Source organism: Bidens hawaiensis, unplaced genomic scaffold (assembly GCF_021521415.1).
Source record: "Bidens hawaiensis isolate Kalapana, Puna unplaced genomic scaffold, B.hawaiensis_p1.1 tig00026038_1, whole genome shotgun sequence".
NCBI classification, from domain to species: Eukaryota; Viridiplantae; Streptophyta; class Magnoliopsida; order Asterales; family Asteraceae; genus Bidens; species Bidens hawaiensis.
Window position 1 is genome coordinate 1 of NW_027494196.1, and position 51,367 is coordinate 51,367.

General features: G+C 37.2%; 3 protein-coding genes and 1 pseudogene across 3 annotated transcripts; 1 reads left to right on the forward strand and 3 right to left on the reverse strand.

Moving 5' to 3' along the window:
• The first annotated feature begins 9,341 nt into the window (after positions 1 to 9,341).
• LOC143572831 (uncharacterized) lies at positions 9,342 to 10,258 on the forward strand. Its single transcript, XM_077057880.1, has 2 exons — positions 9,342 to 9,382; positions 9,554 to 10,258. Exon 2 carries the CDS (start codon positions 9,571 to 9,573, stop codon positions 10,009 to 10,011), a length of 441 nt encoding a protein of 146 aa, XP_076913995.1. The 5' UTR covers positions 9,342 to 9,382; positions 9,554 to 9,570; the 3' UTR covers positions 10,012 to 10,258.
• Positions 10,259 to 11,284: 1,026 nt separating this feature from the next.
• Positions 11,285 to 14,968, reverse strand: LOC143572832 (DEAD-box ATP-dependent RNA helicase 5-like). Its single transcript, XM_077057881.1, has 13 exons — positions 14,497 to 14,968; positions 13,960 to 14,084; positions 13,099 to 13,206; positions 12,916 to 12,996; positions 12,755 to 12,833; positions 12,552 to 12,637; positions 12,414 to 12,470; positions 12,247 to 12,314; positions 12,084 to 12,152; positions 11,896 to 11,989; positions 11,657 to 11,821; positions 11,493 to 11,585; positions 11,285 to 11,391 (listed from the first exon to the last, which is right to left on the reverse strand). Exons 1-13 carry the CDS (start codon positions 14,966 to 14,968, stop codon positions 11,299 to 11,301), a joined length of 1,590 nt encoding a protein of 529 aa, XP_076913996.1. The 3' UTR covers positions 11,285 to 11,298.
• Positions 14,969 to 17,538: 2,570 nt separating this feature from the next.
• Positions 17,539 to 20,281, reverse strand: LOC143572833 (pentatricopeptide repeat-containing protein At4g21300 pseudogene; annotated as a pseudogene).
• Positions 20,282 to 20,892: 611 nt separating this feature from the next.
• On the reverse strand, positions 20,893 to 22,896 carry LOC143572834 (F-box protein At1g60400-like). Its single transcript, XM_077057883.1, has 3 exons — positions 21,961 to 22,896; positions 21,695 to 21,886; positions 20,893 to 21,276 (listed from the first exon to the last, which is right to left on the reverse strand). The coding sequence occupies exons 1-3, from the start codon at positions 22,894 to 22,896 to the stop codon at positions 20,893 to 20,895; spliced, it is 1,512 nt and encodes a 503-aa protein (XP_076913998.1).
• Positions 22,897 to 51,367: the final 28,471 nt, after the last annotated feature.

Consider the following 51,367-nt stretch of genomic DNA (forward strand, 5'->3'; position numbering starts at 1 on the left):
ATAAGGAGTCTTGTTGCCAAGTTACTTTGTAGGAGACCAATTTATGTTGTAAACAGCTGTGGCGGTGGCCTGAGCCCAGAAATTACTTGGCAGCCCGTTTCCTTTCAACATGCATTGGAGCATTTCTCTATGGTTCTGTTTTTTTTCTTTTCGAGGCTCCGTTTTGCTCAGGAGTATAAGGTGTTGTTAGCTCCCTTTTGATGCCATTCTGCTCACAGAAAGCATTAAACTCATGGGAAGTATATTCCCTACCACGATCAGACCCTAACATTTTAATAGGCTACCCAATTTCTTTTTCAACCATTATCTTGAATAATTTAAACTTAGCAAACACTTCAGACTTCTTTGCTATGAAATAGATCCATGTCATTCTAGTAAAATCATCAATAAATAGAAGAAAGTACCTACTACTTACACATAGGCTTGATATAAGCATAGGACCACAGAGTGAACAAGCTCCAACTGTTGAATGGTTTTGCGGCTGCTAGACTGAAATGACTTCCTGGTTTGCTTGCCAAGAGCACAGCATTCACACCGTACTTAGTTCTTTCATATTGGTAAGTCCAAGGACCATGGCCTTGTCATGCAGTTGATGGAGCCTTTGAGTATGCAAATGACCATAACTAAGGTGCCACAGTTTGGTGATTGCATGAGTGTTGGTTGAGCCTGTCAATAGTTTAGTAGCATCAAATGGAAACATGTTATTATTGTACATATTGACCTTCATTAACACAATACCGGAACTTTTGTGTGTAATTGTGCACATGTCATCATCAAACAATAATGAATAACCTTTCTTCATAAGTTGACCCACATTTAGCATATTGTATTCAAGTTTAGGGGCATAGTAGACATCTTCTAACCTGTGAGTCCCATCCTTCATGTGAATCTTGACAGATCCCTTTCCTTCAACCTTCAACTGTTTTTTATCACCAAGTTGGACAAGAAGTTTGAAGCGTTTATCCAAACTTCCTTATTATTTTCTTCTTCTTCATTTCCATCAATAGCCACATTTACATGTTGCTCATCATTAAACCAACAGTATTTTTTTACATGCCTATACCTGTAACAGTGATGGCATTGAGGTCCCCTATTTTATTCTGGGGTTCGTCCTCTTCCCCTTCCTCTGAATATACCACTGCCTCTACCTCTACCATAGGAATTGTTCTCAGGTCTTCTATTCTTATGCATCACATGGAGTGCTTGTTCATTTTTCCTTTCACTTGTTTTTTGCACACTAGATCTCCCCAGGATACGCTCTTCTTGAGATTGTAATGACCCATCAACTTAACAGGTGTTAAGGTTGTGAGATCATAAGCTTCCTAAGAATCTTCTCAACAACAGTTTGATCTAGCACTTCTTCACCATAGGCTCTTCTTGACTAACATTGCCCATCACACGAGAGAAATAGTCACCAACCAATTCACCTTCTTTCTTGATGAGATTTTCAAACTCTCTACGGAGTCCTTGCAATTTCACATATTGCACTTGTGAATCTCCTTGAAATTCGACACGTAAGGTGTCCCACATCTCTTGAGCATTAGCAGCGGATGCTATTCTAGAGAATAGCTGATCATGAATACCTTGCTGAATCACAGCCATAGCCTTAGCATCTTTCTTCACAGCCGTCTTGTAGGTTTCTAGGGTTTGATCATCTTCAGTAATTCACGTGCTCACTAAATTCCAGAGATCTCGTGAGCGCATGATTGTCTTCATTCTTATACTCCAATACTCATAGCCCTCACCTTTGAACACCGGTATATGAGATTGAGGATTAAGGTTTGACGAACTGGCCATGGCTTCTTGATAATATTCACACGACTAACCTTGCTCTGATACCAAATGTTGGTATGAGCATGCACTCAGTATCAAACAAACAAATAATCTAAGAACAGATAATAGACTCAAATGGTTGATAGATATTTAATACAGAAAAAGAGAGTACATAAAGAAAAAACAAGCATGAACTTAAATACTGAAAATAACATAACGTAAACCAAGAAACTAGGCTTAAGACTTGGACTTCAACAGCTTGGCCCAACAGCTTTATTGAATTCAAATAACAACCCTTCAAACTCGGAAGACTCAATCAACCCTTCTAATTTGAATTACCCATTAATAATGATTTGTTGCTCAGAATCTCCCTTGAACACACAACTGACATGCAAGAAATGTAGAGTATAGATTCAATCAACAAGAACTTTTATTGAATTGATAATCTGATGTGTTTTTTTTTCTTATTTACATCAACTGATCTATATATAGTTATATACACAACTAATTAACATGTATGTTCGTTAAGGTTGAAACATTTCAAGCAACCCTTATAGATCGACATCTAATCTTGGTGCTAACCAAGTTTTGTTTATGAGACTCTATACCCTAGACTTTACATACATACTTAATTACAACATAAACATAGTTTTGACTATTTACAATATGACCCCTAAACTTAAGCCCACATTTAATTAGTCAAACTAGATTCTAATATCTCTCCATTAATTTATTAATCTATGCCTTCAATGTCTCCCTATTTTAGCATCTTCACTTTCTAAGAGAATGGGGTCTTTATCTTCTTCCCAATCTTCATCACTTGCACTTTAATACTTCTTCATGTCTAATCACCATCATGTATTTCTTTACCTTTATCACGAACACCTTATAGAAGAAGTGGCGGATTCAAAAATTGTTTTCAAGTGGTGCACTGCTTTTATATGCTTCAATTTAATGGAGTCGGATATAGAATATTTCGGGTCGGTTCGATGGTTCAGGAAAAGTTAAACTAACAAACAAATTAAAAAGTAACAAATTACAAAAAAAATGTTCAAATAATTAGTTTGAGACGATTGAATGGTAGATTTCGAGTTAAACTGAATATGTTGAATTAGACTCAACTTTAACAGACAAAGACAAGGGATTCCCATTATTTACACACATAGAATTGCTATATAAGCAGAGTTTTAATGTTCCTCCACCTAATAATGCTTTACCAAAGGTATGATTTGTTATTATAAACTAAAATTTAACAAATAACTTAACAATTAACAATATCAAGAACAATTAACAAATTAATCTAAACTTAACTTCACGGTGGGAGGATTTGAGGAAGAGTAGCAAGGCCGGGGGAAGGAGAAACGGTGGTCGTTGGTGGTGTGCCGTTATAGAGTGTGGGGAGGGGGGAGGCAGAGAGTGACGTTTGTGTTTGTATAACTAGTTTATGAAACCCTCGCATTTCTAAAAGGCTGGATTATAAAAAAAAAAGTTTTTAATAGTAGTGGTACGCGGAATCGAACCTATGACCATTAGTTTACCAAAACAATGACTTATCCACTACACCGACTGCTTGTATTGTAAGCAGGATGGTTCCCTCATAATTTATAAGGTGGTTCACTCTAGTATTTTCTATATATCAATACACTATTATTTCGAAACTCGGGTGGTTCCGTTAAACCACCCATTTCGAAGGTAGATCTGCCCATATGTAGAAGGTTCTTGTCTTTTAACTTCGGTTTTGCCTTTTTAGTAAATGTTCTCTTCTTTGGTCCTAACATAGACAAATTCTTCGTTGTCCTTCAAATCGTCTTAAATGTCATCGCCTTTAATTTGTTTACTGTTTTCTTGGAAATTTGTGCATGTTAGAACATTTTCTACATGCATTACCAGTATAAAGACACACGTGAAGATCAACTAAAAGAAAAGCGACAAAGACTAAAGTTTAATGGACTCCAGAAATTATCAATGGTGAGTTTGTTAGTACATGTTTGGTGTGACAAGTGCTGAGAGTTGAACCGACGTGTCATTTAGTCTTTGTATAAGGTTCATAGTTAGAGAATGAAGATGCAATGTTAGAGAATGAGGAGGAAAATATAGAGAATGAGGAAAATGTAGAGAATGAGGGGGGGAAAATTAGAGAATGAGGGTAGAGAGTGGGCTAATTAGTATAAATACTTCCATTTGTAAGTTAGTTTATAGAGTTCTAGACTTGATTTGTATCCAATTTGTAACGAAACTCTGATTTATAACGAGTTTCAATGAGACATTCTTTACATCTTGTGTTCTTAATAGTTATTTTTCAATTCATCGATTAGTACCGAAACGCACCGAAACATTCTCCGTGTGTTTTTGCTTTCGTAGATCAATTTTACCGAAAAACACATGAAGATTGTTTCGGTGCGTTTCGGTACTAATCGATGAATTGAAAATGAATGATTAAGAATATAAATAATGTCTTGTTGAAGCTCGTTATATATTTTGGCAGAGTTTCGTTACAAATTGGATACAAATCAAGTCTAGAACTCTTCTAACTAACTTACAAATGAAACTATTTATACTAAGTAGCCCATTCTCTAAATTTACCCTCATTCTCTAACTTTTCCCCTCATTCTCTACATTTTCGTCATTCTCTCTTTTCCTCCTCATTCTCTAACATTGCATCTTCATTCTCTAACTATGAACCTTATACAAAGACTAAACGACACGTCGGTTCAACTCTCAGCACTTGTTACACCAAACATGTACTAAGAGTGCCATTCTATCTTCTTAAGTTTTGAATTATCTATATCGAGTGAGTTAACACAAACTGCTTCTATCTTTCATTACTTGCAACTTGTTAGTAATATAAACATGTACAGCATTTCCCCATACTCCTTGCATCCCTTTTCTTCTTGTATACTCACACATCATAAGATTAGACATATCTTGGTTTTTATCTAGTAGTTGTGATGAGAAGTTACTAGTTTTATGGTAATCATGCTGATGGTCGGCTATAAATCATGTGTATTTATGTGATATTTCATGTATTTTAATTGTTTATATATAGCGAACACAATTACTTTGAGTTCTTTTATGATCGCAGGTGTTAGGAGCTTAAACGAGCTAATTCAGAGCCATTCAGATAAAGATTAAGCAAGCCTCAAGAAGACGAAAGCATAGGGAAACATATATGGATGGTTAAGAAGGATTCGAGATGGTTTGGATGAGAAACCGAAGCCTAAGCGAAAACTGAACAAGACGGGTTACGAGGGAAAGTGTCTGTTAGTAAAACGGGCATATCTCGGCCTAGAAAATGAGTTACGGAACCCATAATATATAAATTTCGGGTTTCTCGACGAGATAAAGCTGAATATGGTGTCAGGTAGCCCTTCGCGTCGCGCGAAAGGGGTTTTACGGAGGATGTTAGCACCACGCAAAAGTCATTCGAGACGGGAAAATTAAACCTAAATTTAATATATTGAGTTTTTTAGCCCCCATTCGAGATATCCTTCATTCCATCAACCAAGTACAAGCCCTAGGACGATTTTGCATCATCCCTAAGCCTTTGGTTCGTTCGTTCATCGCATGCTTTCGTCCTCTAATCAGATAAGTGAATCCTTCGTGATGCCAATGTCAGGCTAAACCACTGTATTCACTTTAGGCTAGAGTTTTATGTAAACTAACTTTGATCATATTCTATGTTTGGAATGAATATGAACTTTATTGAATGTCTTTAATCTTGTTTACATTAGCATTGATTGTTTAAACAGTTTATGATTTTGATTATCAAACTTTGCATCACTTTTTTGGTTGTGTTCATCACATGTAGAGTTTGCACTTATGTCATTGAACCAATAATCGTTAGTCATTGCTTATAACTTATTTTCATATTTTAAACTGGTAATTGGGTAAACCGGGGTTCAGTTGTGTCAACAATTCGGTTAGGGTATCGTTTGTCCTCACAACCCAACTGTTAGGTTTAGTAATTACTACGCAATTAATCTTATGAATCTGTGATTAGTCGGTCATCACACTACCGAACCTGAAGTGAATCATTTTCTCATATTGTTTACAGTTCATTTAAAGTAATCGTGTTTTACTTGAATCATCTTTTATAAACTGCTTGGCATCGTTTGTCCACCTAGTTAATTAATTAATAATTAGGAATCTTACTTGCACTTTCCATTGATTCCCTGTGGAGACGACCTTACTTACTCATACTATTTATAGGTATTTAAGTCTTATAAATACTAGTTTTTTATTAGAGCACGACATTTACGTCACATGCCCCCTAAAACTCTCAATATTTATTATATCCCAAATAGTTTAGAAAATAAAAACTTAAAGACATTAGAGCATTCCCATCCATTTCTTAAAAATGTGAGGGGCTAGGTTTTGCAAATTATAAGATAGGGTTGTGAGTGTTATGAATAAAGGAAAGAAAAAATGTTACTTCTCAAGTATGAATTTGGGCAAACTTTTGTTTTCCTTAATTTAATTTTTTAATATTTTTGTAAAGTGGTTGTGAGAGGATGAGAGAAAATAGGCAATGTTAAAGTTATACAAAAATATGTTTTAAATAAAAAGAAAGAGAAAATGTAATGTTTTTTAATATATTATAGAAATATATATGAATTAGGGATGGGTTGGTAACGCTTTTAAAAACACATAATAAAGGGTGATGACGACGTCTCTTTAGGGAAGTAATTTTTGTTTAAAACGCGGATAACAATTTGGGCTCAGTGTCATGTCTCTTCATAGCCCAGGTTTACCTCATACATGATTTCAACCATCCATCGTTAGTTTGGCATGCTCGATGATGGTACCGAACCCATTCCAGGGAAGCTGAAATGATGCAGTTTCGGAAGCAATCAATGGCTCGAAAGACTCATGATTAATCAAAAGACGATAAATCGAACCGAAGTTCCAAGAACAATGTTCTTTATATTAAAACTCAATCAAAAACTACCTAACAAACATACCCTAACACCCTATTTATACTAAAACGAAAAAGAGATAATCATGGAAACTAAATAAACATAAAATAATAAAAGATATTAAAAACTGAATTCAAATTAGGAGATGCTCGTGCATCATGAAAACTCAAGAAACCCATGGACTTGCTTATGCCTAAGAGTCAATGGCATTCATGTTAATTGCAGCAAGATGTTTTGTGATAAAGTGAGGTTGGAACTTATAACCATAATTCTAAGAGTCTAATTATCTACTTCAATTGATGTCAGGGGACCAAATGGTCTTCGACTTAAACCGAGTGTAATGGGGCGTTTTAGCCCATCAAAGAGCCTCATGGCGCGGGCACACCCCCCCTCCCGGGCACCATGGGTGGTTTTGAGTTCACCGGCGCTATCTACACAGAGCCCCTTGTTCACCATCTTTCACCGATTTCAAAGATTTTCCAATGGGAATACCACCACTTCACCAATATCATAATCAAATTGTTTGACACGTGTTTAATTGAAGAGTGAGAAGAGAAGTTACCATGGGTTCTATCCATGGAGGAGGAGTTGCGAAGCAGGGGGGGAGAACATCGACTACAAGGGTTAAACACTAACCCACGTTTTTTGTGTTTTAACTTGTACCATGTTACATTTTTTACCATTAGATTTATACTTTTATTTAAAACTTAACCCAAAGCTTCATTTTTTATAATTTTAGTTTTATTTCTTATATACAAATCTTGGTTAATTGTATTTTGGAAGATCAACACATTTTAAATTGAAACTATGAGAAATATATAAAAATAATATATTTATACACTAAAATAAAATTAAAAATAATAATTAGGTAATGATTGAAAAGGACTTAATCTTTTACATTCATTTTTTTGCAATAAGTCTATACGATTACGTGGCACCACATGACGTAAAACACCCTCATAAAAGCTTTATTTACTACGCATGGCCTTAGGAAGTTGCTAAAATATAACTTAGATACAACAAAAAGTGAGAATGCGCATTGAAAAAGAAAATAAAATGTCTTGTTAAAAAATTGAAATATCTTTCTTTTAGAGGTACATTATCTGGAGTCTCATCGATGACGAAGAAGTGTTCACAACGATGAATCCAGCCCTTAACGTTTTCCCCGTTAAACTTGGGAAAATCGACCTTACCCACTCACATCTGCCGATAATTGACTCGTGCATCTGCATCGGTGTTGCTGACATCACCGATACCAGGAACCATTAATCGCCTTCAAGATCTGTTCTTGTTGGCTCATCATGGCGGCTAGGGTTGCTTGGAGTTCGGATATGGCTTTTTCGTGATCCTTGATTGTCTTCTCAACCTCTTGATTGCGAGTGTTAGTCATTGTCAACGGTTGCGAATCCGATGAAGATCACCTGGAAAAAGCTTTGATACCTATGATACGGTTAGAAAGATTGAAGAAGAAGAAACCAAAATAGAGGAGGAAATATTATCTCAAAACATTCTGATCTTTATTCCAAATCTAAAGTAACTAAATAGAATTTCAATTACAAAAGACACCCCCAATTAAACCAAAATAGCATAGCACTCCCTAACATGAAAATAATAATAAAACATAAATATAAATAATATAAATTACGTAACATAATACTTTCGAGCAAGTCAACCACTTTAATTAGGACTCTAAATAGTGAAATGTAATACATGGGAGATTTTCGAGCACTGAGAGTCCTTTCCCGAAGACCTCGATCACTTCATTCCGGTTGTTAATGTTGTTCTTGTTGACCCCACCACCTACATGATATCCTTGACAAATTTGTTCTTAACTAGTTTTTTTTTAATCCGGCGTATTGCGCCGGGATAGCTAGCAAAACCACAACGTTGAAACGAAAGCGTTATGACAGTGAATCAACTCGAATTTGGTCGGTATCGGTTACATCCGTTACGGTATACGCTATTGGTAAAATTTGAGCGTTAAAATCCAAAAAATTGATTCGTCAAATTAACATAGAAAAAGATTAACATATAAAAAACAAAATATTTGAAACGATATCTATTTGGTCTGCCAACCAAGCCATTGAGGCGGTAACTCAACACGAATTCGGTCGTTTTTATTACATTTGTTATGGTACTTGAGCTAAAAAACATTGTCGCTGAGTGTTGATTGGGTCATTTGGCGGCACCTTATTAGTCTTCACATTTTGTTTATTTATTTCCAGTACAATAACGAACATAATGAAAACCGACCAAACGTCAATTTTGTTTATTTATTGTTGTTTCGGTACCGTAACGAACGTGACGAAAATCCGAGCTTTAATTCACGTAGACTCATAGACACGACGTCTGTGACTGACAACACGCAGGTTTCACCAACGCCCGAGTTTACCGAACGACGCCACCCCCATTGGTTCACCTCAATGTTTCTGTTTTTTAGCTCCGATGTCGTAACGACATTAATGGAAGCCGACCAAATTCGTGTGGAGTTATCGTCTCGGTACCCGGGACTGAAAACACCTTGGTTTTTATTGATTGTTGACAATTAAGTTTCTGAAAGTAACAGGAGATAAAATATATAAATTTTACTCTTTAGGTTTTAAATGAATATTAACTTGTTTTGTCTGCCGTCATTATCTTCGCCTATTACCATCCGGACTTCGATTAGCCTCGCCGGAGTAAATATCAATAAGGTAACTAAATCTGTGTGTGTGTGTTTTTTACAATCATTATTTGGGGGTACCTGTTTTGTATACGTTCGTGTTTAACCTAGTTTTATTTTCTTGGATACCAAACATGTCGATTGATTTAGCAGCAACATACAATTCTAGCTTATTTATTGAATCTTTACGCTTCGAACACAGGTTTCGTGTTTCAAGCAATGAAGATACTTGTAGAAAACGCGGGCATGCTTACAAATTTCGAAGTGCTTGATTTTTTAAAATCCAGAGGGGCTGCAAAAGACCCGACTCGGGTTCTTGCCCCGTTAGCGCCTTCGGAATTCAAGGTTTACGACAGCTTGGCCAAGAGCGTGGCTGCTAGTCAGACCAGAGAGAGTATTAATGAGTTTGTGGATAAATGTAAACCGTACAAGCTTACGAAGAATGAGATTGTTAACATCATCAACATTAGACCGCCTTCGGAGGCCGAAATCTTCCCCTTGATTGAAAACATTGAGGAGCGGATAGGAAGTGGTGAGGAATTGGTTGAGTTGGTTACGCAAGTGTTTCCTGTTGAGGAACAAGAAACAAAGTCTGGTAAACGAGTAGAAGGTATTGAAGAATTGGTCGAGGAACGTAATGTGGAAGCAGCGGTTGAATGATTTCGTTTTATCATGTTTTAGTTTACGCTGATGTTGGTCTTGGGATTTTGGTTTCCGGATTCGTGTAAGTTAAACAATGTTTTGAATTGTCGCTTGGACTTATGTAAGTTAAGAAGTGTTTTAGAGACCCGTTGTTTAGTTTAAGTCGGCTCTGTTTGAGCAGTTATATAATTTGAGTAGAACCAAATCAATCCGTATGTGATTCTTATTCTGCCCAAATGAACTCGTTTATAGGTGAATGGGTCTTATTTTTCCGCTTAAAAGTAAGTTGCACAACATGGGTGAGTTGGGCCGGGTTCTATAACGGGTCAAAACAGGTTCGGGTCAAAACATACCATTTTAAAAAGGTATTGATTTTTGTTCGGGTCAAAAAAGGTTTTGACCAAAATTACCTCGGGGCGAAATAAGTTTTTTAAAAAACGAACTAAATAACAAAATGGTTACACCCGCTTTACATTTAAGATGGCTAAGCGGCAACAGGTGGTAGCAGCGACAATGATGACGACAACTCAACGAGGTGGTGTGGGTTGGAGTGCTTGCTGTGGATAAAATTGTGTGTGAATGACTTTTTTTTTGGAACAGCATGTGAATGACTTTATGTATGAAAGTTACATGAAATCGATTGTTGGGATTCCGAATAACCATCCTGTGTGACAAGGGGTGCATAACACATGTTCACACCAAGTTGTAGTACTAACATTGTATGAATATTAATTTTAAACAAGAAAAGATCGGTTTTTAGTTACTGTTTGTGTGCCTGACATATGCCTTGTGTTGTGATTGATGAGGGAAAAGATTGCCCCTCTAATATTTGTTGCTGTTGGTGGATTTGACATACGGTTTGACGCTTTATAACTTGGTAAAATGCGTGTATGATGTGGATTGTGGCAGCAGATTGCCATGAAGTTGGTTGTGGCGAGGATGGAAGAAGTGGCGACAGTGGCTGCAACAGCAAGACAGTAGTGACAATGCTGTGCAGCCACCGAGACAGTAGTCACAATGTATGCTATTTTCTGACAATCAGTTATCTTGTTTTGACCCGTTATCTAACTTGAAGCAGTCCAAATTAACAGATAATAGCTATCTTAAAGCTGCTAGTTTTTTTGTATCAACTTTTAGTTTAAAAAATAACAGATAAAATCAAACAGATCGTATAAAAGACGAGATAATTATAAAGAATTATGAATAATATTAAGTAAACCAAACAATTGCAACAGTAATATGCGTTTAATAAAAATATCCAAAGATTACAAACAAAGCATATGCCTTTCAGTCAAAATTTTCAAATTAATCTTCATTATCAGAGTCAAATGTAATCTTAGTGGCCTTAGGTGCATCTGCAGATATTTCTTTGAAATGGGCTCCATACAGCTTTGATTCCTGCACAAAGAAAAAACATAACCAAATGAAATCTAACTTCAGAAAATAAATCCATTGACCAAAAAAGTCAAACCGAGATTCAAAAAGAATAAAATACGAACCTTTTTCTTAACATGAGTACCGAAATTCAAAAGGTTTGTAGGTACATTCTGTCCTGCTTCTCTAAGAACATTTATCAGTTCACCAGAAAGCGCCTGAAATGCATTTTTGTAGTAATTAAGTTGTCACGATTGAAGAATGCAATGAAAATATTAACGGTGATTACCTTATTGTCCTTCATGAAGAAAGTGTGTGCAACACCCTTTTTACCAGCACGGCCCGTTCTTCCAATTCTGTGAACATAATCCTCTGTGGTCAATGGGAAGCTGTAATTTATTACAACTTCCACATCGGGAATATCCAGCCCTCGAGCAGCTACATCTGTTGCTATCTGCACAAACGGAAAAAAGTTATGAATGATCATGGTTTGAATATTTTAATCCAAATATTAAACAATTCACTTACCAGTAGAGGTGAAGTACCGTCCTTGAATAATTGAAGTGCCTCTGTCCGTGCCTTTTGTTGTTTGTCACCACTAATGGAAACAACCTTCCAACCCCTATAAATCCAAGATTAATGATATTAATTATTGATAACTTGATATCAACTATTAAAAAGATAACTAATGTTCAAAAATGTGTAAAGAAAGTCACCTTCTTTGTAGCATATTCTCCACTCGGGATGCTTCTTTCTTGTACAAAACAAAAACCAGAACTCGGTTCCTGAAAGATTCACGCCCCACAATTAGTAACTATGAAAAAGATTCAAAGTTCACAAGTGAAAGCATCATGAAAAAAAAATGCAAGAAAGAAAAACCTTCTTGACTTGTGGTATTTCTCTAGCAATGTAATTAAACGTTCATCACGTGCTCGATCTTCCAACACCTACATTTAAAAGCAAGATAATTTTATGTCTTTTAACTCAAAAGTGGACATGAAATTGTATAAAATATAAGATCACAAGCATTCACAATTTCACAGTACCTCAACTATCTGCATGACATCATGGTTGGCAGCTAAATCCTCTGATCCTACAACAACCTGTCAAGATAAGATAGAACATGTTATGTAAAAGACAAATTTGCAGCCTATAGAAGTGCAATTATCTGCAACAAAAATCACCTTAACAGGATTCGGATCCATAAATTCTTGAGAGAGTTGATTCACAGCTAAGGGCCAAGTTGCACTGAACATGACAACTTGACGAACTGCAGAATATAAAATGTAAGCATGAGAAGACATAGATACGACAAAGAGCTACAGCTTGACTTTTAAGCCAAACCGAGTACTCCATAACAAAGCTATAATTAAAATTGATCATGTACCAGAACTTGTTTTGCTAAGAATGGAACGAACTTCTGGTTCGAATCCCATATCAAGCATCCGATCTGCTTCATCAAGCACCTGCAATAATTGTGAAATTCAATACTTGTATTTTCCAACGAAATATATACACACATTCCATAACGAAATTGCATTTACATACCACAAAAGAGACCTCTTGTAACTGACACACGCCCATTTCTATTAAGTCCTTCAAACGTCCTGGGGTTCCAATAACAATATCCTAACAGAACGAAAGAATATGTAAAATAACAAGAAAATGTGTATGCTTATATACAATTGTTTCAACTAAAGTTATCAACCATAAGTGGAGATGTGATCTTACCACTCCCGATTTTAGAGCAGATATTTGGGGTCCTTTAGAAGTTCCTCCATAGACACAAACTGACCGAACACCACTCGGTTTTCCAGCATCAGATAGGACATCATAAATCTGCCAAATTGAACACAAATTAGTGAAACCATACAAAAAATAATCGCATCACCCGATAATCTTTCTTTTCAAGTTCAAAATTAATATAATATTTACTTATCAAAGCTATTAAGCCTTCTAAAAACTATAAGTAGAGTTGTAAACAAACAGAACCGAAAAGGCCATGTTCATGTTCGTTCATTAAGCTTTTAGGGAACAGACAAAACGGTTCACAAACACCTAACCTAATGAAATTTTTTTATTGTGTTCATTCATCAAGAAAATAAACTTGTCATAAAAAGCTCAGGAACATAATGTTTTATTTGACTTGGCTAACCAAGAATGGTCAGTGCCAACGGTTAGTCAGGCTACCAACCTTGTGTTGTTTATTTTCACATTCATATTTTAATTCTACATATAAATTAATCACATAATACTCATATATTTTTGTATTATAGTTAACAATTTTCTTAAACCTATATGATAAGATTAGAGAAGTCATTAAAAAATATTAAAAACCTTTAACGAACAAACACAAACAAACATTTACAAGCATAAGCTAACATAAACAAAAGTAAATTAAGACATTATCGAACGTTCACGAACACATTTGAATGAACAGTGACTATGTTAATGCTCGTTTATTTAGTTAATTGAACAAAATTCCTTGTTCATGTTAATCAAACGAACATAAACAAACTTCCAGCCAACAATTCACCAAACATTCGGTTCGTTTACAAGCCTAACTGTATGTGACAGAAATCAAATATTCACCTGTTGAGCAAGTTCTCTTGTTGGTGAAAGCACAAGACAAAGCGGGGTCACTTTCTTAGTTGTTTTATTCTGCCTCTTGTTCAGTATATGATTCATTGCAGGTATCCCAAATGCCAATGTTTTCCCTAATCAAAAACCACATAAACCCCAAATCAAAAAACCATAAAAATCACAACTTTACAATCAAAACCAAAAAAAAAAAAAAACTACACTTTTCAACCAAAACCAAATAAATCCCAAATCAAAAACCACAAAAATCTAAACTTTACAATAAAAACTAAATACACCCCAAAATGAAAATCAATAAAAATCTCAACTTTACAGCCAAACCCCAAATAGAAACCCATAAAAATCTAAACTTTACAATCCAAACCCATAATAATAACAAGGGGAAAGTTAAAAGTACAAATGAAATCATAATAATAACGTATAATTACACTATGTTGTATACATAATTACGCTACTTGATTCTCGCAATTAACACGTTAATAATTTAATTTGTATTTGATCCAAACCCTAATAACAATTTCAAGTTACCTGAACCAGTTTTAGCAATCCCAATAAAATCACGGCCATGTAACAAAAACGGCCAGGAATTGGACTGAATCGGAGACGGCTTATTAAAATTCTTGCAACACTCCAACAACTCATCAGACAAGTTAGACTCAGCAAACGAATTCAAAGCTTTGTACTTGGCATCACTAATATCTTTCCCAGATACCACAACATTATCCTCACTTTCTCTAATCTCATCAACACCACTGTTCTTAACCTCTCCTTCATCTTCTTTCTTCTGCTTCTTCTTTTTCTTCTTCTTTTCACTCAACTCTTCAGACCCATTAAGGGTTTCGTTTACAATAACAGATTCTTGTTTTTTCTTGTTTTTCTTCTTGTCTTTTTTGTGGGTTTGTTCGAATTCTTGTTGTTCTTGGTCTTGATCTTGAAGCTTACGTTTGTTCTTGGTTTTTTTGTCGGATTTGGTGATGCTGGTGTCGGTGATTGTTGGCATCTTGGAGGAATGGAATGATAATAATCAGTTGGTGTGTGAATTTTACGCCCACAAGAAAGAAACTGTGAGGCGTGAGAAAGAGAAGTTGGAAGATGAGTTATTAGGGTTTTAGAGGTTGTGGATTTTGGGGTTTTCTAGATTTTGTCCTTCGTAATATACAGTATGGCAAAAATGAATCGACTTTGTAATATAGGTGTGTGTTAAATCCAAAAAACTAGGGGTGGAAATGAGCTCAGCTCATTTAGCTTACACAGAGTTCGAGTTTGGCTTGTGAGTAGTTTTTCAAACTCAGCTCGGGCTCGACTCGTTTATTTTGTTAATTTATTAATCATTATTTGCATATATACACATGTAAATATATATGTATATAAATAAAAATTATACAGATGACTGTCTAGTTTAGGCTCGCGAGCCGGATCGAACTAGATAAGTGAAGCCCGGAATCGGACTCGTTTATAGGCTCGAGTTTGTTTAAGCTTGGCTCTATCGAGCTGATCTCGAGTATCTCGCGAGCAGCTCGGCTTGTTTACACCTAACGTAAATAGAAACTGATGTTTGATTTTCTAAACCAACAAAGTATGTTAAACCCTTGTGCAAATTGTGTTGACAATAACTAGGTCTTCAATTCATGGTTAATACTCGTAAAGTGAAAAATAAAAATCGAGTGGCGACTCTCAAGGTTGAATCTCACCATTTTGTTGAAGGAATAAGGGATAATGCTAGCTACCACTGGAGCACTCCCTTGGGAATGACGCTTATTTGTACATAATTGTTGAATTAATGATTGGTTACTAGTACATAATGTACCATGACTTGTCGTATTCTATGTTAAACTAGTTAATTGAATTTTATTTTATTTTATTATTATATCAATTAATCAATCATACTCAGTGGAGTTCCATCAATAGCAAAGCTATAAGTAGGGTCTGAGTAGAGTGCGATGTAGGCACACCGTACCTCTATCCAATGGGATAGAGATGCGGCTTTCAGAGAGACCCTCGACTCTTGACTACATATGTATGTGGCAATATATAAAGAAATCGAAGTTTAACTATAGTGTAATTCATAGTAGCACGAAGTTCAATTATTTTATTATTATCAATCTAATATATGTTTATCCACTAGTGTTTGCATCAAATTTTAACATATGTGTAAACGGGTAAAAAATTTAAAGAAAAAGTGAATTCAATTTAAAACTAGCGTATATAGAACCAGATTAATTTTAGCAAACCTAATATTACTCAACCAACATGACTTATGTTACAATCTTAAAATTATTAACATGACTCATGTTGCATTATAAGACAAGTATGTACATTTAAACACTAGTTTAAATACCTTTAACATGCCTTGACATTATTAGGCATTTTAAACATAAAATTTTTTATATCCTTCTTTCTTTGACCGTTTTCAAAGCCAATCAATCACCACAAATTTCCCATATAATTCTCCATGTTACATGTTTTTACACTCTTGGATAAGATTATATATTGTCATCATTTTTCTTCATATCAATTATGATGGTCTTAACTCTTAAGCGTCCTTATAATTGTTTTAATGGGGAAATATATGGAGATGTTGGGTGTGGGGGTGAGAATGATTGCTAGATTTCATTCTCACTGTCTTCAAACCGCTCGCATGTACTATCATCCTCCTTCAAACTCCATGGATAATAGATTCAGATCTCGCGTGCCATCCACACTCGAGAACCAGGCAAACTTAAACGGGTTCAGGTGAGCATCGAGTCCGTTCAATACTAAAGATAACGTTCCTTGGACTCGTTCGATTATGAATGTGCTTTGGTTGGATGCAAGATTGGGAGTATTATTTTATGTTTGCTCAGGGAACAAATGTCTAAAGAGGAAGGAGCATTATTTATTTTCAATTACTAAAATGTAATTACTTAGTAAAAAAAATAAATTATTAGTTAATTAATAAATATAGGAGGTATTTTGATTTTAGATGAGTAAAATTTGTAATAATTAAAATTTTAGCAGACTTGACTATCATGAATTGAAAATCCAACTTTTTGCAAAGCTTATGCATGATTCATAATTTATGTACGTATGCATATAATGATTAATTCAAAGATTTATTAATTTAAGTTAGTGACATCTAACAGTTTAATAAGTAGGTCCTGATTAATTAAATTGACCTGTTTATTTAAACGGATGATATAATGATAGACGTGCAAGGCATTACTAGCGGGCACCTACATTCTAACATATCTCTCAGTCTACAAAACCGTTTTAACACACGTTTATCCCAATAGATCGCGTTTGGAATACACAACACAAATAATATATCTCATGCCCGGATTCAATCAGTCTGTTCTGACTAACATCCCTGTGACACCATTGACCATACCCATAACTCATTCATAATAATTGTTTTTCAATAATCAAATGTACATCAATTCCAACCACAAACTACACCAGATTGTGCAAAACTTTTAGGCTTCAATTTTAATCTAATAAGCTGCTTCAGGTGGCAATCTAATTATAGCAGCAACATCACATCCTTCAAGTTTCAAAAGTTTGTAAACTTGTATTTCATATGTAACCATATAAAAAAAATTCAAATAATTTAGCATCTATGATCATGTCAGCAAAACCCCATAATGTTATGATGTTTCTCAACTGTCACATACCCTTCATCCCTAACCACCAAACCAAAACTCTTTAACAAGTTATAAATCTCGCCAGACCTCGGGTTACACTTGTCAGCAGCTCCGAAAACATGGGTCTCATTATTCACCTCAATCCAACTATAACCGGGCACTTTTTCAACCCCTCTAACTTTCATCATATTTCTTGTCTTATTAACACCTTCCCATTTCCCAGCATCAGCTTGAACATTAGAAAGCAAAACATAATACCCCGAATTCGTGGGGTCCATCTCAAAAAGACGACTGCATGCGGTTTCCGCCAGCTCAACATTCCCATAAACCCTAGCCGCCCCTAACAACGTGCCCCAAACACCCGCATCCGGGTCAAAAGGCATTGACTTTAAAACTTCACATGCTTCGTTTAATCGACCCGCGCGACCAAACAGATCGATTATGCACGCGTAATGCTCCATACGCGGTTCAATTCCATAATCGTCTGTCATGGATTTGAAATAATGGTAACCGTCATCAACCAAACCAGTATGATCACAGGCAGATATTATTGCAAGAAACGTGACATGATCGGGTTGGAACCCAAATTCTTTCATTTGGTGGAATAATAAAAGACATTCTTGAAGATGACCGTGGTTTCCATACGCGGATATAATACTATTCCAAGATACTTCATTTTTAACCTGCATTGTGTTGAAAACACTTCTTGCATATTCCAAGTTTCCACATTTTGCATACATGTCGATTAACGCGCTCTCTGCGTAGAGGTCGGTTTTCAATGCGCCTCGTGTCATGAACGCGTGGATTGCTTTTCCAAACCCAAGTGATGGTATATTTGCACACGCGGAAAGAACTGATGATATACTTACCGAGTCGTGCACGGCTCCTTCGGATCCCATTTCATGAAAAAGGTCAACCGCTTTCTCGGGTTGACCGTTTTGGCAAAAGCTAGTAATCATGGAGTTCCAGCAAACTGAATCTCTTTCAGGCATTTTCACAAACACTTGGTGTGCAAGATCAAGCCTTCCACATTTGGCATACATATCTATCACTGCGGTCCCCACGTGACACATTCTTTCTAGCCCGTTTCTCAAAATCTGACCGTGTAACTCTTTGCCTAATTTTATATCAACCAAACCAGCACACGCAGGCAACGAGCTTGAAAGTGTGACGGCATTCGGTTTCATTTTCTTGTCAAGCAAAAACCGAAAGATCTCTAAAGCGTTAAAGTTCATCCCGTTAAGCACATAACCGGATATCATAGCAGTGCATATAACAATATCTATGTCAGTATTAAAAGTGAAAACATTTTGTGCCATTTCGACCTCTCGACACTTAAAGTACATATCAATAAGTGCATTCTTTAAAAACACATCCAAATGTACATTTTGTCTTAGAATGTAACAATGTATCTCTTTCCCTTGGTTTATAGATGCAGACTCGGATAAAGACGGGAGGAAGCTTGCTAATGTGACGGTATCTGGTTTTGTTCCAAATAATATCATTTCACGAAGTAAATCTAAAGCTTCATTCATAAGTCCATTTTGCACGTGCCCGCCAATTATAACATTCCATGTAACCGGATCAGGTTCTTGTATGCTGTTAAATAACTCCTTAGCATCAACCAACCATTTGCACTTTGCATACACTGCAATTAGTGTGTTGAGTACCTGAGGATCCGCTACTTGTCCGCATTTGATAAGAAGACCGTGCATTTGAGTACCAAGTTTAATATATGCATCAGATGCACACGCAGACAGAACACACGCGTACGTCACCGACCCTGATCGAGTATTCGAACTTCTCATTTGGTTAAACAATAATAATACATGTTTCGAATCCCCATGCTTTAAATAACCATTAAGAATAACATTCCACAGTACATCATCTCTGTGAGGCATTTTATCAAACAGTTGGCGTGCATCGTCAATGCAGCCATTTTCAGCATAAAGCTTAATCAACGAGCTACCGACATAAACATCCATCTCAAAACCCATCATCCGAACCGTATGATGAACCAATTTAGCTAACCCGACTGCTCTTAACTGACCACAAGCCTTGATCACATACGGAAACGTATACTTATCCGGACAAGTTCCACATCCCAACATCTTAAAGTAAACCGAAATCGCAGAGTCAAAACAACCCATCATTGTAAACCCTCTAATCATCCAATTCCATGGTGATGCATAGAACAAATCAAGTCTATGAAACATACTCCTGGCATCATTAAACTTGCCACAAAGTATGTACATTCCAAGTAATCTTGAACCCAATAGACCCGAATGGTCGATTCCATTAATAATTAACTGAGCATGTACTTGTTGGCCTTGTTTAATTACTTCAGGATTAGGGTGTGAACAATATTGCAAAACTGATGCAAGTTTGGATATTAAATCCTCCTTGGTGTATTGGAAAAACCCGACCGACGTATATGCGCTTAACGAAGATGCTGTTCGGGAAAATCTCCGGTTAAATGAGATGTTCTTTCGGTACATTATAAGTCAATGCATCTTTATTAATCACATCCCTTAAAGAAGAACTGAAACAAAGTCCAAAATTAATTCAAGTTCTCTCACAGGCATTTCATCGAGCATGTGGTGTGCACAAATAAAATCCCATTTACGATACGAGTTTTCAATCAGCTCATCTCCAAACACATGTTTTAGCAATAACCATCGTTCAAAGCATCATTAGTGTTACAAAATCACAATTTTTTTTTGGCAAGAATCATGGTAAATTGTAAAGTTGGTTTGCTGCTGAATATATGAGTTTGCTAGTATTATATTATAACAGCCCTGGTTGATATATGTTAGGTATTAAATAGTAGAAGGGCTAAAGTGTAAACATTCAATAGTGTAGGGTTGTAAATATAAATGTATATGTGTTCTTTGCTAAATCGATGAACCGCTAATTATTAAAAAGCTCTATTTCATTCACTCGTCTATTCTGATTTTACTATCTTAAACAAAATACTTACGGTGGAAGTTGAAATATTTACTTTTAATTCATATGTGATTCCGCTGCTTCGCTTTTGAATGCTCCAAACATAAATGACGATATAATTCATCTGGTTTCACATATGAATCGCACTTTAAAGCGTAAAAAAATTTAGTCTTAATTCTATTTTGTTTACAACTAATTAAATAAAATTAGTGTTCACCAAAAAAATAAAGTAAAATCGGTAGCTAGATGGTATATAAACAGTTTCGAAAACGCATCTCTAAACATCCACTTGATCGTTATAATTACGAGCAAAAAAAAAAAAAACTTTTGGACCGTTATGATTATAATTATCAATTTACTAAGACGACGACTCCAATGTTGTAGCAAGTTGAAAGCGGCTTAGAGTCTCGTCACACTTGAACTTTATACTATCTGTTAGTTTAGTCATGATAATGCCGGTCTCAGAAAAAGATGGTTGAATTTTAGCCTTGTATGATGCAGGCAGCCTCGCTAGTATTTCTTCCACGCGCTGCAACTTTGAAATAATGAGATCAACAGTTTCTTTCCTTCGCTTCGTCTGCACACATAGAATTTCCCAGCAACTCTTCACATCCTCATAATTCACTTTCTTTGGTTTATGATTCCCGGCTTCTTCTCCCTCCAGGGTAATTTTATTATTATCCTTCTTCTCTTTCTCTAAAATCACAGCCAATCCTTCCATAATCTTCTGTGCTACAATCTCCTGCATGAGATCATAGGAAATACTAAATGCATTCCTAACTTTGAATGATAAATCCTTTGATTAATGTTTTTCATGTAATGCTAAACTCATACATGTCAAACTGTATGAGGGTCACAACTTGGGTGAATTTCGTATATATTGCTAAAACTTAGAAAATGTCATATATGTATCTAACTCAAACTTAAAATATGATATATATAAATATCCTTACAAGCTAATTGAAATATCAGATTACCATGCAAAGCCCTTTACCCGAAAGAAAAATATAACCAATTCACCCATTACATTATAAACAAGTGAAAATATGCATATTATGCCTTATTCTAGTCAAATATTTAAGTTACATATTTACCTATCAATAAATATATTTGCAACTAAATAAGTAAATTGCATACAGGCATGATATTGATAACAATACCTCACGTAAGACGATTGTGTATGCGCACTTTGGAGAACCATCTAGAAGATAGCTTTTGAGTTGAGAAGACATAGCCACTTTGTGGGGTGCTTTCTCTGGCCAGTATTGTTTAAATGGGTAAATACTTAGCCTCTTTAAGTTCACAAACGGAGAAGATTGAGGTAACACAAGTTCCACAGATGAAGACAGAATCTGCATAACGATTGATTTACCAACGAATTAATCATATATGTGTACAGATTTATAATTTATAAATATGATAATACCTCGACGACTTCCAAGTTAAGTGTAAGGATGTGGACATTGTGAAGCTGCTGAAGTAGATGAAAGATTTTATGAGCATCTGGATCATTTGGAAAGTAAACACAAATATCCGCCTTCTCCAACGAAGGGAAGCCCTTGGTAGACAGGCGCAAAGCATGAGTACCGCTGTAGTGTAAGGAGGCAAGGGCGGGTGCAGAAACCACAAACTTTGCATAAAAGAATTTGATAGTGAGATTTTGAAGTTGAGGTGCAACCACATTGACAACCTTCATATCAAGGTTGTTATTTTCAAGTGTGAGGTTAGACAGACGTGGATGACAAATGTTGAAATCATTCAGTCCGGTTGTCCTCAAGTTCTTTAATGTGAGGTTCTTCATGTTTGCACATTTTGAGAAAATACTAACGTAGTTGTCATCACGCAAAGTGACATACTCAAGTTCCAATGTTGTTAACATTGGGAGTTCCCAAGTTGACGCCAAATAACCATTATAACGATACCTAGAACCTTTGCGGATTTGCATGGTCAAACTGAGATGTTTGAGAGACTGAGAACTAAACAGAGAAAGAGGAACTTCCATATCTTTCTCAGGCATGCATACGACATTCAGTTGCTGGACATTGTGAGAGATTGCATAATTCATAATTTTTTTAACAAAAGTCTGGCTCGCCTTTCCACGGAAAGTGAGCTTCATTGAATTCACATTCGTGTGATTGTCGCGGCCAGATAAAAACTTGGTTATGAATTTGGAGAACTTTGGCAACGTAGTGAAATCTTCAGTTGAGAAAGTGAGATAGGGCATTGAAGTCCAGATATACCTCCATCTAGGCGACAACACACTTTTTTCAATTACTTGTTTAATGTTACTCAAAGCAAGGATTTTATGGATAAGATCATCTGGCAAACTGCTTAGTCTATCTGTATCTCCTTCTAAACTCATTTTCTAGCTTTACCCCAAACGCTGCAATTTATTAGAAAACACACAATTAAATCACAAACAAACCGATTTAGAGGTAATACAGAGTTTTGCAATTTATTAGAAAAGCTGCAATTATTAGAAACTCACTCAGTACCTACTACCTCAGTAAATGTTCGTACGTAGTATCAAGTTCAAACAAAAACAACCAGACAACGGTAGGGGGTGGGGTGGGGGGTGACGGCCGATATAAAGATTTTTCAAGATTACAACTTTAGAAGGATGTTCATATGTTGTAACTTTATATTAACTTACGATGATATATATAAGGAGGGGATATCTAATCTGTATATATAACAAATATTTAAATGCATGACCCCTCTTATTTTTCATACCCACCCTCTAAAACTTACCTTATGTCACTAGAAATACTTTTTACCATATTTCTTTTTCTTAAAAATAGTTCATAAAACAGTTTTCTTAAACAAAAAAATAAAAATAAAAAATTGTAAACTAAACGTTTTTCTAATATAGAAACAAAAGCTTAAAAAATGCTTCTCTATAAAATTTAAAAATCAGTTTAATAACTTTTCTTTAGCTAATATTTTCAATTTTTTATTAAACGATGAATTTGGATCACTGATGGACACTAACCCACCCAATCATCTCCATTAACCCTGAGGAGGAAAGCCACCCATAGGTGAGAAAACACTCCGCCCCAACTTGAGGTCCCTTACTTTTTTTTTTGTCTCAAATGAGACCTAAACCCAAGATCTCCCTTTATTAAATTGAAGTCTTTGATTGTCTCACTCTAACCCACTTGTACTAGAGATCAAACGTATATAAATATAAAAATAATATACAAAAATAATAATATTTAAAAAATAGAAGAAATGTTTTCTTTAAATAATAATAATAAAAATAATAATATAACAAAATGATTTGAAAAAACAAAAATGTACTAATCATATTAAAGAAAAATTTGGAGTAGTTAAAAAAAGGAGAGACTTACGACTTGCGTTCTTGTGTTATAACAGGGGCCACGCAAAAAAATATTAAAAAGATATGAATGATGAATAGTGTTCTTTAAATTTAGTTATTAGCAATAACATTTTCTCATTTTTCAACTCCCAACTATACTTTAAAAATTGGAGAACACTGAACCTATAGGGTCTCCCTCAAACCACTCCTAATATGATTTCATTAGAGGTGTTCAAAGCCAGATATCCAGACTTTTCGGATATCAGAAGTTCGAATATCCGAAATTTCGGACATCCGACCGGATGGTGAACCGGATATTGTAATATTCGAAAATATAATAATTATAAAATAATTTTCAAGAACAACTTTTAAAAATATTTCGGATATCCGAAATATACGGAAAATTTGTAACATCCTAAAATATTATACTATTAAATAAAGAAAGTCGCGTTTAGTTATCGTGTGTTAATAGCTAATTAATACTAAATAAAGAAAAGATCATGGATTGGGATTAAGTAAGATGGATTAAAGGGTAATGGGTTTTAGGTCCATGGGCCTTGGGGGATATAAATATCCTCTTAAACCACCCTAAAACCCTAAATCCTTATTTCTTTCCATCTTAATCTCTACACACTCCAAACACACACACATACAACCTTACACGGCCGTGAGAAAGGGGAGAGGAACGAGACCAAACGAACGCTAGTTGGTGATTAGATCTTTATTATACAAGATTTAGAGTCCCTAAACAAGCTAACCAAGACCAAAGAACACATAAAGGTATGCCTTTTTACCTTTAAAGTTTACGTTTTTATAAACGTTTAGTCTTGAAACTTAGAACGAGAGTAGATCGAGCATAAATGAAACGTAAAGTAATGAACTTGATGTTAAAATGAACCTAATGAATCCAAAAGCATGTACGGCTCGTTTAAAAGAAACCCTAAGATCTAGTTTTGAACGCTTAAAGTTAAAGGTCCAAACTTCATAAATTTCCCGGTTGCGTTTTATCCAAAATTAGCCATGGGAACGATTTACGTGAAACATTAACATCATATCTAGAGATTTCACGTTAAAACGAAGATGTTTATGGGTTAAAATCAAACCCGTGGCCGTCACTGAACAACTTCGCCTTCAAGCAAGTTCGCTTGCAAGCAGGTTCGCCAGGCAAGTTCGCCTGATATATTCGTTTGCGGATAAGTTCACTAACGTTTAACTTCGCCCTTGATAAGTTCGCTGAGCAAGATCGCTTACGAATAAGTTCTTTAATATATAAGTTCGCTCATTAGTAAGTTCGCTTACATATCTAAGTTCGCTTATCAATAAGTTCGTTTATATATATAACTTCGCTCAGCAGCAAGTTCGCTTATATATCTAAGTTCGCTTACATTAAATCCCTATAAAATATTAAGTAAAAACAAGCTAGTACTATACCACTAGATTAGATCAGACGAGTATTGATACACGTAACCTATATACAGTTAGCAGAGCACAGCTAAAGAAAGGAATTACGTTGAACGGAGAAAGGAACAGTGCCAGGTGAGTTTCTAGCCCCATCTCCTTGTTATGTTTTCGGGACCGTGTGCATACTCGATGTGATAGTTAATACACTTACCTTATGTGGTAAGTGTATGCCCTGTATGAATTATGTATGATGATTGCTTGACGGTGCATGAACGATCTTTGGATATTGCATGGACCGTCAAGTGGTAGTTAATGATATGATTGATATATATGATGTATGAATGTTGTATGTATGAATATATATGATGTATAAATGATGTATGAATGATTAAGTATGATGTAAGTATGATATGTTGCTGGTACGTGAACACTCTTCGAAGATTGCATGTACTGTCAAGGAAAGTATGTAAAGGACATGTATGTTATAGTATTACGAAACAAAGGGACCAGACCCTAATAATATCTGTGATGTTGGGACCAGATCCCTAATAATATCTGTGATGTTGGGGACCAGACCCTTTATAATATCTGTGATGTTGGGGACCAGACCCTTTATAATATCTGTGATGTTGGGGACCAGACCCTTTATAATATCTGTGATGTTAGGGACCAGACCCTTATAATATCTGTGAGGTTATAGGGTGGAAGGCTCTTTAAATAGGATGGATAGTTATGTATGAAAGGTAAGTATGAATAATGTACACCCATTCGGGCATGTGTGAAAGTATGTGAACCGATTGTATGTTATGATTAACTAGAACTCACTCAACGTAGCTGACTTTTAGTATGCACGCAGGTGAGTAGAATGAGGCAGCCCGCTTGAGGGGAGACACATGGCATGGACTTGACGCAGCTGTCATCTCAAGAAATGTTATGCTATGTTATCTTAAAAAACAACGTTTTATGTTTAAAGGATTTGAATGCTCGATAAGACAAGATTTATGGTTATAAAATGTAATGGTTTGAATGTTTTTGATATTCCGCGTAAAGTTTTAATTAACTCGATTAGTAGAATTGTGTTTATGAGTAAATCCAACGTCCAAATGTGAGGCACCGGTAACGGGGCCTTACAAGTTGGTATCAGAGCAAAGTTCGAGAGATTTAGGCATCCTATATGCTTAGACTCGAACAGAGAATGAGATTTAAGTAAGAAAAGAAAGAAGATGCCAATCCAAGAATGCCATGTGTCACTCAAGCAAGCCCAGTAAAGGTAAAGTGTATGATTGAATAATGTATGTTAATAGTAGAGATAGGATTAGATTGATTTCCTTGATTGATTAAATGTTTAAAGTAGAACCAACACAAATAGACTCATAAGAGGAAGTGTATAGGACACGGAAAGTAACGTGATCAGCTAATCACAGCTGGCCACTGTTATTGCCTGTTATCCTTACTATCCTTGTACTAAATAGTTCTTTGAGTGATGACGTTTGTGTTTTCCCTTTTAGAATACGATGGCTGGAACGGAAGGAAATGCGAGAACTGGAGGAATTGGAAGAGCTGGAGGTCGCACTGGACGTCATGGCAGGCCTCGTCGTATCCAACAACCTTCGGTTGAGACGGCTTCCAACACCGGAGATGAAGGAAGCGCAGCTGGAGGAGATCCGAATATCAACGAAGGGGTTCAACTGGATCCCGCAATTCAAGCAGCTATTGTTCAAGCTGTAGCCACTGCTGTGAAAAATATGACTCCTGGAGGGTCTGCTGGGAGCCGTGAAAGAACTGCTGAAGGGGCAGGGGGTGATGGTAAGAGAGATGAGGAAGAAGAGAGGGAGGCCTCGAATGGGGCTAAGTATGTGAAAGCCGGTGACAGGAAAATAGGCCGAGGTGGGTGCAACTATAAGTCTTTCAAAGGATGTAACCCGCCGAAGCTAACTGATTTTGGAGACGCAATCGCTACTCTTCAGTGGATAACCTCCATGGATAAAATTATCCGCATTAGCGAGTGCCGTCCCGACCAAGCTGTGGGTTACGCTACTCAGTCATTCGGTGAAGAAGCAATGTACTGGTGGGAATCGGTTGAGAAGAGGAAGAGTCCGGAAGAGATCAAGGCAATGAAGTGGGAGGATCTGAATGAGTTAGTAATGAAGAGGTTCTGTGCTGACACAGAGGTTGAGAGGGCGGAGATGAAGTTTCTGAACTTGAAAGCTGGAACGATGACACATCGTGAGTATACCACTGAGTTTAACTGAATGTCTAGGTTGGTGCCCGATATGGTTAACACTGAGGCTATGAGAATCAAGTGTTATGTGAGAGGATTGCCACAGAATGTCTGCACGCTAGTCAGGACGATAAACCTGCTACCTTTGACTCTACTGTCGAGCTTGCAAAGATGGTTTATGCAGACTTGGTTGCGGATGATATTGTGGTGGAAGAAGAGAAGAAGGATAAGAAGTGGGTCAATGTCAAATGACCCAGTAATCAGTTGTGGAACTCCAAGGATTAGAAGCAGAAAATGTGGGAGAAGAGATCGTGTAAAACCTGCGGAAAGATGCATGGTGGCGAGTGTAAGTGGGGTAAGAATTCTGATGTTTGTAACAAATGTGGAAAAGCTCATGGTGGAGAATGCAGGATGGGGTCTAATGCGTGCTATAAGTGTGGGAAGGTAGGGCATTATGCCAATGAGTGCAATATGAAGCCAGCATGTTACAAATGTGGCAAGACAGGGCATATGTCGAGGGAGTGCACCGATGGTGAGGCTGGAGGTAGTGGGAAGAAAGATGCTGACCAAGCAAGGCCGAGGACTAGAGCCTACATGCTGACCCAGGAACAAGCTAGGCAGATTCCTGATGTTGTGACTGGTCGTTCTTAGTAAACGATATTTCTGCTTCAGTATTATTTGATTCGGGTGCGAATAGAAGTTTTGTAGCTATGACATTTAGTAAACTAGCTAAAATGAAATGTTGCCATGTGTCTGAAACCTTTATCGTAGAAACCGCTAGTGACACTTCAGTTAAAATAACGAAAATGGTTAAGGACTGTAAGATAGATTTAGAAGGGCATGAGTTTCCTGTTACGTTGTATGTTATGACCTTGGGAGGGTTCGATGTAGTTTTGGGAATGGATTGGTTGTCTGAATATGAAGCTCAGATAGTGTGTAAGAGTAGGGTAATAAAGTTAAAATTCTTGGATGGTAGTGCGGTGACGGTTTATGGTGATAAGGAAAGTTCAGGGCTTAACGTCATCTCGATGATAAAAGCCGAAGGGTTATTAAGACTAGGGTGTGGTGCCTACCTGGCGTATGTTGTCAACGCTACGGCCGAGATGAAAGAAATGAAAGATGTTCCTATCGTGCGCGACTACCCAGAAGTATTCCCTGAGGATCTTCCGGGGTTTCCACCGGAGCGAGAGATAGAATTCCAGATAGATTTAATACCAGGATCCCAGCCCGTCGCGAAGGCACCTTACCGTCTAGCGCCGTCAGAGATGAAAGAACTGATGACCCAGCTGGAATAACTCCTTTACAAGGGTTTTATCAGACCAAGTGTTTCCCCGTGGGGCGCACCTGTGCTATTTGTGAAGAAGAAGGATGGAAGTATGAGAATGTGTATAGACTATCGCGAGTTGAACAAACTTACGGTGAAGAATAGATATCCTTTGCAAAGGATTGATGATCTATTGGTGCATGATGCCAGTAGTTCATTTATCTTGTGTTTATTTGTGTCTGTAATCGTTACATTGTTCGTATTGTGTTGAACGTGTTAAGTTTAATTTAGTGTTTAACAAACTTGGGTTAGCGAAGTTAGGACAAATTCGCCTAGTATGTTAGGCGAAGTTGTCGTATTATTAATACCCTAACTTCGGCTCATTTAGACCAGACTTGACGGCTGTGTTTTAGTGACACTCTGGTGTTACGTGTTTGGTTCTTGGTTATTGTCTTTGCAATATAACAAGTATTCCTTTATATTCGTGTGTTTACGTGCGATTTACGTGTTCATCGTGTTTGCACTCGTATTGTATACGTAGGGGATTCCGCACCCTCGTGTTACGAGGTACTCCTGTGTAGATCCGGCTGGGAACCTACAATTGGTATCAGAGCATTTTGCTCGTGATTGTGTGGTTCGGGGTTGTCACACGAGTGTTAAAATTGTTTCATTAGACTTTTCACGGAATCATTTTACGTTGAAACACCGTTCTTTTGCTCGTTTCTCATCAATATACATCAATCGCTCCCTCCCATTACTCCTACAACCCTCTAGATCAACAAAATCAGACTGAAAACGTAAGCCGTTCTTCCAGCGAAGTTGCCGTCACTAAATTTAGGGTTTGAGCGAAGATATAGTTATCAGCGAAGTTAGTAATACAGCGAAGTTGATAACATAGCGAAGTTGAGTATCGGCGAAGTTATATTTAGGTGAAGTTATTGATATAGCGAAGTTGGGGGCAAGCGAAGTTATCCTATAGCGAAGTTCTAGTAACTTCGCTGTTCACTGTTCATAGAATATAGTGTTTGGATTCTAGGTCTCGTTTCGTTCAAGTATGACTTCAGTAAACATCACAGAACTGGTAAAGATGGAAGTTGAAGCTGGTTCAGCAACTAAAGCTCCAAAACTTCTGAAAGGAACTGAGTTTGTTGCATGGAAAGATAGGTTTGAACAATATGTGAAGTATCAAGATGCAAAAATGTGGGTCTGCATTCAAGATGGGTACATCCCTCCAACAGCTATGTTTGGAGGTCGGGAGCAGCTTAAGAAGTACAATAAGATGGAGGATGATGAAAAGAAAATGTATGAGGCTGAAAGTAAAGCATTAGCTGCAATCACCATGGCAGTACCTCAAGAGATTCTTCATACTTTCAGAAAGTACAAATCTGCCAGAGAATTATGGGAAGCATTAGAGAATCGATATGAAGGTAATGTTGGATTCGTAACTCAAAGTCGAAGTTGTTAAAAACTCAATTCTCTGTGTTCAAAGGATTTAAGAATGAGTCACTTAATGACATCATCACAAGATACTATCACTTGATGACAAAACTGAATAACTACTCCTTGAAGTACTCTGAGCCTGAAATTGTAGAAAAGCTTCTGGATGCTCTCCCACCAAAATGGGATATATACACAGTTTTGATGAGAGAAGATAAAGAGTTTGAAACTTTTGATTTAGAAACGGTGGTCAATAAGTTACGTAATTATGAGCTAAATATGATAAGGAAAGAGACCCCTACTGATCAGGTTCAGGATCCGGGAATGTATGGTGCAAAAGGGGCTCCAAACTCAAGCTCTAAATCAGAATCAACTGCCTATTACTCAGGAGGTGAACCAAACTCCACTCAAGATGGTCATGTGGTGAAGAATATGGATGGGGGCATATGCTTTGTAGCGGGTTGAAGTAGCTCGTCAAAACCTCAATCCTCAGCTGGTAACTCCTCAGCCAATGCCTCTAACAAGAATTACTCACAGATGCCTGTGAGTGTGAAATCAGCTGAACAACAGTTTGCTCTTTATGCCTCTTTCATCGCCTCATATGAGAACTACATCAAGGGAAAGATAGTTGACCCTTCAACCTTGGATGAGGATTATGACCAGATAGATGTTGATGACATGGAAGAAATGAATCTGCAGTGGTAAATGGCAATGATTGTAAGAAGGGTGAAAAGGTTTATGAAGAAGACTGGTAGAAAATTAATTGGAGAGAGACCGGGGTTCGACAAGTCAAAGGTTCGCTGCTACAACTGTCAACCGAATGGACACTTTGCTAGAGAGTGTACAAATGAAAGAGTCAAACGAAGTCAGAACAAGCATACACAACAGAATGGAGGTGGTAATGAAATTAAAGCTATGGTGTCTCAACAGAACGGTGGGTATAACTGGAATATACAAGTTGAGGAGGTGATTGAACAAGCAAATCTGGTATACATAGAGAGTGGAAGATGTGACAAAGAGTCAGCGGAGAATCAAGCATACATGGCAGAAATGAACGATCAGCTCTCAGAGGTATGTTCGGAATCTCAGTGTGAACAATGTGAGAAATTGTCTGAACAATTAAATGCTTTAACTGATCAGTATGTTAACTTGGATAAAGAATTAAAAACGTTAAAATAGGAGCATCACTTTTCTAAAAATAAAGAAAATAGTTTCTCTGTAAAATAAAAGCTAGTGAAAAAGATATAAGAAGCCTTAAGGCCACACTTGCTGAGAAAATCCAAGTAATCGATTTAAGCTATGAAGTCGTGGAAGAAAAGACTAAAATTATAGCTGAAAAGGATAAACATATAGCTGATTACCAAGTAAAAGTGGTGGAATTAAATAGGAAGCTTGAACAGTTTAGGAATTCATCCATGATGCTTGATTATGCCCTAAGTGTTCAACGTTCCCCTATCAACAAAGGGGGAATTGGATATAATGAGGTTCCACCACCTTTCAATAATAATTATACTTATAATCCTTGTAATCAGCCATCTGAGAGTCTTGAAACTGATCAGACTGTAACGGGTAATGTGAACGTCAACACGGTACCCGTTACAGTCAATAAAAGCAATACTAACGTTAATACTAATGTTAGTAACAAAACTGGTCAGACAAGTTCTCCTGTCACAAGTCAAGGTTCAAATTCCGTCAACTCTGATGATGAAGTTGTGTTACTCAAACGGGGGGAGAGTTATGTTTTTGATGAAAAAAAATCTTCTTTAAACCCTTTCGTTCCCCCCTATGTTAGACAACCTGTCAGTAACACAGCCTCATCTTCTGCTACAACTTCTGAAACGAATGTTCGGACGGACACTAGTTGTCTCAACAGGAGTTGTTTTAGGTGTAACAAGATGGGACACCTGGTCAATGACTGTCCTCTGAAAAGGAGAAATTCTAGAAATATGAGGCCAACTAAACTGAGAATAAAACGCACTTTAAAACTCATGCTGGTAATAATAATAATGCCTCCGACTTTAATCGTTGGAAAAATTCAAGTTTTCAAAGAAACCAACCTCAATTTTACAAACGAAACCACAGATCAGGTAATTTTGAATACAAGAATGCTAGAAACTCAATAATATTTAATTGGCCTCATAACAAATTTTCTAGATATCCTCCATTCAGCTCAAATAGAAACTTTCCTCAACGGAACTTTGGGCAGCCGAGGAGTTGGATACCGTTTAATCGATTTGATCAACCCAAGACCAACAGGTCTTGGGTACCTCCCTTTTAATTTTTTTCTTTAATTGTGCAGGAACAGTCGAACAGGGATGTGAACAACATGTGGGTTGTCGAAAGTGGCTGTTCCCGGCACATTACAGGTAACAAGAAATTGTTACGTGATTGGAAAACTGTTCAAGGAGGAAGGGTTAATTTTGCAGGAAAGAGTGGAGGAAAAATTACTGGAATCGGTATGGTTACAAATGGAAGAATAAAGTTGGAGAAGGTAAATTTCGTGGAAGAGTTGAAGCACAATCTCTTGAATGTCTCTCAAATATGTGACAAAGAGTACACTGTACACTTTACGAAAGATGATGCACTCGTGCTCTATCCTAGTTTTAAGATTCCTGAAACCTGGATTGTGATGAAAGCACCAAGAGAGAAGAACACATATGTAATGGACATGCGGTTAACAGAGATGGCGACTGAATAATCATGTCTACTGTCAAAAGCATCAGAGTCTGAGTCGGAACTGTGGCACCGTAGAATGGTTCATATCCGTCTTCGAAAGATGAATTATATGGTGACGAATGGACTGGTACTGGGAGTTCCTTTAAAAAGTTTCAACTTTGAAGATCAATGCGTGTCATGCAAGAAAGGAAAGCAGCACAAGAAACCACATCACTCCAAAAGGGTTAACTCAATTGTCACTATTCTGGATTTGCTTCACATGGATCTGTTTGGTCCCGTAAATGTCAAAAGTCTAGGTGGCACGTCATATTGCTTGGTTGTGATTGATGATTACTCGCGTTACTCATGGGTCTATTTTCTGAAGACAAAAGATGAGACAGTTCAGTTGGTGATCAACTTGATTACCAAAGTAGAAAATATTGTTGGGGGAAAGGTCAAGTTCATTAGGAGTGACAACGGCACAAAATTCAAGAATTGTCAAATGGAGATGTTTTTTTTTGCAGAAAGGGATTGAACATCAGTTTAGCGCACCATATACTCCGCAACAGAATGGGGTAGCTGAGAGGAAGAACATAACTCTAATTGAAGGAGCCAGGACTATGCTGGCAGACGCTAAACTTCCCATGGTGTTCTAGGCTGAGGCTGTTGCCACAGCCTGCTATATCCTTAATCGTGTTTTAACTGTTAAAATATTGAATATAACTTGTTATGAAATTATGCATGGTAGAAAGCCTAACCTGAAAGGTCTTGAACCTTTTGGGTCCCCATGTTCGATTTTAAAGACTAACTCAAAGTTCGGTGAGAAGGCTGACGAGGGTATTCTCGTAGGCTACGTTGTTGGGACACCCAACAAAAGAGTCTTTAACCTATCGAACAACAGGGTTGAGGTGGTCTGTAACACTGACATTACTAGTTATAAACCACCAAAGCCAAGCATGGGACCGGTAGAGGCTTAGACTATGATAAGTTATTTAAATCTTTTAATTTTCCTTACTTGGATTTTGAAGGGACAGAAGAAAGAATGGCCACTCAAATGCTATTCGATGAAGAAGAGACCGTCATACATCGTCCAGAATGTAGAGAAAAGCACACTACCACTCCAAATGGCGTTGAATCGCCTGCTGTCTCAAATGAAGAAGATTTTTTCAATCCGTTTCATACAAAACACAACTTAGATGAACTCTCTTCAAATCTTGAAGAAAACTTACAAGTAGATCCCGTTCAAACTTCTAAGATCCACAAGGATCATCCCCTGGAGAATGTGATCGGTAACCCTTCTGATGGTGTGCGAACCAGAAGAAGTGTGGAGGAAAACACTTGTGTGTATGCAAGAATTAGAGACACTGGTATTATGAATGAATGCTTGTATGCCTGCTTCATCAGTGAGATTGAACCAAAGAACTATCAGATGGCTTTAAAGGATAGCTCGTGGGTAGAAGCCATGCAAGAAGAACGGGCACAGTTTGATAAAATGGAAGTATGGCAGTTGGTTGAAAAACCACAAGATGTGACTGCCATCGGTACTAAGTGGGTTTTCAAATGCAAGAGAGATGAGAAAGGGGTAATCATCGTAAAAAGGCAAGATTAGTTGTCAAAGGGTTCAACCAACAGGAAGGGATAGACTGCAATGAAGTATTTGCTCCTGTGGCAAGAATGGAGGCAATCCGACTGTTCCTGGCCTTTGCTGCACAAAAAGAGATGAAAGTGTTTCAGTTGGATGTTAAAAGTGTGTTTCTTAATGGAAAAGTCGATGAAGTGGTATATGTCGAGCAACCTCCGGGTTTCCCTGACCCAGTCTTTCCTGATAATGTGTACAAGCTCAGCAAAGCATTATATGGCCTACATCAGGCCCCACGAGCTTGGTACGAAACTTTGTCAGATTACTTGCTGGAAAATGAATTTGTGAGAGGGAAGATCGACAGTACTTTGTTTGTAAAGTGGAATGGGAGTGATTTTCTTCTTGTCCAAGTCTCTGTGGACGACATCATCTTTGCTACCTCAAAAATCTCTATGTGTCAGGAGTTTGAAACAGTCATGAAGAAAAGGTTTGAGATGAGCGCCATGGGGGAATTAACTTTCTTTTTGGGTTTACAGGTAGATTAGAAGAAGGATGGCATGTTCATTCATCAAACTAAATGTGTCCACGATGTCCTCAAGCGTTTTAAGATGGACGACTCCACCCCGTTTTACACTCCAATCAGTGTGAATCACAAACTGGGTGCTGATTTAGAAAGTGATGACGATGTGGATACCATTCAGTATCGAGCAATTGTAGGTTCTTTAATGTATTTAACTACTTCTAGACCTGATATTATGTTTGCAGTTTGTCTTTGTGCTCGTTTTCAGGCGAACCCCAAGGAATCACACATGAAGGGAGTGAAGAGGATTTTGCTGTATATTAAAGGAAAGCCCAAGTTGGGTCACTGGTACCCAAAAGGAGGAGATCTGGAACTGGTAGCGTACCCAAAAGGAGGAGATCTGGAACTGGTAGCGTACCCAAAAGGAGGAGATCTGGAACTGGTAGCATACACCGACTCCGACTATGGAGGATGCAATCAGAACAGGAAATCAACAACAGGTGGCAGTCAGTTTCTTGGATGAAGATTGGTGTCATGGCAGTGCAAGAAACAAACCTCAGTAGCCATTTCCACCTGCGAAGCAGAATACATGGCAGCATCGAACTGCTGCTCCCAGGTTTTATGGATACAACAACAGATGCGCGATTATGGTCTGAATTTCACTCAAACTCCTATTTGCATTGATAACACTGCTGCAATCTCAGTAACTAACAATCCCGTTAAACATAGTAAAAGTAAACATATTGACATTCGTCATCATTTCATACGGGATTTTGCTGAGAAGAAATTAATTGTGCTTGAAAAGGTTGATTCACTGGATAATTTTGCCAATCTTTTTACAAAAGCGTTTGATCGATCCCGTTTTCAAAACCTTGTTGAGCTTAATGGGATGATCAATCCCGAGTAACCTTGTTTCCCTTGTGTTTTTATTAAAAAAAACATCAATATCGCTGAAAACTATGTCGGTAGCTTAAGTTTGAAGGACATATTCTTGAATATGTTTGGTCATTATATCTACTTGTAGACTATAAGGATAGCCATTAACCTAATAACTGAAAGCGGCCGGGGCGGTTATGATGAGTTTTATTCCTTCGCTGAAAATTATGTCGATTATACTTAGTCGGAGGGACACATATGTGGTTGGTCCTGCTAATCCACTGGATCTTTAGGATAGCCGTTTATCTAAAGACTTTGAATTGATCAGGGCGTCTGAATTTAAATTTTTTTTAGGGAAATGATATACTTTTTCAGTCCATTACTTCGCAAGAAGTTTCAAAATTGATGTTAATATGAAAATTGATCCAACCTTGGAAAGTGATAGTTGAACTGATTTTGGGTGCCTAACCGGTGAAGTTATTAGGCCTAAAAGACTCTAGAACAGTCATTGTATGGTATGGTAGCTTTCTATGATGCGTAAAAGTAGAAGTGATACAAACTAAACTTACTCGGTTTACTGTGGAGAGTCATTTTAAAATGTGCATGTCTCCACATATATCTCTCCGAATGATAGGTAGAAAAGTGATTACCCAGTCATACACGAACCCGTGAGTGTCTTGATCCCCCGCGAAGATTGTGTTAGTTATCTGCAGTGATCCAGATTCGGGACTTGCAGGCATTCGTTATAGTTTAAAAAAAATTACTAAGTTCATCGAGTCACAAATATCAAAGATATAGCTTCAACTGAGTCTTGTGAAAGCAATTTGAAGAGACGTCTTGTGCATAATGATTAATCAGACACTACGGGTCGAAGTCAAATTGGGGTGATCTGGGGAAAGCCAAATACGCCTTGAGAATAGATAGTAGGCATCACAGTTTCTCAAGTGATGTCCATCTAAATTTTGAGCTTAATTGAACTTAATCCGTATCACAGAAGCAATGAAAACCATAATAAGTTTTATACCTGCCTACAACCTGTTTCTCTATGTCATAATAACGTTGAACAGGGATCTGTGTGACAGCCTCTTAATCAGTATGATTCCTGTTCGGATATTTTCTAAAAACATGCTGGGTATCTGCACGACTGAAATTTGATCTCGTTCTTTTATTTAACCTTTTATATGTAGTTTGTCTTATGTTTTTTCTCATAAAATTCTTGGTTACTCGTTTTTGATCTTTTAGTTAAACATTAACTACACTACGGCGAAGTTGTTTTCCAGGGGAACTTACATCCCTGGCGAACTTAACTAAGGGGCGAAGTTATATTAACTTCGCCGCTGGGTTTTCTGTTTTAGTATAAATGGCAACAATAGTCAAACTTTGGTCAAACCTTGTTCATCTTAAACCCTAGGCGAATTACTCTCTGAATCAATATCATCTATTTCTGATTCTCGTCTGCTTTCAAGGTCATTTACAGTCCTTTGTTACATAATTAATATCATATACGTGTTATCTATGTGCGTAATGTCGGTTTTTAAATTGTTCTTCTTGTGAAACCCTTCGGCACTGATTATATTTGGGGGAGAGGCTGTTTTGATGATAACTGGTTATTCATAACCTCAATCGCACCTTTATCTTCCTTCGATCAGCCTTTGATCGTCCTAAATTTTGATAAATCAAGTGTTTTGATTTATCAGTTCGGAAGGGGCGAAGTTGGGCAGGGGCGAAGTTAACTCTAACTTCGCTCTCTTTAGCAAGCGAAGTTATATGTCCAGCTAAGTTAACCACTATGCTACATCTTAACTTCACTATTGGTATAACAGCGAAGTTAAGAACTGTTGCTTCAGAGATCTAACTTTGCCCGATTGTGTTGTTCAGGTATGGCTGTTGTGGCTGGTGCTGGTGGTACGGGTGGTGATGAAGGTGGAGATGACAAAAGGCAATTCTTTCCGGGTCACAATATGTATATTACTTTGGATCCGGATGGTCGTGGAACTGATGACTTTCGTGAGATCATCTCGTTTCTCATTCGCTCACGTATCTTTCATGCCATTACAACTACTCTACCGATATCTCCACCGAACATTGAAGATTTCTGGAGGACAGTTGAATATGACTGTCGTGTTGAACCTCCAGTGATGCGTGCTACTGTGAACAATCAAGTCGTACAGTTCTCGGCTAATAAGATCAGGGAAGCCTTACAGTTCGGGGTTGAAACCACTGAGGATCCTACTGAGTTTTCAGCTTCTTTCAGGACTGGAGCGTTTCTTCGTATGGTTATTCAGGTCCGTTGGACGATTCTCAAAGGAGAAAGGGGTTTCTATTGAATCAGTGGCGTTTCTTGATGCACGTGATGATTGTGTGCTTGTCTGGTCGCAAGGCTGGTACAGATGGTATGGGTGCGACTATGCAATCAGCAATGGCTGCACTGACTTAGAACAAGCCTTATAGTTTCAGTCAGATGGTATTTTATGAGATCGATCATCAGCGACGTGCATTGGCACGGGAACGGTTCTTTATGTACTCAAGATACTTACAGATGATTCTCAATCATGTTGCTCCTAATCTGCCACAACGTCGTCCTATCTCCTATGTTGAAAGTTTAAGCAAGAGGATTTTTGCACAATGTAGGTCATTCAGCGCGCGAAGCAAGCCTGAACTTAGGCCAAGGCACACAACACTCTTTGGGTACTTAGTGAATCCTGCTTATGTTGCTCCTCCAGAAGATGAATTTAATGATCCAGCACCGCAACATGTTGATATCCCTCAACCACCTCATGTGGTTCAACCACCACCCGTGGAACAACAAGCACCACTTGTTGACCCTGTTGCAGCTCCCGAAGAACAAGTTGATCTTGAAGTTGCCTTTGGAGGGAAAGGTTTCTTTGATATGGAAAGGGTTGATCCTGCTGCTGAAGTTCAAGCCTCAGTGATTGATGTTTATGGTGTACATGTTTCTATGGTCGGTTCATCTGTGGGCCTGTCTGTTGCCTCTGTGGAGGATTCTGAGGGAACTATATCTGATTCTTCCACTGATGACGTTGTTGAAGCACAACGAGTTCTTGCTAGACAAGAAAGAATCCAAGGTAAACGAAAGAAAGACTCAGATGATAGTGAATCAGACTATGAGGATGAGATATATCGGTTTGTACGAAGATCAAAGAAGGCAAAAGTTGGTGAAAGTTCACGAGTGGTCCATTTTTCTCCACCATCGTTATCTGGTATGAGTATGTTACCTGCTTCTTCGGCTGTTCTAGTGCCGGTGACCTCAAGTGTACCTTTGGTGCCCGTATCTTCACCATCTAGTATAGCTCCATCTTCGTTCTAAGTGTCAGCACCGGAGATTGTTTCTTTGCCACCCCCTACTATTACTCCGTCAGAAGTGGTCGCTAGGTTTGTTGAGTCCACATTGGTAGCTACTACCGGGTCGGCTGTTTATATTTCACCCACAGCTGCTATACGGCCGACATCTGATATTCCTGTAAGCTTGGAAATTCCACCACCATTTGCTCAGGATACTTCTCACATGAACTTTGATTTTGATTCAAATTTGTCTGATTCTGAGAGGATTGGGGCTCTTGAAAGGGTGGTTGCTGAACAGTCGAAGGTAAATTTCATTCAGACTCAGGCTATTAATCGTCTGGTGGCAGATAATCAACTTCAGACTGCACTTCTTGTTGAGCATGGTAAGTTGTTTGATCAGCTGAAGCAGTTCTTAGCATCTCAGGGGGAGTTGAGTTGCAAAGGTGATGAGTTAAGGAAGAAGAAAAGACAGGACAGAGATGATGATCCCAATGCATCGAAAGATGCAGATGGTGAGCTGCCAAGAACTGAACAAACTCTTGGAGCCTCCATATCTCAAGGGGAGTCTGCTGGTCCATCGAGCAGTGCAAGTGATGAGACAATGGTTGTTGATGATGATAATGAGTTGGGTGATGATGTGCTGACTGTTAGTGAGATTGAGAAAATTGGTGAAGAGATAGAGATCGATACTGGATTAGAGGAAGGAGAGATAGTTGATGATAGTGTTGAGCATGATATTCCAAGTGTTGATCAAGAAAATGTGGTTCAAGATGAAAATGTGTCAGGTGATTCTGAGTGGGAGGAGCAGCCTAGGTGGAAAGCAGGTTATGCTCAGTGGTTTTTCAAGACTAAGAAGCCAATGGTACCCGCGATGTTCAAGAAAAGTTACAATATCAAGGGTTATACTGAATCGAAGAAAGGTATTATTTGCTGGTTGTATGATGAACATTTAAAATTGTTTGTGATAAAGCGATATGATAGGGTTCAATATTTTCCTAAGGCATTGAGATCGTTTAACACTTTTCCTGAGTGTGAAGTGAGATTTGGCTCGGTTGAGATTGATAAATAGAAGTGATGATGATTTTGCAAGATGGATTGGAAAGATCGTGTGGAAGGAAAGCGTGAAAGAGAAAAAGTTTGAGCATCTGAAGCCTCAAAAGGGGAAGCTGATTGAAGATAAAGAACGTGGTATGTGGGCTGATGGCAAGCCCTGGATGGTGATGAATTTCAAGTCGATTCGTTGTTTGAAAGAGGTTCCTATGAAGCTAATGCCCCAGGATGTGTTGAAGGATCTCAAGTGGTGGTATGTTGATTGTCAAACCGCTGAAGCTGTGATGGAAGATGAAGACAAACAGGAGATCCTGAGAGTGTATGATCCAATGCAATTGGTTAATTTGTCTCAAGCTGACTTGCAGGTACTCAATGACAAGAAGATTTTTTATATAGCTGCGTGGAAAGGTGAAGCAAAGAAGTACCAGAGGGTGGTCTCTGTCTGTGTGAGACAGGGCGTTCATGCTAGAAGATGGTGAGTACGTGATTTTTGGATTACAAGACACGAGAAAGATGTAAGAGATATGAAGCTATTGCCAAGGGGGAGTCTGTTGGTGCATGATGCCAGTAGTTCATTTATCTTGTGTTTATTTGTGTTTGTAATCGTTACACTGTTCGTATTGTGTTGAACGTGTTAAGTTTGATTTAGTGTTTAGCGAACTTGGGTTAGCGAAGTTAGGACAACTTCGCCTAGTATGTTAGGCGAAGTTATCATATTATTAATACCCTAACTTCGGCTCATTTAGACCAGACTTAACGGCTGTGTTTTAGTGACACTCTAATGTTACGTGTTTGGTTCTTGGTTATTGTCTTTGCAATATAACAAGTATTCCTTTATATTTGTGTGTTTACGTGTGATTTACGTGTTCATCGTGTTAGCACTCGTATCGTATAAGTAGGGGATTCCGCACGCTCGTGTTATGAGATACTCCTGTGTAGATCCGGCTGGGAACCTACATGATATGTTCAATCAACTGTAAGGTTCAAGTTGGTTCTCACGAATAGATCTCAGATCAGGCTATCATCAGTTAAACGTGAAAGAGGCAGACATCCCTAAAACAGCGTTTCGGACACGGTATGGGCTCTACGAGTTCCTCGTAATGTCATTCGGTCTAACGAATGCGCCCGCAGAATTTATGGACATGATGAATAGGGTGTGTCGACCTATGTTGGATAAATCGGTGATCATCTTCATTGATGACATATTGATTTATTCAAAGAACGAGACTGATCATGCTAAGTATTTGAGAGAGGTATTGGAGACTCTGAAGGAAGAGAAGTTGTATGCTAAGTTTTCGAAATGCGCATTCTGGTTGCGAGAAGTGCAATTTCTAGGTCACGTGATTAATCCTGAAGGGATTATGGTGGACCCCGCTAAGATTGAAGCAATAACAAATTGGAAGACTCCACAGAATCCAACTGATATACGGAGCTTCTTAGGGTTAGCTGGCTACTATAGGAGATTCATCGAAGGTTTCTCCAAGATAGCCGCACCGTTGACCAGTATGGCTCGAAAGACGGTAGTATTCAGTTGGGGTAAGTTTTAAGAAGAAGCTTTTGAATAATTAAAGAAGAGACTCACACAAGCTCCAATCCTTGCTTTACCCGATGGTGACGAGGATTTGGTTGTTTGTACCGATGCTTCGGATAGTGGGTTGGGTTGCGTTTTGATGCAACAAGGAGAGGTGATAGCTTACGCGTCTAGACAGTTGAAGGCCCATGAGATACTTATCCAACGCATGATTTAGATCTAGCAGCTGTAGTTCATGCTCTTAAGATATGGAGGAACTACCTGTATGGTACTAAGTGTACCATTTACACAGATCATAAGAGTTTAAAATATTTCTTCGAACAGAAGGAGTTGAATATGAGACAGATGAGATGGTTGGAGTTGATTAAAGATTACGACTGCGACATCAAGTACTATCCTGGCAAAGCTAATGTGGTCGCCGACGCGCTAAGTCGTAATAATGAGGAAGTCATTGCAAAAGTAAAGTCAAACCAGCTGATTATGAATTCAAGTCTTTTTGAAGAAATCATCAAAGTGCAGTCAGAGGTGTTAGTAGACGAGAAGTTAGTAAAGAAAGAAAGAGTTTATGACCAGCAAGATGAATTGATGGAAAACACTCATGGATTTAAGACTTGGTTTAACCGTATGTGGATCCCACACCATGGAGATCTCAGAGGTCGAATCTTAGATGAAGCCCATAAGTCAAGATACTCGATTCATCCTGAAACTACAAAGATGTATCAAGATTTGAAAAGGGACTACTGGTGGCTAGGAATGAAGAACGATGTGGTAGATTATATTATTAAGTGCTTAACTTGTTTACAAGTCAAAGCCGAACATCAGAAGCCGTATGGAAAGATGCAGCCTTTTGAGATACCTGAATGGAAATGGGAACACATCACTATGGATTTAATAACCAAGCTACCTCATACAACTAAGCAACATGATACCATCTGGGTGATTGTGGACCGTTTGACCAAGAGTGCTCACTTTATGCCCATACGAGAGGCTATCTCGTCAGAATCATTAGCAAACTTGTTCATCAAAGAGGTTGTGGCTAAGCACGGAGTACCGTTATCGATCGTGTCAGATAGAGATACTCGGTTTACTTCGAGGTTTTGGAAGAAGTTCCACGAAGCTATGGGAACGAGATTGAACATCAGTACGACATATCATCCTCAAACAGATGGACAGTATGAGAGGACGATCCAAACCCTTGAGGATATGCTACGTGCTTGTGTTTTAGATTTTGGTGGAAGTTGGGATGATCATCTGCATCGGTCAGAGTTCTCCAATAACAACAGTTACCATTCAAGTATTGGGATGCCACCGTTTGAGATGCTTTATTGTAGACGATGTAGAACCTCGGTTTGTTGGGGAGAGATTGGTCAGAAAGAGATGGGAAGTTTGGAAATTGTACAAGAAACGTCTTCAAAGTTCGATCAGATTAAAGCAAGAATGAAAGCTGCTCAAGACAGACAAAAGTCATATGCTGATAAGCGGCGACGACTGATTGAGTTTAATGTTGGTGACAATGTGATGCTCAAGGTCTCGCCTTGGAAAGGGATTATTCGTTTTAGGAAGAGAGGAAAACTGAGTCCGAGATACATTAGACCGTTTAAGATTGTAGATCGCGTGGGTGAAGTAGCTTACAAGTTGGCTTTACCTGATGAGTTAGAAGGAATTCATTCAACCTTTCATGTTTCCCATCTGAGAAAATGTCTAGCTGATGACACCTCTCACGTGCCATTGATGGAATTGAGGTTGATGAACAACTGAACTACATTTAGCAGCCGATAGAGATTGTTGATCGCAAAGATAAGCAGCTTCGTCACAAGGTTATACCTTTGGTGAAGGTGATATGGAAACATCGCAGAGGATCAGATGCCACTTGGAAAGCTGAGGATGAGATGCGCAAGTTTTACCCTAGTCTGTTTACGTAATAGTTAGGTTTCGGGGACGAAACCTCTTTAAGGAGGGAAGACTTGTAACAACCTAAAATATTCTACTATTAAATAAAGAAAGTAGCGTTTAGTTATCGTGTGTTAATAGCTAATTAATACTAAATAAAGAAAAGATCATGGATTGGGATTAAGTAAGATGGATTGATGGGTAATGGGCTTTAGGTCCATGGGCCTTGGGGGATATAAATATCCTCTTAAACCACCCTAAAACCCTAAATCCTCATTTCTTTCCATCTTAATCTCTACACACTCAAACACACACACACACACACACATACCACCTTACACGGCCGCGAGTAAGGGGAGAGGAACGAGACCAAACGAACGCTAGTTCGTGATTAGATCTTTATTATACAAGATTTAGAGTCCCTAAACAAGCTAACCAAGACCAAAGAACACATAAAGGTATGCCTTTTTACCTTTAAAGTTTATGTTTTTATAAACGTTTAGTCTTGAAACTTAGAACGAGAGTAGATCGGGCATAAATGAAACGTAAAGTAATGAACTTGATGATAAAATGAACCTAATGAATCCATAAGCATGTGCAGCTCGTTTATAAGAAACCCTAAGATCTAGTTATGAACGTTTAAAGTTAAAGGTCCAAACTTTATAAATTTCCCGGTCGTGTTTTATCCAAAATTAGCCATGGGAACGATTTACGTGAAACATTAACATCATATCTAGAGATTTCACGTTAAAACGGAGATGTTTATGGGTTAAAACCAAACCCGTGGCCGTCACTGAACAACTTCGCCTGCAAGAAAGTTCGCTTGCAAGCAGGTTCGCCAGGCAAGTTCGCCTGATATATTCGTTTGCGGATAAGTTCACTAACGTTTAACTTCGCCCTTGATAAGTTCGCTGAGCAAGATCGCTTACGAATAAGTTTGTTTATAAATAAGTTCGCTCATTGGTAAGTTCTCTTACATATCTAAGTTCGCTTATCAATAAGTTCGTTTATATATATATAAGTTCACTCAGCAGCAAGTTCGCTTATATATCTAAGTTCGCTTATCAGTTAAGTTCACTTACATTAAAGCCCTATAAAATATTAAGTAAAAGCAAGCTAGTACTAGACCACTATATTAGATCAGACGAGTATTGATACACGTACCCTATATACAGTTAGCAGAGCACGGTTAAAGAAAGGAATTACGTTGAACGGAGAAAGGAACAGAATCCAGGTAAGTTTCTAGCCCCACCTCCTTGTTATGTTTTCGAGGCTGTGTGCATACTCGATGTGATAGTTAATACACTTACGTTAAGTGGTAAGTGTACGCCCTGTATGAATTATGTATGATGATTGCTTGACGGTGCATGAACGATCTTCGGATATTGCATGGACCATCAAGTGGTAGTTAATGATATGATTGATATATATGATGACTGAATGTTGTATGTATGAATATATATGATGTATAAATGATGTATGAATGATTAAGTATGATGTAAGTATGATATGTTATTGGTACGTGAACACTCTTCGGAGATTGCATGTACTGTTAAGGAAAGTATGTAAAGGAAAAGTATGTTATAGTAGTACGAAACAAAGGGACCAGACCCTAATAATATCTGTGATGTTGGGAACCAGACCCCTAATAATATATGATGTTGGAGACCAGACCATTTATAATATCTGTGATGTTGGGGACCAGACCCTTTATAATATCTGTGATGTTGGGGACCAGACCCTTTATAATATCTGTGATATTAGGGACCAGACCCTTATAATATATGTGAGGTTATAGGGCGGAAGGCTCTTTAAATAGGATGGATAGTTATGTATGAAAGGTAAGTATGAATAATATACACCCCTTCGGGCATGTGTGCAAGTATGTGAACCGATTGTATGTTGTATGATTAACTAAAACTCACTCAGCGTAGCTGACTTTTAGTATGCACGCAGGTGAGTAGAATGAGGCAGCCCGCTTGAGGGGAGGCACATGGCATGGACTTGACGCAGCTGGTATCTCAAGAAATGTTACATTATGTTATCTTAAAAGACAACGTTTTATGTTTAAAGGATTTGAATGCTCGATAAGACAAGATTTATGGTTATGAAATGTAATAGTTTTAATGTTTTTAATATTCTGCGTAAAGTTTTAATTAACTATGATTAGTAGAACTGTGTTTATGAGTAAATCCAACGTCCAAATGTGAGGCACCGGTGACGGGGCCTTACGAAATTGTCTGGGATATCCAAAAAAAATTCGTTTATTATTGCCCAAAATATCCAAAAATTATCTATCCAAATTATCAAAAAAAATATCCAAAATAGACAAAAATTATCCGAAAATCAAAAAATTACTTGAATTTGAAATTTATAAATAATATTTATTATTTAATAATTTAAAAAAAAATTTTTGGATATCCGAACTGTCCGAAACTTTCAAAATCACTATCCGAATCCGAAACATGGATATCCGAGATTCGGATATTCGAATTTTTGTAAAATTCGGATTCAAATTTTTGGATAATTCGGATTCAAATTTTCGGATATTCGGATTCGGATTTTTTGAGCACCCCAAATTCCACCTCATCTCCAATTCTTCATAAATAGAACCCAACCCCTCTTCTCCAAGTCCAATTCATATCAGACTATGTGTAGTGGTTTTAACTAATTTCTTAGTTAAAATGCCACATAGACATCATGTAAGCAAAAATGAATTCACTAAAACTCATTTTAAATCAAGTGGTTTTAAATAATCGCATTTGTTACTCAATTATTATTTGCTTACTTACTATTATATTATTTAATAATAATAATAGATTAAATAACAAAACCACACAAGTAAATACTAGAACATTTTAATAAAATAAAAGATACAAGCATGTAAGAATAAAAAAGTGATACTTGAAATAAGGAAAAAAAAAGGTAGAACAAATATTCAAAATTTCAACTAAACTATGGCATGGGTTCTCTAGGGTTTCTTCATGGGAGATTGGCGGAATTCTATACCGGAGGAAATATGTAGCGGCAATGATTTGGCCGGAGTCTTACGAGAGTACGATATTATTTACGATATTTAAATAGCGAAGAATAGAGACAAAGGCGGCAACCTCTTTGAGTTTTTGTCGTTTATGGATGTCAAAAATTAGATCGAATTGGTCAAGAGCATGTATAACATCTGGTTGGGAGATTTTAATTTATCGATCAAAATTGCACGGTTTGTCTTGGAAGATGGGGAGATCAACGAGAGACGGATGCTGGAAACACCAAGGAAGACGAAGATATCGACTTCACATGGTTATGGTGGACAATTTACAAATTTTTACCGGAACGGGTACCATGTCCTTCAAATATGTGTTAACGGGAAATAGAGGCATGGATAAGGCGATAAAGAAAACTTTGGTACTCGATGACAAATTGTCTGGTTTTGAGAACCTTCATGGAAAGTCTCTTATTCTTAGGGCAACCTCCTTTGAATTTCTTATGAAAGATATGGGATCATCGACAGGATGGTTGAGGTATTTGGGAGGAATGAACTTTTAATTATCGTACATGACAAACGAGCAGGTTGTGATGGCAATAGATGAGTTCGCGGGTAGAGGCGAGGATTTTGAATATGTGATGATTTGGGATGGACACGAACTTGCATTCGAAAGGATCACTTGGGTTAAAGTTCAAGGAGTGCCGATACATGTGTTGTCGAACGAGGTTATTGACAATAATGTAGATGTAGTCCAGATACAGGTAGAGCCAACTTGTTTGGGAAGGTAGTCTGTAAAGCGCAACATGCAACCGACGATGCAGATGTATCTTTCTATTACGTGGGGCTGGCGGTCATTGGCTGGCGTCCGATTCTTGGTGAGGTTGCTATGACGTGAAGAGAAAAGTTTTTTATGGTCTGGTTTCAGCAGATGCCGGGGATTGGGTGCCGGATGTAACAACTCGGGTTTTCAAACATATGATTTATATCCGATACCCGACTCGCTTTTATATTTAGAAAATTTTACCAAGAAATATCACGCCATTCGAGTTAATATTATCTTATCAATATTTGTTTATTATATTTAATTAATATATTTATAAAATAACTTTGGTTTATATTCAAACTATACCCTAAAATATATTTTAACCATATTTTGTTTCCACCTCTATACTTGAGGGACCTGGTTGCAAATATGTCCTAAATATATTATCATAACCCACTTACCCGTTTACCCGTAAACCTAACCCATGACATTTTCAGCAACCCGCGACCCATTGTGTATCTTGAACCGCAATTTTCGTCGTAAACGTGGAAATTGAATCATGCTCATTACTCCTTATACCATATCCGACCTCACCGTCAATTTAATTAAGAAAATAAGATCAATTAGATATGATTTCATATATTACTCTAGCCGTCTATGACCTAACTTCAAAATACCATCTAACGATAATAATAAACTAATTAAACCTAGATATACGACCTTGATGTTGTCGCCAAGAATACCCCCTTATCTAATTTTATATTCGTTGCCATTCGTATTGTGTTCTTGATCCAATTAAACCTCGTGTTAACATCTTAACATGTAATTTAGATATGCAATATGCTCGTTTTTAACCACCGATCATTAACCCTAACTTTAGTCAAACCATAATAACGCGATTGATCAATTCTGGAAGCTAGGGCCCATATCAATTTTGGGGGTTGTGTTTGTATCTGTATATAATAAATGGTTTACATTTAAGACTCAAATGGCATGCTAGATCAACTGCTTTGGGGTGTGTTTAGACCCGGTGGTCGTGGGTTCGAACCCGACCACCCGGATTTTTAGGCTTTATTTTTATTAGTTTTTATTAATTAATATAATTAATTTTGATAAATGATAATTTAATAATTAACTATAAATAAATAATATCTTATGAAAACCGACATCATTAGTTTATGTCTTTTGTCAAAATCTTGTTAAAAGATTTCGTTTACGTATACACACACACACACATATATATATATATGTATGTATTATAAGTATATTTTAAAAATAATAAATGTTATTCTATTAAAACCCGAACTTCATTGTTGACGTTTTTCGTCGTTAATCGTTTTTACAAATTTCTTATATTTATATATATGATATATATGTATTATTCTTTTTAAACAAAAATATAATAAAATATATTAAACGTGCTAAATGAAGTAACTATATTTCCACCATTAAATCTCGTTATAGACTTAAGATAAATATTTATTAAATATTATTATGTGTAATACTACATATTATAATTATTTATTTAAATATTTTTATAATTTTATTTTATTTATTATAGTAATTATAAGTATATTTTATGTTAAAATTAGTTATGTAAATTATTAATTATTAAATTTGATTATATATTTATCACATCAATTGTAAGCAAAGGTGATATTATAAATAATAAAAAGTAAAGCTTCTTATAAATAATAATTATGATTTTAATCTTTGCAATAGTAATTATTATAGAAACCTATCGTTCAAAATCCATAATATTATAAACCTCATCATAACTCAAATCACATCGAAATCTTAATTCATTAAATCAAGTTATATCGTTTATAATTAACTCTTGAAATAATACTATTTAACTAGGAATCCTTGACGGTATATCCAAAAGGGTTTATGTTTCCAACATCATCCTATGTCTTTTGTTCCTCTTATCAGGTGAGTATCACATTCCCCTCTTTTAACTCATTTTTACCGTTTTGGGGACATATGCAATAATACATATTTTGCTATTATTTGGTACACAAATTGCAACCGGTCGTCACGTGTGTTTAACAATTTATACCTTATGTGTTATATGCTTATATAATTTACTTGAATACATGTCGGAGAGGTCTAACATATTCACAGACTAGTATGATTATGCGCCCGTCGTGTTAGCCATCGTTCAGTTCATCAGCCATCGAGCTTACCGACAACATTATTTACTTGCTCATTGGTTAAATTGCTTATCTCACTTGACACAATTTGCTCTTTTATATTATTATTATAGTGTCTTAAATCTGGTGTTTTACTTACTCCACCTAGTGTTGACAAAACCTATTTGTATTTTTAACGCATATGCAGGTTATCGTGTGATATGATTTTCAAGCTTGATTTGAAGAAACTTAGGGTTGCATACTAGAGAAGAAGATACAAGAATAAAACTTTGGATTTTGTTTTACTCGCTTTATTTCTAAATTATGTAATTTGTTTACTTTGATGTATTTGATTATTTAATTAAATTTAATAGATATTGTCACCTTTAATATTGCATGATAGTACCTTGAGAGCTGTGAGCAATCAGCTCACGCCCCGACATTTCACCTTAGGTTGGGGTGTGACACCGGATGTTTTACAAACCGGAAAAAAAGACACTCATTTGTTGACGGAGGAAGAAGACGAGACTGAAACGGGTTCTCAGGTTACTACCAACGCTTCACCGGAGAATGGTCAGGATGCCGGAATTGTGTAGCTAGAAAAAGATATGGAGGGAGGTCCTAGTGGGGTTGACTTAGAATTCGAAAAAAAATAACAAAACAAATGGAAAAAGAATAAAAAAACATGTCGATGTGGGGACAGGATTCGTTGGTAAATTATAAAAGTAGTAATGATAGATCACATTAAGAAACACGACTAAACATGGACTTGGATGACCCTTTTAGGCTGGACCCATTCATTATGGGTCCAAGGTTACTACAAGAGGAGGTAAAGAAAATATTATTGGGCCTGTTGATTTTAATGATTTGGAAGATTAGGATCATATTGCTAGCAATAACAAGATGGAAAACAATTATGAGTTTGGATTAAATAATTCAAGAAGGATTGAGAGTCATGGTGAAAATTACATCACGCCTTTAGGCGAAATCACTGATGTAAGTTTGGATTAAAATTGCGAGCCTGCTTTAGTGGGGGATCGCGCTCAGTCGGAAGATGAGAGGCTAGTTCGTCCGGATAAAAATCAGTCCTCGAGTGTAACAACTCGGGTTTTCATATATTATATTAAATACTAATACACGACCCGTTTTCATTTTCGGGTGATTTTAATCAACAAAAAATCTCATTTATCGTGTTATTATTATTTTATTATTACTTGTAAGACCCCGAAATCCGGGAGTCCTACAGTTGGTAATCTGTAACATCCTAAACTACAATAATAAATAAAAGAAAGTTTAAGGTTTCAAAACGTGTGATAATATTTAATTAATATTAAATAAGGAAAAGAATATGGACTTGGAATAATTAAGATGGATTAAAGGATGGGATGGGCCTTAGGTCCATGGGCTTTAAGGAGTATAAATACTCCCTTAGGCCACTCTAAAACATTAAATCCTCATTTCCATCCTTCCATAATCTCTACACACTCAAAAGACACACACAACTACAATAATAAATTAATTAACCATCTTAACGACCTAGATTATGAAATTAAAGATTATGGGAGTGTAGTACACACCTTGAACGACCTCTAACAGACGGGAATTGGATTAACTCGATCAAAATCAAAGGGTTTGGTGGGGAGAAGGCTTGCGGCCGCTAGGGGTGGGGGGAGGGGGGGAGGGAATAGTTTAGGTTATAACTTTCTTCAAGTTTCATTTTCAGTCCTTGCACTTTGTAATTCGATCCTTTTTTCTCCCCAAACTAAATGAAATACTTTTTGGACATGCCCATAGATTCCCGAGCCCTTAAGCTAATCCCAATAAATTAATTTACAAACTTTACACTCGCGTCATTCAGTTTACGAGAATTTTTGGGGTACCTGTCACAACATCTGCTTGGCATGTTCTT

What these genes read in the sequence shown, in the direction of transcription:
- LOC143572834 (XM_077057883.1), bottom strand. Translation starts at nt 22,896, where the DNA reads ATGAGTTTAGAAGGAGATACAGATAGACTAAGCAGTTTGCCAGATGAT. An exon ending in TTAACTTGGAAGTCGTCGAG is followed by an intron (nt 21,887 to 21,960) that starts GTATTATCATAT and finishes ATCGTTATGCAG; the next exon opens with ATTCTGTCTTCATCTGTGGA. An exon ending in ACACAATCGTCTTACGTGAG is followed by an intron (nt 21,277 to 21,694) that starts GTATTGTTATCA and finishes GATCTCATGCAG; the next exon opens with GAGATTGTAGCACAGAAGAT.
- LOC143572832 (XM_077057881.1), bottom strand. Translation starts at nt 14,968, where the DNA reads ATGCCAACAATCACCGACACCAGCATCACCAAATCCGACAAAAAAACC. An exon ending in GATTGCTAAAACTGGTTCAG is followed by an intron (nt 14,085 to 14,496) that starts GTAACTTGAAAT and finishes GTTTTTGATTAG; the next exon opens with GGAAAACATTGGCATTTGGG. An exon ending in ACGGTACTTCACCTCTACTG is followed by an intron (nt 11,822 to 11,895) that starts GTAAGTGAATTG and finishes CCGTTTGTGCAG; the next exon opens with ATAGCAACAGATGTAGCTGC.
- LOC143572831 (XM_077057880.1), top strand. Translation starts at nt 9,571, where the DNA reads ATGAAGATACTTGTAGAAAACGCGGGCATGCTTACAAATTTCGAAGTG.